General features: G+C 37.2%; 1 protein-coding gene across 1 annotated transcript; it reads left to right on the top strand.

The window, feature by feature from the left end:
- The first annotated feature begins 30,183 nt into the window (after positions 1-30,183).
- Positions 30,184-68,936, top strand: LOC140170295 (uncharacterized). The gene is made up of 3 exons (XM_072193666.1): positions 30,184-30,511; positions 62,022-62,105; positions 68,256-68,936. Exons 1-3 carry the CDS (start codon positions 30,316-30,318, stop codon positions 68,294-68,296), a joined length of 321 nt encoding a protein of 106 aa, XP_072049767.1. The 5' UTR covers positions 30,184-30,315; the 3' UTR covers positions 68,297-68,936.
- The last annotated feature ends 3,153 nt before the right edge of the window (positions 68,937-72,089 follow it).

Below are 72,089 nucleotides of genomic sequence, written 5' to 3'. Positions count from 1 at the left end.
TGACGATAAAAACAAAACAAAAACACCAAGGTTTAAAACTCTTTAAAAACTTCTTTTGTGTGTTTGCTGGGTAGTTACAAAATAATGGGCAATTCCAGTTGAAATTAATATACACCATATGGAAAACATTGCACTAATACCGTAAACGTTCGCCTAATGGCGCTATAGAGTTCATGGAAATGAGAGAGCGCCATCCCTGTAAAAGCCGACTATTATCACTGATCATTAAGGATACGTGTTGTTAAAGGGTGAAACCTATCGACACATACAATTGAATACCTGAGTGGAAGAAGGGCCCAACTCCATCAAAACTGTTTTTGAGATATTAAGAAAAAACTTAATATTTCGAAAAGTTTTATAGGCAGAATGTTTTCACCTTCAGTGGACCTTTAATTCATGAACATACAATATTACATACATTCAAAATTATATATGATGTTTCCATGGTAACGGTACAGGTCTTAATACGATCTGGAGTTGGGCCCTTCTTCCACTAATATACTGCAAGTGCCAGTTCCGTAAGCAGATGTGTTATAAATAGCTGCAGAAATTTGGTAATTATCCATTAATTGCATAAGTAGAAGCATGTAATATGTTAGCAAGAAAGTTTATTGTAGTGAAAAGCAGATTTCATGGATGAACAAAATTCCTCTTTAACCCAATATTTGTGGAAGAAGGGTCCAACTCCATGGAGTTGGGCCTTTCTTCCATGAAAACCATGATTAAGTGTACATGGAACACTATTTAGAGAGTGGATTTTGGCTCATCTTTCACACACAAGGAAGATCAGTCTGCTGGCAATAAAATGCTGGGTCTAACTCATTTTTGTAAAAAATTGGAGTTGGGCCCTTCTTCCACTCAGGTATTCAATTATGAACAAGATCAAACAAACTTGTTCATGATAATGCGGTAATCATTCACCTGATACGTTGTGGCCCAGTGAGCAGAGCATTAGACTATAGTGCGAGGATAAAGAGAACGTGTGGAGAAGATTGATGGTTCGAATCTCATGCAGTAATTTCTGACAGATTATGGTGTTTGTCAATGTTTTTCTGATTTGAGGAAATTTTATTCCCTATTTTCTTGATTTTATCTTTAACGTTGTTTATATATTTTTATTATTTTATCTTTTATGTGTCTTTTTTTCTATTATTTGTTTTTCTATAGGTTTTATCGTTTCTTTTTCGTTGTATATAGTAACTCAAACCATTCAATTAAATGTTGTCATGAACCTATTTGATCGTAGTGCATTTGTTATGTGTGTGAGACGAACTGTCGCGAGCGACAAGTCTTTCAATTCGCGCGGGTGTCCTTGCCTATGCTTCAGTGGTCATAAGAGGTGTATCATTTTATTCGAAAGGGGGGGGGTCCCAAATATACGGGAGTCATAAATTCTTGGAAAGAAAAATAGGAGTCACACGATGACCACAGATAGTGTGTTTATTTTATTTAAAAAAGACTGATTTCAATACAATTTTGGGGTTGGGGATCATACAATTTTTGTTGCCGAAATAGGGGTGCACAATTTTATTGACGCAGACTTTTTCTAAATTTGGGACCCCCCTTCCGAAAAAAAATAATAGCCCCCTAAGAGGATTAAAAAGATAACCTCTGCCCCAATAATCCCTAGCTATATTTGTTAGAAACTGTTCCACGGAGGATGTATCATAATAGGCTCAGTGTTCAAGTAGCGTTGTTGCGGCTCCCGTATGCATACGCACCATAGATTTTGATGAATAGACCTACGGTTAAAAGTCAATCAGCTGTATAATTTGAAGTACTCAACATGCGTGACACACCACGAGGAGCGTGCTGATATCAATCAATAAATCCGACTTGAAATCGAATCCAAAGTATAATACACATAACAATGAGAGGGTTTGTGCATCGATGCATAGTAGTCCTCTTCAATGAGGGCGGTGGTTTTCGATTCACAAGCTTCATGGTCATCGCGGAGCAAAATTTCTGAACGATTTTGAATATAGGGAAGGGGGGGCACAGTGTCGACTTCCTATTCGATAAATATAAATTTAATACTCCGTTGGTGAGCGACAGGCGACTGGTATTTCACCGAACGCAAGAAAAGGAGTTCTATCTGATTGGCTAGCAATCGATCGCTTAGGTCGCTTAGTAGTCAACTACAAACTCAAAACTGAGCATCGTATTCAATTCGATTGAAATCGATATTCTATTATTGCCGTAGATAAAGAGAGTGATAGTGTGTCAATAATGTACATTGTATTGCAGCTGGATTTTACATGCATTCTTTTATATAAATTTTTTCTCAAAGAGTTGAATATGATCAAAATTTTTACTCAGGATTTCAAATTTTTACCCGCAAATTGCAGTTAAACATATCCACAGCAAAATACCGGTCCTCACTAATTAGTGTATTTAATTTCCAGTTAGTGTATTTAAGATAAAACCTGACAACAAATAAAATTTTCTTGCAATAGAAATATCATATGGGATACTGATATGGTAGGCCGCAACCGCCACAACGTGGAGCTGCTACGCGTAGCTGACTTTTTGCTCCGTGTTGCCAAATTGACCAATCATGATCATGTTAGAGTTTTTCATTACTCGGAGGTAAAACTGACTAATTAAGTACGACTTACTCATTACGTGAAGCGAATTTATTCATTAAGAATTTGCCAGACGAGCGTCACGTAGTTGCAAGATATCCTCGGTCACGAAAGTTATGATTCAAAAAGTAGTTTACGAAAAGTACGAACTGACTTATTATTAAGATGGACATGCACTCATAAGAAACTCATACAGTATTGTACATAACTATATAGCTAGGCAGAGTGGTGGTAAACTATGCACACAGTTCTGCGATCTGCAGTGTAACGCCGGGAGCTAATTTGTATAACTTGCGCGGTGTCCCTGCGGAATTCGACCTTCAGCAAACTGCAAACCAGTTCGGATTTACTTTATATACTAGTAGTAGGCCATACATACTGTAGTTACTGTCCGTTTTCCTATACACAATACTCAGTGCGCTCACCATTGACGCGTGACCTCTACAAATAGTGTATGTTAGAAGTATAGGCCATTGCCTAGTTGACGTCACTACTGTGTAAAAAATAACCGGCCAATATTTAAAGTATTCTCTGAAATTCTAAAACTATAGTTTTGTAACATGTCCGAAATTTTAGCTAATTTAGGTGTTTGGAAATATTGGTACTTTTGTACCAAAAAATATGAAGAAATTATTTCTAAACCGTGTTAAGTCATTAAGCTTCTCATTTTCAAGAACGCTGGTTAACAATAAGCAGACTATTGTCTCATTTCGTAAACAAAAGCCCACAGTATTGTTACCTTGCGTTCGATTTATAATCGTTCACCCAACTGAAACTATAATACCAGCTCATTGCACAGGTAAAACAGACACAAGTGCAGTGTGTATTTAACCAAAGAAGATCTGATGTAACATAGTTGAGCCGTTTTCATTGAGTGTTATCTTGGTTTAATAGCTTTTAATAGGGTTTAAGTCCTTCAAAGGTCGTGGTGAGTTCTACTGTAGACATGACTGCATCATGATTATTTTTAAGTCAACAACATTCAACAATATGATCACCGTGATAGTATGAGAGTATCAGTACCGTGGGTGTCAGTGATCCTGGCCTGACACAGTAGACAAACAAACAAACAAACACGCCACACACATTACACATGCATGCAAGGTAACATTGACTATACACTAATCAAACAATGGTATTGATCCTGTACAACTGGTCGTGGTTTATTTACAATCGATTCATTTAAAATCCCCATAGTAAACATTAATTTTGACAAGAGTTTTCTCTCTCTGGAACGAGGATGCATCCACTGGCTCCGCGTAATGAAAAGATCTAACATGATTGGTCAATTTAGCTCCGCGAAAAGTAAGCTACGCGTAGCAGCTCCACGTTGTGGCGGTTACGGCCAGCCATATATTGATCATGCGAAAATCGTAAAACATAGAATAGAAACAGTGTGGCAGGCGCTCAAAATCTCAAATTGTATGCTTAGCCTGAGTTGCATGGCCTATCTCGAATAAAATCACCATGCGTAGTTGTTGAAAAACGTGAGGATTCATCGTACTATCACGGCAATTTTTAACACGAAGATATAGGGATGATGACGGTGTGGGGGGGGCAATTATTTTGAGCCTGCTCCGAGACCCGATATGCTGAAGGGGTGGGTGCGGGAGGGCGGGTTTCGAAATGCATACATGTTAACCTAAAATCAATTACATTATGAATTATACCCTAAAATTAGGAATTTGACCTTCAAATACAATACAATAAAATAATGAATACCTCCAAATTATGAATTTTACCTTGAAATTGTGAATTTGATCTTAAAATTATGAACTTTACCCTTAAATTATGAATTTTACCCTAGATTATTGGGAGGTGCCTAGGGTACTTGGCCCCACCAAATTATCCCCCCCAAGCCCTGGGCGATTCCTGGGCCACTGCGGAATTGATTTGATTATATCTGTAGGTTCTTGTTCTGGCCTTGGAAAGCAAAATAAATTCTATACCTCTCTCCTCAAATATTTCCGCCAAAGGTCGGCTTTATCCTTATCTCACTCTCTCAGGCTCCTCTCAAGGGGGGGGGGAGGTAGTGGCGGCGCCATGAATTTCTCTTTCGGGGATATAGGCAAAGTGAATTTCTGGGTGGGGTAGACAACTTTTGGCCAAAATTGGCGCAACAAGTTTACATTTGCATATTTTTTGTGTACTGCCACCACCTTGTTTGTCATAAAATGTGTGTTCTTGTTTCATGTCATAAACAATGGCGGGCCAGGATTTTTTCGGGGGCATGGGAGTGGGCTAAATCAACCAATTTTCTCCCATGCCCCCCCCAGCGGCGCCCCTGTATGTGTTTGTTTAAATGAGGTATTTTTATCTCAATTAATATTGTACATGTACTAAATAAAAACCGAAGGGGTGATATAGGGCTGATTATACTGGCCTTTGAAGTGGTCAGGCGCCCTCTCTATCTCTCTCATCATAATGCTCTCTCTCCCTTTCTTCTCTCTCCCACATATGGCTCCAACCCACCCACCCCGTCTCTCTCATTCGCTCTCCTCTCCCGGAAGTGAACTTTAAGTAGGCCTACGTCTCGTGTGGACACACTCGCAAGTTACTTTCGAAATTAAACGAACATGTAAACACACCAACTTCTCTGGGATTAGGTGAATGACCACTAAGGTTATTCCTTTGTTAGTATGTTAATTCTCCTTTGTTAGATACCGTACGTTTGATTGTTATGGATAAAGGATATACCGTAGCCATGACTACTATAATGTTCCTTCATTGTTAGTTACCGTTACAGAGTCCGCTTCCCTCCCGTAACATTAACTCTTCCTCCTCTCCCAGTCCATCCCCTTTCCTTATCTGCTGTCTCTCCCTTTCTTCTTTCTCCCACACATGGCCACAACCCACCCACCCCGTCTCTCTCATCCCCTCTCACCTCCACTCTCTCCTCTCCCGGGAGTGAACTTACAAGTAGGCCTACGTCTCGTGTGGACTCACTCGGAAGTTACTTTCGAAATTAAACGAACATGTAAACACACCAACTTCTCTGGGATTAGGTGAATGACCGCTAAGGTTATTCTTTTGTTAGTATGCTAATTCTCCTTTGTTAGATACCGTACGTTTGATTGTTATGGATAAAAGATATACCGTAGCCATGACTACTATGTTCCTTCATTGTTAGTTACCGTAAGGGATTAGAGAGCACATAAGGCCGCTTGTTATGCTAATTCTCTTCATTGTTTGTTACGGAACAGGTTACTCACCTTAGGTAAATGTTTAAACTCAGTCGCTACGCTATCGCGACGATTGATTGACTTTTATTGAATAAAACCGCTGTTCCAAAGGCGACTGGGTGTAAACCTTTACCTAATGTGTCTAATACGGTAAAACAGTGAAGAGAATTACCATAACACTTATCAGGCTTGCGCAGCTGAGCAGTTTCACTAATCCCTTACGGAAACTAACCATATCAGTGGTGGGGTGGGGAGGTGGGGATTAGGGGGGCCGGGAGCAGTGGCGGCTGCAGGCATTTTCAGGGGGTACAAGGGTGGGGAGGGGTCAAAGTGAATTTCAGGGGGGGAATCAACCCATTTTGCGCAAAAATGGAGCAGAAAGTCTTTTCTATCTCAATTTCTGTTTGTGTATTGTACCAAACGAAAACCGAAGGGGTTATGTGAGTTGATTTATAATTTGGCTTCTTTAACAAAGATTTGCTAATCAATTTATCTTTTAAATACAAATAAGCATGCTGCCAAATACTGGTAGATATCGGGCTGATTATACTGTCATTGGAAGTGGTCAGGTGCCCCCCTCTCTCTCTCTCTCTCTCTCTCATCATAATAATAATAATTATTATTACTATTTGAACCAACTCGATATTATGAGATCAGTTAATAAAACTTCAAGGGTCTTTTGGTGAAAGTGGTGCCGCAATTGGGAACTTAATCCATTTTTTCCCTTCCCCTCTTCACCTGTGCCTCATCTCCCGGTCCCTTTCTCACCCCACTCTCCCTTTCTTCTCTCTCCACACACAACTCCATGAAACACACACACACCCCCTTTCCCTCTAGGTGGGGGGGGACTGATCGCCTTTGATTGAAGTTACCAAGTACAATGCCAGAGTCCGCTTCCCTCTCGTAACATTAACTCTTCCTCCTCTCCCAGTCCATCCCCTTTCCTTATCTGCTCTCTCTCCCTTTCTTCTTTCTCCCACACATGGCCACAACCCACCCACCCCGTCTCTCTCATCCCCTCTCACCTCCACTCTCTCCTCTCCCGGGAGTGAACTTACAAGTAGGCCTACGTCTCGTGTGGACACACTCGGAAGTTACTTTCGAAATTAAACGAACATGTAAACACACCAACTTCTCTGGGATTAGGTGAATGACCGCTAAGGTTATTCTTTTGTTAGTATGCTAATTCACCTTTGTTAGATACCGTACGTTTGATTGTTATGGATAAAGGATATACCGTAGCCATGACTACTATGTTCCTTCATTGTAAAGGGGTATTCAGACTTTTTATTGTACGTACAATATTGTATGCAACATATCTACGTTATTTAATCTATTGCCATTCTATTTCCAGTAATGTTTAAGTTCTAACGAATGTTTGATGACATAAAATCGATAATATATTTCTACTAGATATTACATGTAACATATTATCGATTTTTCGTCATCAAACATTCGTTAGAACTTAAACATTACTGGAAATAGAATGGCAATAGATTAAATAACGTAGATATGTTGCATACAATATTGTACGTACAATACTCGGAGTCTGTGGAGCGCTTTAGTTACCGTAAGGGATTAGAGAGCGCATAAGGCCGCTTGTTATGCTAATTCTCTTCATTGTTTGTTACGGAACAGGTTACTCACCTTAGGTAAATGTTTAAACTCAGTCGCTACGCTATCGCGACGATTGATTGACTTTTATTGAATAAAACCGCTGTTCCAAAGGCGACTGGGTGTAAATCTTTACCTAATGTGTCTAATACGGTAAAACAGTGAAGAGAATTACCATAACACTTATCGGGCTTGCGCAGCTGAGCAGTTTCACTAATCCCTTACGGAAACTAACCATATCAGTGGTGGGGTGGGGAGTTGGGGATTAGGGGGGCCGGGGGCAGTGGCGGCTGCAGGCATTTTTCGGGGGTACAAGGGTGGGGAGGGGTCAAAGTGAATTTCAGGGGGGGGGGGAATCAACCCATTTTGCGCAAAAATGGAGCAAAAAGTCTTTTCTATCTCAATTTCTGTTTGTGTATTGTACCAAACGAAAACCGAAGGGGTTATGTGAGTTGATTTATAATTTGGCTTCTTTAACAAAGATTTGCTAATCAATTTATCTTTTTAAATACAAATAAGCATGCTGCCAAATACTGGTAGATATCGGGCTGATTATACTGTCATTGGAAGTGGTCAGGTGCCCCCCCTCTCTCTCTCTCTCTCATCATCATAATAATAATTATTATTACTATTTGAACCAACTCGATATTATGAGATCAGTTAATAAAACTTCAAGGGTCTTTTGGTGAAAGTGGTGCCGCAATTGGGAACTTGATCCATTTTTCCCTTCCCTCTTCACCTGTGCCTCATCTCCCGGTCCCTTTCTCACCCCACTCTCCCTTTCTTCTCTCTCCACACACAACTCCATGAAACACACCCACACCCCCTTTCCCTCTAGGTGGGGGGGACTGATCGCCTTTGATTGAAGTTACCAAGTACAATGCCAGAGTCCGCTTCCCTCTCGTAACATTAACTCTTCCTCCTCTCCCAGTCCATCCCCTTTCCTTATCTGCTCTCTCTCCCTTTCTTCTTTCTCCCACACATGGCCACAACCCACCCACCCCGTCTCTCTCATCCCCTCTCACCTCCACTCTCTCCTCTCCCGGGAGTGAACTTACAAGTAGGCCTACGTCTCGTGTGGACACACTCGGAAGTTACTTTCGAAATTAAACGAACATGTAAACACACCAACTTCTCTGGGATTAGGTGAATGACCGCTAAGGTTATTCTTTCGTTAGTATGCTAATTCACCTTTGTTAGATACGTTTGATTGTTATGGATAAAGGATATACCGTAGCCATGACTACTATGTTCCTTCATTGTTAGTTACCGTAAGGGATTAGAGAGCGCATATTAAAGGCCGCTTGTTATGCTAATTCTCTTCATTGTTTGTTACGGAACAGGTTACTCACCTTAGGTAAATGTTTAAACTCAGTCGCTACGCTATCGCGACGATTGATTGACTTTTATTGAATAAAACCGCTGTTCCAAAGGCGACTTGAAGAGAATCACCATAACACTTATCGGGCTTGCGCAGCTGAGCAGTTTCACTAATCCCTTACGGAAACTAACCATATCAGTGGTGGGGTGGGGAGGTGGGGATTAGGGGACCGGGGCAGTGGCGGCTGCAGGTATTTTTCGGGGTACAAGGGTGGGGAGGGTCAAAGTGAATTTCAGGGGGGATCAACCCATTTTGCGCAAAAATTGAGCAAAAAGTCTTTTCTATCTCAATTTCTGTTTGTGTATTGTACCAAACGAAAACCGACCCCCCTCTCTCTCTCTCTCTCTCTCTCTCTCTCATCATAATAATAATTATTATTATTACTATTTGAACCAACTCGATATTATGAGTTCAGTTAATAAAACTTCAAGGGTCTTTTGGTGAAAGTGGTGCCGCAATTGGGAACTTAATCCAATATTTACCTTCTCCTCTTCGCCTGTCCCTCATCTCCCGATCCCTTCTCGCCCCATCCTCCCTTTCTTCTCTCTCCACACAGTGACAACTCCGTGAAATACACACACTGGGGGGCTGACCGAACCACCGTTAGTCCGAATTTTTAGGGTTCGGATTCGGGTTGGGTTTAGGTTTAGGGTTAGCGTTAGGGTTAGGAACCATAAGAACCCTAAGCCTAGCACTAAAAATTTGAACTGACAGTGGTTCGAACTGACGGTGTGTAGGCATACCCAACAAATTAAGCTTTGTGGAACCTTTGAGAAAAATGCGGACATCTGTGGAGATGAGAAAAGAGAGGAAAGGCGAAGAAAAGAGATCAAGGACAGGATAGGAAAAAATAGGCCTATATTTTAACGCATGTGGTAAAATCAGTTGATTTGTCAGGATTTTTTATTTTTTTAGGCAGAGCTTTGCTTTATTCCGTGTTTGATTATGAAAAACGGAACAAATTTTCAAATATGATGTACGAACAAAATAATCACGAGCGGGGGAGGAAAAGCCCCGGCCGGGGAGAAAGTGGAAGAAAAGGGAGGAATTAGATTTAGATGATGTTCCCAATTTCATCACTATCACCAAAAGATCCTATTTTATAAACAAAAAATAACTCGCCCCGATTCCAACAATAAAAAAATTATTATGAGCGATGAGGACGCTAGACCAATTCAAACACCGGTGTCTATCAAACCACAGACAAACCTTGAAACCTGGCAGATAAAGTGGACAGCACCCACCCAGCTCTATTATTGATGTATGAGGCACAACTTTCAGGGTCACATTTATAAAGACTTAACTGCTTAAGGGATCTGGAATGTGCGTTTTGAGCGTTTCGACAGTATTTTTATGGGACATGAGAGCACCTCAGACGTATCGAATTGCATTCTGAATACGAAGCATGTCTTTCTGATATCAAATAATTTTCATTTTTTGAAAATCACGATATAATACAAATTTTATGACAAATTATAAAAATTTGATATTTTTCAAATTTTTGATATATAACAGTCCTCGAAGTAAATTTTATAAATCTAATGATATATTCTTAAAGTGTATGCAGCTGGGAGGAGAAGCCGACGATCAATTGAAAATTTTGACCTTTCATATTGAAGATATGGATTTTTTTCCCAAAAAGACCTAATTTTTTTTTGGGTGTTTTGGGAAAAAATCCATATCTTCAATACGAAAGGTCAAAATTTTCAATTGATCGTCGGCTTTTCATCCCACCTACATACACGTTAAGTATAAATTATCAGATTTATAAAGTTTACTTGAGTACTGTTAAATATTAAAAATATCAATTTTTAATGATTTGCCATAAAATGTGTATTATATTGTGATTTTCAAAAAATGAAAATTATTTGATATCAGAAAGACATGCTTCGTATTCTGAATGCAATTCGATATATCTGATGTGCTCTAATGTCCCACAATAAATACTGTCCAAACGTTCATACCCCAGCCCTTAACGGTGGGATTTATTGATTGATATGAGCCTGTATTCGTGGTGCGTCACGCACGTGAAGCTACTTCAAATTTTACAGCTGATTGACTTTTAACCGTAAATCTATTCATCAAAATCTACGGTACATATGCTATTAGCGATGTTGCGGCTCCCGTATGCATATGTACCGTAGATTTTGATGAATAGATTTACGGTTAAAAGTCAATCAGCTGTAAATTTTGAAGTCAGCTTCACGTGCGTGACGCACCACGAATACAGGCTTATATCAATCAATAAATCCCACCGTTAAGCAGTTAAGTCTTTATAAATGTGACCCTGAAAGTTGTGCCTCACACATCAATAATAGAGCTGGGTGGGTGCTGTCCACTTTATCTGCCAGGTTTCAAGATTTGTCTGTGGTTTGATAGACACCGGTGTTTGAATTGGTCTAGCGTCCTCATTGCTCATAATAATTTTTTTATTGTTGGAATCGGGGCGAGTTATTTTTTTGTTTATAATATAGGATCTTTTGGTGATAGTGATGAAATTAGGAACATCATCTAAATCTAATTCCTCCCTTTTCCTTCCATATTGGATTAAGTTCCCAATTGCGGCACCACTTTCACCAAAAGACCCTTGAAGTTTTATTAACTGAACTCATAATATCGAGTTGGTTCAAATAGTAATTATAATAATTATTATTATGATGAGAGAGAGAGAGAGAGAGGGGGGGGGGGCACCTGATCACTTCAATGAGAGTATAATCAGCCCGATATCTACCAGTATTTAGCAGCATGCTTATTTGTATTTAAAAAGATAAATTGATTAGCAAATCTTTGTTAAAGAAGCCAAATTATAAATCAACTCACATAACCCCTTCGGTTTTCGTTTGGTACAATACACAAGCAGAAATTGAGATAGAAAAGACTTTTTGCTCAATTTTTGCGCAAAATGGGTTGATTTCCCCCCCCCCTGAAATTCACTTTGACCCCTCCCCACCCTTGTACCCCGAAAATGCCTGCAGCCGCCACTGCCCCCTGGCCCCCTAATCCCCACCTCCCCACCCCACCACTGATATGGTTAGTTTCCGTAAGGGATTAGTGAAACTGCTCAGCTGCGCAAGCCCGATAAGTGTTATGGTAATTCTCTTCATTGTTTTACCGTATTAGACACATTAGGTAAAGGTTTACACCCAGTCGCCTTTGGAACAGCGGTTTTATTCAATAAAAGTCAATCAATCGTCGCGATAGCGTAGCGACTGAGTTTAAACATTTACCTAAGGTGAGTAACCTGTTCCGTAACAAACAATGAAGAGAATTAGCATAACAAGCGGCCTTATGCGCTCTCTAATCCCTTACGGTAACTAACAATGAAGGAACATAGTAGTCATGGCTACGGTATATCCTTTATCCATAACAATCAAACGTACGGTATCTAATAAAGGAGAATTAGCATACTAACAAAAGAATAACCTTAGCGGTCATTCACCTAATCCCAGAGAAGTTGGTGTGTTTACATGTTCGTTTAATTTCGAAAGTAACTTCCGAGTGTGTCCACACGAGACGTAGGCCTACTTGTAAGTTCACTCCCGGGAGAGGAGAGAGTGGAGGTGAGAGGGGATGAGAGAGACGGGATGGGTGGGTTGTGGCCATGTGTGGGAGAAAGAAGAAACGGAGAGAGAGCAGATAAGGAAAGGGGATGGACTGGGAGAGGAGGAAGAGTTAATGTTACGGGAGGGAAGCGGACTCTGGCATTGTACTTGGTAACTTCCATCAAAGGCGATCAGTCCCCCCACCTAGAGGGAAAGAGGGTGTGTGTGTTTCATGGAGTTGTGTGTGGAGAGAGAAGAAAGGGAGAGTGGGATGAGAAAGGGACCGGGAGATGAGGCACAGGTGAAGAGGGGAAGGGAAAAAATGGATCAAGTTCCCAATCGCGGCACCACTTTCACCAAAAGACCCTTGAAGTTTTATTAACTGAACTCATAATATCGAGTTGGTTCAAATAGTAATAATAATAATTATTATTATGATGAGAGAGAGAGAGAGAGAGAGGGGGGCACCTGACCACTTCCAATGACAGTATAATCAGCCCGATATCTACCAGTATTTGGCAGCATGCTTATTTGTATTTAAAACGATAAATTGATTAGCAAATCTTTGTTAAAGAAGCCAAATTATAAATCAACTCACATAACCCCTTCGGTTTTCGTTTGGTACAATACACAAACAGAAATTGAGATTGAAAAGACTTTTTGCTCCATTTTTGCGCAAAATGGGTTGATTCCCCTGAAATTCACTTTGACCCCCCCACCCTTGAACCCCGATAAATGCCTGCAGCCGCCACTGCCCCGGCCCCCTAATCCCCACCTCCCCACCCCACCACTGATATGGTTAGTTTCCGTAAGGGATTAGTGAAACTACTCAGCTGCGCAAGCCCGATAAGTGTTATGGTAATTCTCTTCATTGTTTTACCGTATTAGACACATTAGGTAAAGGTTTACACCCAGTCGCCTTTGGAACAGCGGTTTTATTCAATAAAAGTCAATCAATCGTAGCGATAGCGTAGCGACTGAGTTTAAACATTTACCTAAGGTGAGTAACCTGTTCCGTAGCAAACAATGAAGAGAATTAGCATAACAAGCGGCCTTATGCGCTCTCTGATCCCTTACGGTAACTAACAATGAAGGAACATAGTAGTCATAACAATGAAACGTACTTTTTCTAAGAAGAATTAGCATACTAACAAAAGAGGTACCTTAGCGGTCATTCACCTAATCCCAGAGAAGTTGGTGTGTTTACATGTTCGTTTAATTTCGAAAGTAACTTCCGAGTGTGTCCACACGAGGCGCGCGTAGGCCTACTTGTAAGTTCACTCCCGGGAGAGGAGAGAGTGGAGGTGAGAGGGAATGAGAGAGACGGGGTGGGTGAGTCGGGGCCATGTGTGGGAGAAAGAAGAAAGGGAGAGAGAGCAAATAAGGAAAGGGGATGGACTGGGAGAGGCGGAAGAGTTAATGTTACGGGAGGGAAGCGGATTCTGTAACGGTAACTAACAATGAAGGATCATAGTAGTCATGGCTACGGTATATCCTTTATCCATAACAATCAAACTTACGGTATCTAACAAAGGAGAATTAACATACTAACAAAGGAATAACCTTAGTGGTCATTCACCTAATCCCGGAGAAGTTGGTGTGTTTACGTGTTCGTTTAATTTCGAAAGTAACTTCCGAGTGTGTCCACACGAGACGTAGGCCTACTTGTAAGTTCACTCCCGGGAGAGGAGAGAGTGGAGGTGAGAGGGGATGAGAGAGACGGGATGGGTGGGTTGTGGCCATGTGTGGGAGAAAGAAGAAACGGAGAGAGAGCAGATAAGGAAAGGGGATGGACTGGGAGAGGAGGAAGAGTTAATGTTACGGGAGGGAAGCGGACTCTGGCATTGTACTTGGTAACTTCCATCAAAGGCGATCAGTCCCCCCCCCCCACCTAGAGGGAAAGAGGGTGTGTGTGTTTCATGGAGTTGTGTGTGGAGAGAGAAGAAAGGGAGAGTGGGATGAGAAAGGGACCGGGAGATGAGGCACAGGTGAAGAGGGAAAGGGAAAAAATGGATCAAGTTCCCAATCGCGGCACCACTTTCACCAAAAGACCCTTGAAGTTTTATTAACTGAACTCATAATATCGAGTTGGTTCAAATAGTAATAATAATAATTATTATTATGATGAGAGAGAGAGAGAGAGAGGGGGGCACCTGACCACTTCCAATGACAGTATAATCAGCCCGATATCTACCAGTATTTGGCAGCATGCTTATTTGTATTTAAAACGATAAATTGATTAGCAAATCTTTGTTAAAGAAGCCAAATTATAAATCAACTCACATAACCCCTTCGGTTTTCGTTTGGTACAATACACAAACAGAAATTGAGATTGAAAAGACTTTTTGCTCCATTTTGCGCAAAATGGGTTGATTCCCCTGAAATTCACTTTGACCCCTCCCCACCCTTGTACCCCCGAAAAAATGCCTGCAGCCGCCACTGCCCCCAGGCCCCCCTAATCCCCACCTCCCCCCACCCCACCACTGATATGGTTAGTTTCCGTAAGGGATTAGTGAAACTGCTCAGCTGCGCAAGCCCGATAAGTGTTATGGTAATTCTCTTCATTGTTTTACCGTATTAGACACATTAGGTAAAGGTTTACACCCAGTCGCCTTTGGAACAGCGGTTTTATTCAATAAAAGTCAATCAATCGTAGCGATAGCGTAGCGACTGAGTTTAAACATTTACCTAAGGTGAGTAACCTGTTCCGTAGCAAACAATGAAGAGAATTAGCATAACAAGCGGCCTTATGCGCTCTCTAATCCCTTACGGTAACTAACAATGAAGGAACATAGTAGTCATAACAATGAAACGTACTTTTTCTAAGAAGAATTAGCATACTAACAAAAGAGGTACCTTAGCGGTCATTCACCTAATCCCAGAGAAGTTGGTGTGTTTACATGTTCGTTTAATTTCGAAAGTAACTTCCGAGTGTGTCCACACGAGGCGCGCGTAGGCCTACTTGTAAGTTCACTCCCGGGAGAGGAGAGAGTGGAGGTGAGAGGGAATGAGAGAGACGGTGTGGGTGAGTCGGGGCCATGTGTGGGAGAAAGAAGAAAGGAGAGAGAGCAAATAAGGAAAGGGGATGGACTGGGAGAGGCGGAAGAGTTAATGTTACGGGAGGGAAGCGGATTCTGTAACGGTAACTAACAATGAAGGATCATAGTAGTCATGGCTACGGTATATCCTTTATCCATAACAATCAAACGTACGGTATCTAACAAAGGAGAATTAACATACTAACAAAGGAATAACCTTAGTGGTCATTCACCTAATCCCGGAGAAGTTGGTGTGTTTACGTGTTCGTTTAATTTCGAAAGTAACTTGCGAGTGTGTCCACACGAGACCTAGGCCTACTTAAAGTTCACTTCCGGGAGAGGAGAGCGAATGAGAGACGGGGTGGGTGGGTTGGGGCCATATGTGGGAGAGAGGAGAAAGGGAGAGAGAGCATTATGATGATTACAAAATACTTTTACAAAATACTTTTGTCCATCTTTTTTACTCGTACCAATTCATCCCATGTATTAAAACAAATAAAAATGGACTCACCAGTGTTTCCCTCATTGATAACATTTTCACCAATAACATATCACAAGTAACTAAGTCTGGTATTTTTGTTACCGACCTCTCTGACCACTTTCCAATATTTCCCCTCGTTAATAGGAATTCACGTCATAACACATCCAAGAAAACATCATTTAAAAAGTCACGTCAAATGAAACCAGATAACATCAGAGGTTTTAAAAGTGCTCTTGCACTTGTGGATTGGTCATTCATTACACACAACAATGACACAGAATGTGCTTATAATGATTTCAATAACAAATTAACCACCTTGTTTGATATTCATTGTCCAATCAAAATAACTAAATTATCCAAAGAAAAATCGCCTCGGAAACCATGGATTACAAGTGGCCTAATAAAATCGATTAAAACTAAAGACAGACTCTATAAAAAATATATCTCTAAGCCTAAACTGAAATATAATAAATATAGAAACTACTTAAACTCACTGCTTCGTACCTCAAAGAAACTGCACATCACATCCGAAATTGAATTACACAGTCATAACATGAAAAAAATGTGGCAAACTCTAAATAAACTCTTAGGTAGGAATAAAAAAACGAAATTTCCTGATTTCTTTACTGATACCGTTAACGGTCATAAAGTCACTAATAATAAAGACATTGCATTGAAATTTAATGATTTTTTCACAAATATTGGACCATTATTGGCAGAAAAAATTCCGGAACCCGATAATAATTCCCCGTCAACCTTCAATGACTTTTCAAACAACAAAAGCCTCTTCCTTTCTCCAACATCAATTGAGGAAAATTATCAAGCTCTCTTCCAAAATTAACAACACCTATAGCTCTGGTACAGACGGAATAAGCTCCAATCTTCTAAAATCAATCATCTTCGAAATAAGTATTCCTCTCACCCACATCTTCAATTCATCTTTATCATCCGGTATTGTACCCTCAAAACTAAAAATTGCTAAAGTCACACCCATTTTTAAAGCAGACGATTGTCACAATTTCTCTAATTATAGGCCTATATCAATTCTACCATCAATATCAAAACTTCTTGAAAAAGTTATTTATAATCGTATTTTAAATTTTATTTCACTTCATGATATTCTAAGTCCTCATCAGTTTGGTTTCCGGCCACAAAGATCCACATGGCCATTAATGAGCTTTATTGCAAAATTGCAGAAAACCTTGATAAAAAGCATCATGTTGCAGGCATTTTTCTTGACCTCAGTAAGGCATTCGATACCTTAAACCACAACATCCTCTTGAACAAATTCGATCATTATGGTATCAGAGGTCTGGCCAATACATGGATTCGAAATTATCTCAGTGATAGGAAACAATGTGTGGTATTTAATGAAGCAGTTTCTCCTCTCACGAATATCACCTGCGGAGTTCCACAGGGGTCAATTCTTGGTCCCTCCTCTTCTTATTATATATTAATGACCTTCCCCTGTGTTCCAAAATCCCACATTTTATCCTTTTCGCAGATGATACCAACATACTTTTCTCGTATGAAGATCACCATCACCTCGAATCAATCATTAATGCTGAGCTTATTTTAATATCAAATTGGTTTAAATTAAATAAACTTTCACTAAACATCAAAAAAACTAATTATATGCTTTTTAAAAATAAATACAATAATAAATCTGAAATTAATACAAAAGTACTAATAGATAATACAGAATTAAATCTGGTTCATACTACCAAATTTCTAGGCCTACTTATTGATGATAACCTCAGCTGGAAATCACACACTACACACATCACTAAAATTGTGTCAAAATATAATGGTATTATACGTAAAGTCCGCCCTTTTCTACCGGAGGCCTCTTTGCAAACCTTATATAATACACTTGTGCTTCCCTATTTAACTTACTGTGCAATTGTCTGGGCAGATAAAAACAACGCCAATCTGGATTCTCTTTTTCTCCTACAAAAACGAGTTGTTAGGACGTGTACAAATTCTTTGTGGCTCGCCCACACTGACCCACTTTTCCACCAATTAAATGCCCTTAAGATACATGACATTTTCAAATTTCAAACAGCATTTTTTATGCATAAATTTCATTACAAAATGCTACCAAATGACCTCTACGACAAGTTCTTTACTACTAATGACGACATCCATACACACGATACCAGACATTCTAAAGACTTTCACATCCAATTATTTAATACGGTTTTTGCTAGCAACACCATCAAAACACATGGTGCTCTCCTCTGGAATGATCTTGACCAATCCCTTAAACTCATCCGTCTCCTACAGTATTTAAAAAACATTCAAACAAAACCTCATCAATGGATATTTACATGATGATGTTTAAAGTGCTTTCTCCTGCATGATGGATTTACATGCGCTGCTTTAGTTCGCATTTTATGCTTCATTGATTTTTCGGACTTTATGTTGTCTGTCTATGGCATTCATAGAATTTGTAACCTTATAAATATCGAATATTGTATTTAAGCTATAGACTTGTCTGTAACTTTCAAATGGGTGCCACAACTTTACACGCTTTGCGTTTCTGTGGCATCCACATCTCTCATACCACATTGTTAAAATATTATTTTGTAATATTAATATTGGTATCTCAATTATAAATTATTTGGCATTGCATTGTTACTAATTTATTACAAAATGTTTTTTTTTATATCATGTTATTTATATGTATGTGTGTTGAGATGAAAATAAAACTGAACTGAACTGAACTGAACTGAGAGATAGAGAGGGCGCCTGACCACTTCAAAGGCCAGTATAATCAGCCCTATATCACCCCTTCGGTTTTTATTTAGTACATGTACAATATTAATTGAGATAAAAATACCTCATTTAAAGAAACACATACAGGAGGCGCCGCGGGGGGGATGGGAGAAAATTGGTTGATTTAGCCCACTCCCATGCCCCCGAAAAAAATCCTGGCCCGCCATTGTTTATGACATGAAACAAGAACACACATTTTATGACAAACAAGGTGGTGGCAGTACACAAAAAATATGCAAATGTAAACTTGTTGCGCCAATTTTGGCCAAAAGTTGTCTACCCCACCCCAGAAATTCACTTTGCCTATATCCCCGAAAGAGAAATTCATGGCGCCGCCACTACCTCCCCCTCCCCTTGAGAGGAGCCTGAGAGAGTGAGATAAGGATAAAGCCGACCTTTGGCGGAAATATTTGAGGAGAGAGGTATAGAATTAATTTTGCTTTCCAAGGCCAGAACAAGAACCTACAGATATAATCAAATCAATTCCGCAGTGGCCCAGGAATCGCCCAGGGCTTGGGGGAGGGGGGTGAATAATTTTGGTGGGGCCAAGTACCCTAGGCACCTCCCAATAATCTAGGGTAAAATTCATAATTTAAGGGTAAAGTTCATAAGTTTAAGATCAAATTCACAATTTCAAGGTAAAATTCATAATTTGGAGGTATTCATTATTTTATTGTATTGTATTGTATTTTAAGGTCAAAATTCCTAATTTTATGGTATAATTCATAATGTAATTGATTTTAGGTTAACATGTATGCATTTCGAAACCCGCCCTCCCGCACCCACCCCCTTCAGCATATCGGGTCTCGGAGCAGGCTCAAAATAATTCCCCCCTTCCCTATATTCAAAATCGTTCAGAAATTTTGCTCCGCGATGACCATGATGAAGCTTGTGAATCGAAAACCACCGCCCTCATTGAAGAGGACTACTATGCATCGATGCACAAACCCTCTCATTGTTATGTGTATTATACCATGGAATAATTGATAGGAAGAGGCACTCCCTAATTAGCATGAGGCCGCATTCTTATTTAAATTAGCCATTGTGTTATAAATTCATATTCATGTTTACCGGTAGCACTTTACACCACCGCGTAGGGTAAGTCATGAATAATTAAGTGGTCTAAAGTCAAATAAGCTTCATTCTTTCCAGTCTTGAACAAAATAGTAGGCAGAGGCGGAATCGATCTCGGTACCTCTCGGTTGAAAGGCACAGCGTACGACCGCTAAGCCAAGTAACTACCTGATGTGAGACGTGTGATTTTAATCCTTGATATTGCTCAATGGAATAAATCGTGAAATTAAATCAATAATAAAAGAAGCATAGTTTTATTTAGGGCTCAAATTGGAGAAAGCTCTACTAGAGAAAAGGGAAAAAATTTGTCTTGCTCTAAAGAAAATATTTAAGTTAGAAAATAATCAAATAAATTTAAATAAATATTTTGAAACAGAATGTTACGCCTCTATTGGAAAAAAATATATTACAATAACTTGTCTATACTATAATTTATTATTTATTTATTATTTATTTATTTATTTATTTATTTATTTATTTATTTATTTATTTATTTATTTATTTATTTATTTATTTATTTATTTATTTATTTATTTATTTATTTATTATTTTATTTATTATTTAATCACTAACATTTATACTCACTTCATCACACACTCACTTAAAATTAATCTCATTCTGATGACAAAACAACCCAATTAATTATATCATGAACAATATTATTTAAATTATTTCAATTTTGTAAATTTGACCAAATAGTTTATAAATGTCCCAGATAGATCAATTTGATTGTAGGTGCATGCAGTAGAAAATAGTCTAAAGACAATATATGCAAAGTTTAAGGCCTATTATGGTGGGTATACTTTTGGAGGCTACATTTTATCTCAGGTCGAAATATGGTAAAAAAATGAAATGTGTAAAAAACGCGTTTGAAAATTTAAAAAAAACGTTGTTTTTAAATCTTTTTATCCGATATGCATAACTTTTAAAATTTTGTTTAATGTATTATCAAAAGTGCATTATGTTAATGTGTCTAATAATGAAAAACACATTGATATAATGATGATTTTTGATTTCTCTTGACACCTGTCTCACTTTAACTTCAAAATGGCAATTTATTGCTAGCATTTATTTCAGAAAAATTAATTCACCCACCAATGCCAAGAAATCTACCGTCAGTCCGTCACCACTGTCTATTTTACCATAATGACAGATTCAGTGATCATCCATCTTACAAAATAATATTGTGTGAAATAATATGTGGTCAGTAAATCAATCAACCACTCAATTCCCTTCTCTTAATGTTTTGTTTTGTTTTCATAAAATTGTTGTAGGCCTATTTCTCTTTTGAAATCATTAGGGGCTGTGCAATAATTATAGGGTAAAATTGGGGGGGGGCAAGAATTTTTGGCGAGCCACAAGGGGGGGGCAAGCAATTTTGGCCACCGAGAGGGGGGACGCGATTTTTGGCACACATCCTTGGGGTGCGTTTTAAATAAAACGCTCTAAAAAGGCTTCGGAAAACAGTACGGAAACGCTTTAATATGCAAAGTTTCTTGCTCGCTGCGCTCGCAACACAACAAGCCATACCGCATGATACCGGTATAATGTTTGCAAATGGATCCCAAAAATTTGGCATGTGCAAGGGGGTCGCTAAGAATTTTGGCGGACCGAGAGGGGTGCAAGCGATTTTTGGCAGGCTGAGAGGGGAGCGATTTTGGCGGGCCGTTCGGAAATTTTACCCCGGGGGCTCATTATGGGTCCCCGGTGATAAAATTCCAAACGGCGTGTCAAAAATGCCCCCCCCACCGGCCTGCCAAAAATCGCTTATCTGCAAATAAAATTGTGACACCCCATCCCTCCTTGTACATCCAAATTATTGGGATCCCGCAAACCTTAAATTAAATAGATTCATGAGATTGGTGGATAGGCCCTCCTATGAAGAAATATATTATTTTGAACAAACTTGACCGATTATTGACCATAGGCCTATTAAACAGGCGAAGAATTTGGTTTTGTTCAAAAGACAATTTGCATATTTAAGCGTTTCCGGACGCGTACTGTTATCCTAAGCCTTTTCGGAGCGTTTTTAATAGGCGTAGGCCTACCATAAATGTGTGAAAAAAAATCCCCCTTCTCCTCCCCCCCCCCGGCTCAGAATTATTACATGCAGCCCTTGATAAACTCCAAAATCATTCAATCATTCTTTTGATAGACCTAAATTCTTCTAGTAGGCCTATACACGTAATTCAGCAAGTGACATATCAGTGCAATGTAGCCTACAAGTGCTATAAACGCCGTGCATCAGTGTGTCACTTCATTAATATTACTAACCGGCTCACACGCGGTAGTGTATAAATCAAAATTAAAACACTCGGGTGATTATATAATCAGTGGCCTCAGCTCAGTTGAGGGCGTTTCAATTTATTACGTGATTTGGGAAATGCACAAGATCAAATAGAATGGCGAGTAATGATTATTTACTTGTTTTTAAAAACAAACTGCTTAGGGCGGTAATAAACAACGTGTACGTCCGATAACTATAGATTGAATGATATTTATCATCACACGAGGAAACAAAACAAACGAGGTCAGGGAGGTCAGTGGTCTCAGCTCTCATAGAGGACGCACTTTCAAGCTTGGTACTCGCATTGAACAGACAAAGTTCGCAAAACTGAATGGCGGTTTTTTTTGTTAACCGTAATTAACATGATCAAGGGGTCGAACATAATATATTCATAACCGATCGATAACTGGACTCATTTTCTACCAAGCAAACCAGCGGGATTTGTCATAGGTTTGCGTGCTTGATAGAATAACCGTGAATTTAGTGTCACCCCCGTGATTATACTTTGGATTCGATTTCAAGTCGGATTTATTGATTGATATCAGCACGCTCCTCGTGGTGTGTCACGCATGTTGAGTACTTCAAATTATACAGCTGATTGACTTTTAACCGTAGGTCTATTCATCAAAATCTACGGTGCGTATGCATACGGGAGCCGCAACAACGCTAATGATATAAATAAAATTTGAATGAGTGAACGAACAAAACCATACAACGACCAATAGTGGTTGTGTATATGACGTATCATCACGTAAATATGGCGGACTGCTCAAATGCATTCAACAAAAGCATGATTGCATCTACCGCGACAGTTCGTCTCACACACATAACAAAACGATCACTACGATCAAATAGGTTGATGACAACATTTGATTGAATGGACTGCACTGCACCATGATTACGGGGAAGAAACCGGTTCAAATCCTTTGTTTGGAGCCAATCGATAAACGCATGCAACGCCTCTGTAGATAAATGACTGACACTCATTGAATACTGGCTAGGATTCCACAACACAATGAGAACATGATATAAGGCGCCTTGGAAGGCACACAATACCCCAATGGCTTTCCATATTATGTGCACTCAACAACTATTCAGTATCGAAGTTACGTAATGTTACTATGTCAACGGGATCACACGCGTAAGTAATGAACCACGATCGAAACAATGAGTAGGCCTACACAAAAAAGGCATCACAAAATAGCGTGATCGTAATGATCGCCATACAAACAGTGCTTGGTTCTGATACCACGGAGTTACGTAACTACTTCGTGGTCTGTTATATGATCAATGGTCTTATCTTCTTGGGTTCGATCCTTTTAAGAAAAGAAAAAATAGCTGATCATTTATAATGCAAATGAATAAAGTAATGTAGTTACACAATTTTAAACATTGAGGCCGTTCTATTTTTCAAAGGTCATTTAACTGTTAAATGTAGTGGAATGTATCACGCATTGATAGGTAGCAGGTGGAGCAAATTTTGTCCGCGGTTTTTGTTGCCGTTTATTCGCAGTGCCTATTTATCTTCAAAAAATTAGAAAATTAAGATTAAATTTAAAAAAAAAGTCACAATATTCGTTCGTAAAATGGGGACAAAATCCAAAAACATTTCTTGACCCTTCTTCACATAAAAGTGGGGGCAGTAAGCAAGATTCGAACCAGTTCCCTTCGTCATGCAAGGCGCAGCCGCTGCCGACTGAGCTAACGGGTCAGACAGCAGAAGGGTGTAATTTTGAACTGAAGAATATTAAAAAAATATGAAGAAATTGCAATGTTATAGAAAGATTTACCAAAATGAGTTAGGTATAACGTATGAATCGATTTACAAATTAAGTCCAATGGCACTTTGAGAAAGAATACCTGAAAAAAAAACCGCAAAACATTTGCTGCTTGAGCAATTAACTTAGTGACCTAAAGTTTTGGGTCATGTCACGATTTTTTTTCTTAGGCATTATGTCCAGGTTGCTCAATTTAACATACACGTATCCTTAATGCTGTTGAGATTTTACAAGGAGGGCGCTCTCACTTTTCTAAGAATCCAATAGCGCCATTAGGCGAACGTTTACGGTATTCCACAATATTCTGATTATATTAAGTGCATAATAGTGTGAAATTTGCATTTGCCGAAATGCGATATGCGTTTATTCACGTGAAGTCATATTGACAACTTACTGGATTGACTACATGCTACAAGTGATAATACCTGTGCAAAGTTGAGTGCCAAAACAAAGGCCTTGAAGCCCTTATCTCAATATGGCACTACTTTTAACATGTTTGTTTGGAGTGACAATAGATCATGCTAAGGTTTTTAAACAAAGTAATCAAAAATGCGATTTTGATTACCCATCCGCCAGTTACCCAGCGGAGTGCACTCACTGAACATGGGTGACGAGGATGATGTGAAGCCACACTGGACCCCATATTTGAAATCCCTTCCTCCCAACAACCACTCTTTTTGGTTTTGCAATCACACAATGATCTCCTTTTGTAAATAATTATGGATGGATTTGAGACAGAGGATGATTTAAGGAAGCCCCATCATGCACTGCAAACGTGTTATCACCAGAGTTTCAACTGCCACTTTACTTTTCAAATCCCATTGAATTCTGTGCAAAAGACGTTGTTTAAGAATTGCGCGTGTGTCATTATTAGTTGGTCGATTTCAGATCTAAAGTGATGTATGCATAAAGGATAATTCACACCTTCTGCAGGTAACATAAAATGTGAAATCGACCAGCATTGTGAATGCGTTTTTATTGTAAATATATCAGTCCAAATTCAAATTTAACCATGGCCGCCAATGCAGTGTGCGAGCAGTCGTGTCATGTTCACTCACACAGTTGTGCTAACCGCAAGTCAACACAGTGGCGTGGTGGGAAGTGCTTAAATCATCCTCTGGATTTGAGATAAGCAATCATCAAATGACCCAATGTTTCTCAAATATGAGCATCATCTTGTATCAATAATATTGAGACTCCTCTTTTGAAACTGTTCGCCTTTCGGCACTGTTATGTGCCCAGGCAGAGGATGATTTAAGCACTACCCAACACCCCCACTGCAGTGAGCAGAGCTGTATGAGTAACATGACACTACTGCTCTGCATACTGCATAGACGTGCATGGTAAAATTTGAATTTGTACTGCTATATTTACAATCAAAACAGTGTTAATTTGCTGGTCGATTTCACATTTTATGGTATCTACAGAAGGTGTGAATTATCCTTTATACACACATCACTTTTGTTCTGAAATCGACCAAGTAATAATGACACACATAAAATTCTAAAACATCATCTTTTGCACAGAGTTCAATGGGATTTGAAAGTAAAGTGGCAGTTGAAACTCTAGTGATAACACTTTTGCAGTGCATGATGGGGCAAGTCGCAAGGATTTCTAACTCAAATGACCCCAATGCTAAGGGGCTTCTCATTCAGTGACCCCGTTTCTGGACGTCAAATCTCTCACCGGATTACCTGTAGTTTCGGATCGTTATCCGCACATCCCCGTCATTTCGAGTCGAGTGAGTTTCCCCAGGCTTATGGAGTTCCGTTGTGCGTAATTGTGTTATTTCTGTTTCTTGAAATTTCGTAATTTGCACGCAGGGTCTTGTATTTTTTTCAGTTGAAATCTATACACCACATACGAAAGGGGTTGTACAGAGTGTCCCATAAAAACGGATGTGCTGATATTTCAAAATGTGTTTTCAACCATTATTCAGCTTTTTATGGAACGCCCTGTATATGCCTGTGTGGAAGATTAAGATCATGTCTTAGGAGGAGTATGGATTTCTGGATTAGTCCAATACTAGAGTGGTTGCAATGCGTCTTGCAGCTTACGGATTTACTACCATAGCAATAGGCTGAAATAAGTTTTGAATATATCGTCCTGCACTACAAGCAGATTGCACTCATCCCCTGTGTATATCTGCAATCATTGAATACAACAGCGCTCTTTTCAAAGATACTAATCTTACAGGTGCGAGTGATCTATAGAATTATGGTCCAGGTCTTTATCCCTGTTCTTTAACATCTACACTGAAAACTTTAACTAGTCAAACAAATATGACTAACTTAAAGCTAGTCAATGACAATGACTCAATTTTGCTTTATCCATCCTCCTTGGTAAGAGTACTGCCGTATGCCGCAATGTGTAAGGAACGGAACTGAAGACCTTTTTTTTTGAACACTTGATATTGCACAGAGCATTTATTACATTGCATTGCGGAAGCATCGTCAAGTTCAATTTAGACGAATGATTCCATATCACAACAAGAACATTTTAATGGCGTAATAGCATATCACGTTTGTTATTCTGTGAATTGAGGCAAGAAGAAGTATCTGTCACCACACGATCTCGTTACGTTCATATAGAAAGAAACGCATTAGCATGAAGGGAATTACCAGCGATTAATTCAACGTCTTTACCCTTCCCAGCGTGCATCCTCATATGGAAAGGTTTCTAGACAAAAACGATTCTCTTATAAACTATCATGCAGTGAATGTCTCCACCGCAGTCTTTGATTACACTACACTGTTGAGTGCATAGCAATGTGAGAGCTGTGGAGCTTCTAGCTGAAAAATAGCCTCTTTGATTGGCTTTTGTCGAAACCTCAAGTGTTCCCTTCATACAATCAGAATTTTTTTATATATCAAACGAAAGCTAACACTTCCTCCTAAAATCACTTTTCGTCACTTTTAGGTCAACAGATAACGCAATTCAATGCAAGGTAAATCTGTTGAAAACTACCTACCGAAGCACATTTTTTGACTAAAATGTAGGTTTAAAAGTCAAAACCTCAAGTATTCCTTACAATATTTTTATGTCATTAAATGAAAAAGCACACTTATATTGTCCATACACTAGCGTCACTAGAATGAGCAATGGCCAATTCTCTTTAAATTGCAAATCTTGTGCAAAAAGTTACTATTTTCGCCTGTTTTGTCATACGGTTGTAAATTCAAGGAACTATGACTTTGCTAAAAGAGCGCTTACAAATTGATTGAGCATGAAAGTAGTAAGACAATACAAATTCCGGTAAGTATAGTAACCAAGTAAACTTTCTTCTTCTTTATACCGTAAAACCTTGTCTACAAGCATATATATGCCTCTAAACGGGTTTTTTTTAATGCAAGAGACGAGAGGCAGAACCTCTCCACAAAAACATTATTTGGAGTTCGAACAACTATATTACTGATATAGGTGACTGTACAAATACGTATTATTGTAAGAGCAATCTATTGTAATGTGTTTGTGGAGGGTATTTGCCTTTCGTCTCTTTCGTCAAAAAATACCTCGTTTAGAGGCATATATGCTTGTAGACGGAATTCTACGGTATATATCATGATATATGTATGAGAATAGAGCTTTACATGTACCTCTCCTGGGAAATAAGATATCAATTAGCTCAGAATAGCTACAAAATCATAAGTTTTAAACCATCTGTTTTCAGTTTTTGCGGAGGCTAGTTTTCTTTCCTGTATTTACAGGCCGGTGTGCCCATATCTCTTTCGATGCGATTTGGAACCAGACTCCTCCATGTATAATGTTATTATAAGGAGTCCTTCACTCTGGGTGAAGTGAATTAAACAGCGACTTTTAGACTTTCAGAATTGGCCCATTTACATGCCTAATATTTGATAAAATCAAATTTCCGCAGCATTGTGGGAGTTTATATGATCTTCTAAACGTTTTGTATATTACAACATAATACAAACATAGACAATATCTTGTTAAAGCTTATCAATACAAGTTACGAATTCACGGAGGATTACATGAGTGTAGAATGTCTTAATACCGCTTTAATATGAAACTATCCTTTATATGCATCATGTAATTCATTTCTTGTTGAGATTTTTGGGGTTGTGAACTTGTGATCACATTATTTTTCACCTGTTCTGCGCCTTTGCAATGTTTGCACACATGAAGCGAAAACGCAGTTTTGGGCCAAAAGTAGACCATGCCCAAACCAACTTATAACTACTTTTACAAATTAAATTTCAAACCTAACCGTACATTTTGTGATTCTTACAACATTATCACAAACGCACTTTAAAAGCTACTATTTGTGCTAATGGCGAGTAACCTTATTTCACAAGTGAAGTAAGTATCATTTACAAGGAGTAACAAACAGTATCAAGTACACGCACGAATTGACGATAATGTAATAAACTGTGCCGAGATTTTACGGGATTTTAACTGGCTTTTCACTTGATATTGGCAGATTATTAAATGCCGCGGGGAAATGACAATCAGGAGTCTTCGAGAATATCATTCTCTCGATGATTTAATAGAACAGTTAAGTGTCTAGCTTGTCTCAAGTGGGATAATAATTTCAGATTGACATTTGATTTTTGACATTACTCTTTATTTGATATCGTAATAGAGTTTTTATCATCAACGTTCTTTAGTTACAATGGATAAGATTGTTGTTATTAAACTCAGCAAAACATTGAGACTCGCTGGGGGTTGGCGTGGTAGTGTTTATAACATTTATGATGTTTATGATTAATTCCAATGACAAAAACAAAATGATGAAATGTCAACACTTCTTACGTCACTTTTTTGACGCAAGTAGTTGTGATAATTTTAGCAACATTCCTCTTTTGGAACTTTACTTGGAAACGATAAAAATAACAGGTTGATTAATTTGTCCTTAATGTAAACCAAATGAATGATGCGAAGGTGTTGCGTTGTCACATCCAAGACAAAGAAAAAGTGTAGACATGCTTAGAAAGAAAAGAGAGAAGACACATGTGACAAAAAGGAGGATAAGAATTAGAAGCTCGTCGAGGTCATCGTCATCATCATCACAAAGAGGCACAACAAATACAAAAAGGCACAACAAACAGGAAAACCAACAACAAACAGGAAAATAGATATGTAGCCAAGTGCATTTAAGGGTAGACGAGGTATTGTTGGTCGAAGCAACCTAAAAATCGATTTTCATTATCTATATCAATATATTATTGAAAATTAACGCCTTGATGTTTTGCAAAAGTTCCTTCTACAAATCATATACTTTGCAAACTTGCTTAATTTATTGTTGTTAATCAGTTATGTACGTTTTTACAAAAGTGTTGTTGTTTCAGCCAATGTAACTCAAGAACCGCAGCACCTATAAAAGTGTATCTGTGATATTTTAATTCTTGTACACGCTCGCAATGAATTGAGCAATGCAGTTTTTGCCAAAGCTCACTACCATTCGTAAGATGCTGTGAACTACCAAATCACAACAGTTTAAAATAATTAATAACCTTAAATAGCCCTTAATTGCTGATATTAAACATTCTGGTTACGAAGTACGTCTTATTGCAAGTCGACTCTATTACGCCCAGCAACATCCATAGGCAGACATTATCCACGAAAAAAGCTATATTCCAGATTCCAGTTGACTCAAACATTGAATTTGCGAGTTACGCATAATTTCATTGTGTTATAGTGGCCCATAACCGACTGTGTTGTTATTTTTGTCTGTCGACATAAAGAAATTACTGTTCAAATAAACGAATCTGCAATTGAGCGCACATTGCGTCATCTTTTACAATAAATTATTCATTCAAATTATGAGCCTTTTTCGATTATTCCACTGTTTTCTAACATTAGGATCTTTTTCTCCATCGTTTGGTCGATTGTTTAAACTGTTTTACCTATATTGCTGCATGGTTGTGATTGTCATTTATTTCATTTTGTATTGTGGCATTCTTGTTTTATTTATTAGGTTGTACAGACCAAGACTGTGTACAATTAAAGGGGCATTTCGTGCTCCACAGCCTCATCCCCCTACCTATACCATTGGAAAGCTCTACCTATATATATATATAATGTTTATGAACACAAAATTTCTTGCAGATTAATTAATTCGTTTTTGCAAATATATGGTCTGATTTGAATTACGTTCTGGTACACCAGAACAAAATAACAACACATTGGCCTACGGAGCAGTGTAATGCCCATAATCATGCATAACTCTCAAACTCAAAATGGGAAGCAACTGAAATGTTGGGAATAGGCTTTTTTCGTTGATATCTACTAACAACTGTCATAAAATGTCAATGTCATGCTAGGATCACGAAGGTCCTTATAAGTCTTTCTCATTTTAATGAATAAAATGATGTAAAATGAAATACATTAGAGGCATTACTTTTTAAACGAACACACCTCCGTCTTTTGATTGACTGCGCATGTGCTAATGATACCACGGTTTGACTGACACAATATTCCCGTCAATTGTAGTACGCCGGTAGCCAACCAAGTGCACTTAACATAGTATTTCATCCAGGGCTTGTTATGAGTTTTTCCTGATATAATTCTTATAAACTGGATTCTGTGTTTTTATCTGACTTTAACTTACAGCAATGAATACTTCAAGAGTGTGCTTTTTACTAGTTATTGTTACGATTACAATATCGGTAACAACAGCAGCATTTATTTATCCAGATGATTGGGAACAAGAAGATGACGCTTATGAATTAGACAATATGCTTAACCCATATGTAAAGCGAGCAATGGTAGATTTACAATATGAAATGGAGAAACGAGGAGGATATGGACGTAAGTATATCAAAAATATTCACATAAATTACGATATTGTGTGGTCTTCTTCTCCTGCGAAGCATGCGATTTTTCACGGATAAAATAAAAAATATATGTGAGATGGGCTCGCAAATAGAAACTCTTGATAGTATCAGTGAGGATATTAATTCAGGAATTGTAAAAACTTATTATCAGGGTTGTTTGTTTATGTGTTTTGTGGGGTGTATTAATTTTCAATGCACAATTTGAAATGGTAATTAGAACCTTCAAATATTTTGGCGCGATTTTGTTACATATATATATACTATAATAGTTTTACTTAACTATTTATTTTAAATGGTTTATGCTGGTTTCATATACCCTGCCGCTTGCCGCTGAGCGGCGTAACGGACGCGCATTGCAGACAAACGGACACAATAAAGGCTTGTCATTGGTTGAAACGCCCTGCCGCTTGCCGCAGCGGCAGGCGGCAGGAAAGTATGCTGGAGGCTTTATTCATCAACATTTTCATGGGATTATTAGTAACAAAATGTAATGTAGAAGTTCAAAGTTGCAGGAAACCTCATAGCCTTTAACCATGGTTTGTTACAAAGTTTTGATAACAATAATTCAAACGTCTCAGCCAGAGGATGATTTAAGGAAACCCCATCATGCACTGCAAACATGTTATCACTAGAGTTTCAACTGCCACTTTACTTTTCAAATCCCATTGAATTCTGTGCAAAAGATGTTGTTTAAGAATTGTGCGTGTGTCATTATTACTTGGTCGATTTCAGAACAGAAGTGATGTACGCATAAAGGATAATTCACACCTTCTGTAGGTAACATAAAATGTGAAATCGACCATTTTGAATGCGTTTTTATTGTAAATATATCAGTCCAAATTCAAATTTAACCATGCCCGTCAATGCAATGTGCGAGCAGTGGTGTCATGTTCACTCACACAGCTGTGCTAGCCGCAAGTCAGCACAGTGGCGTGGTGGGAAGTGCTTAAACCATCCTCTGCGTCTCAGCAGTCAAGTGGTTCTTTCCTGGAGCAGATTTTTAACAGATGGATGTATAATTACAGTCTCTTAAACACTTACAAAATGTTGAAATTTCATTTAACACAATGCATCAAATACAAGAAATTGGGGCACATTTCTTGAGTCAACTATTGTGATATTTACATCGCACGGTATACTCTTGCGATAGCCAAGGCCTTTTCCTGTCCTGTAAGTGTAAAGTGTTCTGAGGCTTGTGGATCATCGTCTACGAGTTGTGCCCGTGTGCGCAGCGCACTGTAAATTACTGCGCTTTTTTTAACATAATTTTGATTACTACGAAGCTGTCGTTTCATGTTCACTCAACCTGTACAGTCGAACGCCCGCCCACTTTTATAAACAGTAGGAATCAGGGAGTTCACCGAAGCAAATCGTGACCGTTGGGGTCCGCCCAGCTATTTAAATATCAAACCAGTTGTGTCATTCACCATAGAAATTCCAATGCCTTCATAAGTCCCTGGGAACAGACCCTCATTTCAAATATATAGTTTTGGTTTCTCTATTGTTCAGAAACCAAAAATCAAGGGATTAAAATGTGGAGATGAACTGGTATGCAATCATAACACTTTTGTGCTGGGAGGACACAAGAGGGTATATATAATCATAAGTATAATGGCCTATAACCATACGTATATAATAGCCTATTGTGCTAACATTTGAATTATCGATATCTATCAACGCCGGCGACTTTTGATGCTCTCTGCCGTAAGTGGCACACTTCCATGACACCATAAAATTGCACCCAAGTTCCGATAAGTTATGCATAGACATCGTTGAGACATAAAAGATGGATATATACGAGGCCTAGACCTACATGTAGAAATCATGTGCATATATTGAGGGGTGGGGGGGGTGTTTTGTTTATTTGTCTGAAATATAAACGATGCATGATGATGTAGATGATTTGATTATGAATTAGATTATTCCCCGGAAAGCACAACCCATACCTCTTACCTATGTTCCCTCCGCCACCTATATATATCCTCCTCCCTCCCCCCTCCCCACACTCGATATCGACTCTTCCCTATTATTCCACTCCACTCTTGAGCCCCCTGTCCCCCTCCTTCCTTCCCACTTCCAATGCTCTCTCCCTGTTTTTCTTTCTCCCTTACCCTTTCCGCCTCCCCCTCACACACACACACATACCCTCTTTCCCTGGCGATCTCTTCTATCTCTTTCTCTCTCTATTCTCCAATAAATAAATTGAATAAAAGTTAGTTTAAACCAGCTTTCTATGATATTGATCTTCCGTCATGCGACATGCACATAAATAGAATTGTGTATAATAGTGTTTATAACACTGAAGTCATAATCTGTCAAGTGCCTATTGTAATGTCTGTGGAAATATTTTGATGGTCTATATATTTTCACAGTGAAATCAACTTAGGCTAATTCGTAGTCTCAAGTCAATGCTTTCAAACTAAATCAATGCTTTCAAATGTAGACTTCTTTGTTCGACTTCTCTGCTCGTGAATATTGCACTGCGAAATTTAAACATTTCTTTTGTATACTTAGAGTAGGTAACTTCAAATCAAATAATTTTACGATCCACACCACTTATAAGAAACTGAAACCAAAACCGAAACTGACTGTCACAAATGTTCGGTTTTAAACAAAAGGTAGAAACAATGAGTTCGATATCTTATGATTCAAGTGGTTAGGCAGGACAATAGGAAAACACGTGACCAAAACCAAAACCAAAACTAAAACTATATATTTGAAATGAGGCTCTACAATAGGTCTGCAAGCTCCTAAAGTGGGACTAAATATCATAATAGTTGTTATTGGGTTTCTCATGAAATTAAGTATTTACAAAAATACATGTTGAAAAACATTTGTCGGGTAAATCCCATGACTATCCGTTTTTCACCAGATTTTAGCTTTTTAGATTTTATTTTAGCTTAAAAATAGGAATAAATCACATTGAAGAGCAAACATAAGAATAACAGATTTTACCGTGCTCTACATCCCACCTACACCCACACCTAATCGTCCTCGATTGTCAAAAAGTGGCTGAAAAGAACCAAAATTGGTCATTTTGGAGAAAGGTGGGTGGAGCACGTCCCCCTGTCTCCCGGGATTGACGCCCACGGCCCACACCCACACCCCCACCTACACTCGATGTTTGATGGTCGGTCTTTACCCCGGGTAAGGTGTGGTGTGGTTATCACTAAAATGAGTGGAAAGGATGGATCTGCGATTACCTTGAGCCATTTGGGTGTAAACACACGCGTTTTATACCGAATGTAAAACCTTAGGATGATTGGTACAACCGCCCTCACCACCCATCCTTCCTAGGACGACGGTTAAAAATATGTTAATCCTCTTTATAATTCTAGCACCGGTGGTACGTCTATGGACGGAATAACATGCTTTAAGATGGTACTACACCCCTGATTGATTCTGTGACTTATTTTGCATTTTTTCTCAAAAATAACTACACTGGTAAGAAATGTTATGTATATTATAGGAGCAAGGAATCCAATTCAAGACAAGTGGTTCATTATAATTATGAAGAGCTTTGTTTCAAAACCCCTTACATCCACTTGAGCAATTTTGAGAAAACATTGCAAAATCATCAAAAAAAATCATTAATATAAGGGGGTCTGCAACAAAAGCAGATTTTGGCGGGATGCCTGGGTAGGATTAACATCCCGCCAAAAACTGCATTTGTTGCAAACCTCCTTATATCAGTGATTTTTTTGATGATTTTTTTGATGTTTTCTTAAAATTGCTCAAGTGGATGTAAGGGGTTTTGATACAAAGCTCTTCATATATGAAATGAGGTACATTCTAGCGGTACCTCTTTTCTTATCATAAATACCGTACCGCTCGTCATGAATCAATGAATAGTAACTGGATTCCTTGCCCTGTACCGTAATATACATAACTTTTGTTACCACCAGTGTGTTATTATTTTTTGAGAAAAATGCAAAAAAGTCACACATTTATAGTACTACCTAAGAGCATATAGTATATTGCATAATATCTTAGAAGCGTCGATTATTTACGCTCAACTGATCACGTGATTTATTGTAGTACCTTCTAATAAAGACGGTTCTGCGCTGGTTCTGCTGCGTAAGTTTGAGATGGATTAAGTAACATTAACTATGTAATTATATTTGACAGTCTGTCAAGATTCTTGCTTCAGTACCCATGACCATGACATCTGTGTTAATCATTGTGAGAACTCCTTCGAGAAATTCTGTAAAATAATTACCACAAATTTTGATTAATTTTGACACATTGAGCTTTCATCGAGATTCTCTACCAGGGCAAAAATCGTGTTTCATGATGCGTACATTTTAATATAGTTGTAATATTTACTGCGTTTTATATTAGCGTGCAATGAAGTAATCGTAGGCAAAAGCGTATTCCCAGCAATTTTATTACTTCAGATATTTTTTATTGCAGTACGTCGGATATTTTGTTTATTACATGGTATGAATACTCAATAAATACCTTTTAAAAATCTTGTTAAAATGCTAATTTGATTATATGAAGCACTTTAATCATGTTAATATTAACTTTCTTTGTCGGTCTTATTTGACGGTTATAATATTACTTTCGATGTTACGGTTACAATAATATTAAACCATAATTTGTGACCGTCCAGGTCGAAACGCTCGTAAAGTCGGCCCCTGGTCAATTTTGTTTTCTTCCGTGTTTAGAAAATATATATGATAAGCTTTCCAATGATATATCATTTTTACTTCAAACGATATCCAGAAGCGGAGTTATGGCTTTTTAAACTTTGCTCCTTCAGTAAAAGAGTACATTATGTTGGTGCTACAATATTTCTCTTTTTCTACATTGCTGGTATTAAATACCAAATGGTCATAATTGGCGGTCACTTCAAATCATCCCCAAGTCAACGAGGTTCATGAATGTCCTCTCATTGTTAATTGTTGGTTAACCACCACTTGAACAGGATTTAGCCAAAGCAAACAAAGACTAAAGCTATTTACTATAAGTATAAGCTTATTATCCTCTTCAACAATAGAATTACAGATTGGTGTTTGACTGGACTAAAATGAGAAACATGTAGGACAATTAGTAGGTACATTATGAATACAAGCTTTATGCACATTTTGCACTGTAACTCGAAATACAATTTGCCGACTTTACGAGCGGTTTGAGATGGATGGTCACATTTAATATAAACTATATGACTGTGGTAATATATTCAATAAATCTGCAAATTGAACCCGCTCCGTCTACTCACGAGTGCAAAATATAGAAGAAAATTATCCGGGCGTGAGCATCAATATTTGTTGGGTATGCTCCCCCATAATTTTGCGTTGGTGGGTCTTCTGGAGCTGATTGCGTACCGGGAAAAGGTGGTTTTTGGAGCTGCGAATGGTAAAAATCAAGACTCTTGTTGGTTTCTGATTGAAAATCGCCTGAAATAAAATCCATAGAAATGTAAGGAATGAGCCATTTAGAGCTATTTAGGGGTCTTTTAAAGAGATTGTTTTTTTGCGATTATCAAAAGGAGTCTTCATCATTAATTATCAGCTTTATTATTTTCCAAAGTTTCGTTGGATTACGCATTTGACACTTAATATTACTACAATGTCATTGGCTACTACAAATAACAGTGTGCTACAAAAAAACTGAAGAATATGTACGACCAATTTTCTTAATGAAAAAAAAAATGTCGATACCATAATGTACCACTCAAAATTGGGTCGCTTTAGAATTCAGGTTAATACTAATAGTAAGGTTAACGGTGCACTTTGTGTGTTTCTCTAGTGTTGCCTTTAACTGGTATTTAAAAATTTTCAAAATGTTTGATTTTTGCGCAGTCATCATTTATCATAAGAAATAGATTATTTTTACAATGAAAAGCATTCAACAGGCAAAATAAAAGATTGAGTACCTTTGAAAATTATAATATAAAGAATGGTATCGCTGAAAGACATTAGAAAATCATGAAATATTCATACTGTAGTGGTAATGAAATTATTTCTTTATGTAGTTCTTACTTCGATGAGCGTCTTCAGCAGATTATAATGTTGTGACGGCTTCCTGCCTACAAATACAATTGTGATAGCCTAAAAAAAATCATATTTGGGGTTACCTGCTTATTAAGTTGGAGGAGGTAGAGCAACATAGCAACATCTTTTATGACATCACTATACAATTTAAATCTATTCGACCGAACCCATATTTTCCAAGTGCACGGGATTAATGTTGTGTAGTATGGAACTTAAACGTGTATAAGCAGTTACAAAAATTGCCGAAACATTAAGAGGTATACGAAGTTAAAAGCGCACACCCTACGTTGCTTTATTATTTCCAGTAAGCGGTATATAAGTTGCTCAAGAAACGCTTCTATTTATGCTTGCACAAAAAGACTCCCGATACGAGATATTGTGTTCAACCTGTTTTGCAAGTAGGGTAACTCAGAAATTGTGGCAAGACTATAGCTATGTAGCAATAGAGGGTTAGCAATAAATGAAAAATTACAAACGAAAAGTAGTAAGGGTCGGCTTTGCGTGATTGTCAATCCATATGACTTAGCATTAAGGAATGGTATGGCTTTGTGGTAGGATACCATTCGAAAACAGTGAGTAACGGTAAGTCGTGAATTGGTTGGACTACATGAGAAGCGTTTAAAAGGAAAGGGTTACTTGTTTATTTGTGTTATTTTGAAACTAGGTCACACTGAAAACGAGAGGCTGAATTATCTCTTGATTAAAACATGTGTATACAACAGAAATACTTTTAGTCTCTTTCATAAACTATGGGCAGGTTACTTGTTAGTCCACGAACAAATTGCACTGGAATGTGCAACGCAAAATGCTGGATCTCTATACCATCTATGCCATCTTCAGTATACACAAAAACACCAAAAATTACCCATACTGGGTGCTTGTAAAGGCCACTAATGCCCAAATATACCCGATTGAGCCCATTTGTCCTCACTATCAATATTACCAACATCGCTAAGGGGGTAACCCAAATTTGTAGCACAACGCCATCCGTCAACCAGGGAGAACCCTGGGTTAGGTTGTGTTATTTTGGAAATAGGTCACATTGAAGAGAAATAATTGAAGAGAACAGGTCTTTTGATAAAAAAAGGTGTACGCAATAGTGCCGATGAGGCAAGTGCACTCAGTCAATTTTCTGTATGTAGCAATCTACACACAAGTATTAACCAATGGCATTGCTAGGATCAAATGCCAGCTGACATGCTTTGTAAAGCTGTTATCTTCGTGTTCATGTGGAATGTACGACGTTGTCAAGTAGATTCGTTATTGTTCAATTCCAAAACACCGTAGGTGATACTCACATTTTGTTCCACTCTGATGAAAAAGTATAGCATTCACATTTCATTGGGGGTATTGAACAAAACTAACGCGGCACTTTACAGATTACATTGGAAAGCAGGAAACAATTATTGTATAGCGGAATGTACTTAGATTGCATTAGAAAACACAAAAAAGGGTTGGTAAAAGCTTTAAGGCCCATTCAGTGATTTGCTGATCCAGACGATCGTAAAAATCATCAAAATTCAGATTTAGGCACCTTTGTTAGTGTCATAGATGTGCTAACATATCCTGCTAGTGGTTCAGCCGAAAGCCGTGTATTCAAGACAACTTTTAAGCAATTTATATACAATTTGAATTGTTTGACACTTGCGCTGGGATCACTGAATGGTCCTTTAAGGAGTGGTGAAAGTAAAACATTAAAGAAAGTTTATAGCAAAAAACATAGTTTAAAGCAAAGCATAGTTTAAAGCTAAAACCAATCACTCCCGGGCCATCACTCCAAGCATAATTTGTCATCGCATTATCGGTGACTGATAGAGTAATTTGGCAAAACCTCGTCAGCAATTACTGGGTTTCTCTAATTTAAGATTTGGTTTTGTGGTATCAATTCTCAGGCTCTTCCAATTACAAATTAATGATAGTGATATCAATCGCTTTATCAACTTTGCTATAAATTTAATAATTCTGAGTTAAATTAATTACATTGTTCCCAGTGATAATTGCTTTTTTTCCCTGATGCGCAGTACATGTTATGATTGTTATACCAATGCAGTTTCTAGTGATTAGTATGTATGTACAAGACTGTCGCATCAACATGCCCGTAAATTCCACCTCATTTGTAGATTCATGTTAATGTAATAAAACTACAAATTGGGATGATTTAAAGAGAACCCAATGCTGCATTTTTAAGAAGCTGCCTTTTATTAAACATCAAACATGATTGGTAACAATGGTAATATAGCGCTTATAATAACGTACGTCTTCATTGTACCCGTAACCCTCTTGGCTTTATACTCTCCTCTTAGGGACCGTTCACAAACATTTGTAAGGGGGGGGGCAAAACAAATTATCGCGAACATTTTTTGGGCCCCTCCCCCTTTACAGACATCGAAAATTTCAGGGCCTCCCCTTTTTGACATAAAAATTATGGGTCAACCCCATAAAAAAGCATATAAACTCAATTTTTCCGGGAAAATTTGTGGTCATTTTTTTCAGGGCCCCCCTATGGAGGGTCAAAAATTGTTCAGGGCCCCCCTTTTTGCATCAGGCCCTCCTTACAAGTGTTTGTGAACAGTCCCTTGGTAACAATGGTAATATAGCGCTTATAATAACGTACGTCTTCATTGTACCGGTAACCTTCTTGGCTTTTTACTCTCCTCTTAGAATTCAATCTACTCTACAGCTGTTCTGTTCTGATGGATGAATGGGCTATTCCAGTTGAAATCCATATACCCCTATAGAACGCATGACATTAATCCCCACACAGGGGGTGTAGATGTCAAATGGAGTCACCCATTCTGGTAATCTCATTTGAAATTCGCACACATTGTGTGGGAGATTAAGGTCATGTTTTCCATAGGGGCATATGGATTTCAACTGGAATAGCCCAATGGGCCCAATTTGGATGTCAAATGATTAAAAAATTATGTGAAGAATAAAAATGCGAGCAACTCAAGCCAGTAGTAATTATATACTGATATTATACAGCAACCTTCTTACAACGCAATTGGGTTTTCCCTTGTTAATTGACGATGCATTTTTTAACAGTGTAGGTGTAATTAATCAATCATTCTGATTAGCTAATGAAGAGGGTGCAATAAACCACCTTAACATAAAATCATTAATAAAATTAGTGATTTTAGTAGGAGAAAGTACTGTGTTTCTAATTGGGAAAAATTTGGTCTAAAAGATGTTTAGATGTGTCTTTTACGGTGAATACATTTATGTTTAACCCATTTATGTTTAACAGAGTATGGGGTCTTCATAATTCAATGGCTCTCATACCAAAAGCGATTGAATACCAGCATGGAACTCCTTAGGTTTACTCAATTCAATTTTTAGCTTTAAATAATTATACCTTTTCAAATTCAGACTTAAAAGTATGATTTATTTCAAATTATTTTTCTTTTACATTTTTAGGAATAAATTCATAGTAAAGACAATGAATGATGACTTTTATTGATTTTAGGAATTTGAGAAATAGAAAATTAAATAATTAAATAAATAAATAAATAAATAATAAATAAATAAATAAATAAATAAATAAATAAATAAATAAATAAATAAATAAATAAATAAATAAATAAATAAATAAATAAATAAATAAATAAATAAATAAATAAATAAATAATCAAAATTACCCAAGGCTGCCGAATTCAACAGACATGTACAAGAACCCCTTTCCTGATTAGGTATGTGTTACCAGTGACATTCAAATGTTATTTCCTAATCAGGAAACTTGCTCAGATTGCCATATAAAGCGATGGCAATATATGACTTAGGGACCGTTCACAAACACTTGTTAGAGGGGTGATGCAAAATGGGGGAGGGCCTTATTTTCCCGGGAAAATTGAGTTTATATGCTGTTTTATGGGGTTGACCCACAATATTCATGTAAAAGGGGGTGGGGGCCTGAAATTTTTTAGATCTGAAAAGGGGAGAGGGGCCGAAATATTTTCGCGATGAAATTTTTTTTTGCACCAGGCCCCCTTAACAAGTGTGTGTGTGAACGGTCCCTAAGGTCAGTGGGGGAATCATTTATATGAGATGCCCTTGATCAATCCAGCTTTCCAGAAAATGACATTCGTTGGGGGCATTTGCAGTCGGTGGTCAAATGTTGACAGTCGGTACCGGGTGTCATTCTAAAGGTATTTTTACCAGAGTGTTTTGAATAAGTTAGCATCCACGTTTTTAATACCTAAAAATGCTTTATATGACCGATTTATTTAACCATTGACTTTAAAAGACGCATAATGTTTACAAATTGTACGATAATTCTCTTTTCCTTTCAACATTTTTTTTATCCTACCTACTTTTATAGATGAGTTGACTTGTGACGTCATTGCCTAGCAGTATGCGCACGCATCATCACAATTTCCATTGTTTTTTGCATGGCAGTATGCGCGCGCATCGTATTTTGTTCAGGGCCCGTGCTTTTAAATTTCTCTCCATATCACAATAGAGGTTATCCACTTCACTCATGTGTGACTTCTAACAAAAGGCGCTGGTTCCCGTAGTATTCCTCATTCAATCCAAATCAATGCACGACCTCGGAGTTACCTGCATGACTTTGGCGGGCTATTTTGAAAAAGTCATGATTGCACATGCAGGTACTTCTTTTGAAAGTCCTAAACAAGGTATAGCAGTCGTTGGTATGATATGCAGCTTATAGAACACGGATAACCTCTATGAGGTCATTGAACAGTGTATGGTTGTATGCAGTTCGCTCAAGCATATCGATATACCAGTCCCTTGCCTTTGTTGTTAAACACTGAGGTCAACTTATCTATATCGCTTGTCAATGAAAGGATGTTAATGCTGACGGACTAGCGTTGTACAATAATTTGAAATGTGACAGAATTACAACCAATGAGGTGGATTGTGTTTTATTGCTCAGGATACAATGATACTGTTCATTGGTCACTATAAACAATGGCCGCATGTCGCAAACTCGGTCATAGTACTGGAATGCCAATTAGCATTCGTACTTCTTTGTAGGCTAGGGAACGCCAAATAGCCAATAATTACCAACTGGTAGATCTACCAAAAGCACCGTAGAAGGCATTTACAAATATACCAGCTCTCACAACCTGTGAACCCTAACGTGCCATCGAACCAAAAGGCAACAACCTGCAGAGTGCATCTCATCTCAGCCCCGAATGCATACATACCAACCCGAAAACCAATAAAACACACCAGTCTAAATAATTCTTGTTTTGTTCATTAAAGTTACACATGTTTTAATCATGGTATAGGTGCGGCCACACACGCAAGCTATCTCGCGAATCTACAACATATAATATCTATATACTATACAATACAATTATTATAATTAACATTATTCTTATTATTAACGTTGACATTATGCATTATCATTGACATTGTTGAAATTCTGGCGCATAAACTGTTAAATAATGTACTCACTTTAACAAAACCTTTTGCCTGACATAATTGCTGCAAGTGCGCATATTAAAAAATTAATAAATGAATTAAACAAATCGTGAATTTTTGATATTTTCACAATATTAAATACTTTCCACTTTCCACTGCTGATTCATATTCAAACGAAAACCATCATGGTTTTTGATCATTTCGTGATCGAATAACTGCGATTCAACGCATATCAACTGACACTGAAGTGGTGTCCAAGGACATAAAACACGAAACAGGTTATAAGCACGAGTTTATCATGAAGATAATGACCTTTTAACTACACAAATAAATAATAACTTTATGACATAAACATTGGAAATCAATAAATGGCTGACTTCGTGATCCAAGAGTGTCCTTTTGACAAATGTATACACTTAGAAGTATAGGAACGAGAAAAATGATTGAAAAGAACAATATAAGCTGAAATTGGTGGAATGAAAAATTCAGATTTTCAATCATCAAAAGATGCGAATGATTATGGCATCATAATACATGCAATGAAACCAATGGCAAAACCCAAAAGACCTTGGGATAGGCGAAAACAGAGAGAAAACCTGACCAAATCAGGGGAAATACTCTGGAAATTCCTATCCGGCCCCCGATGGCGACCAAGCGTTAACAGAACGACAAAAATTTTTGGAATGCTCCAAGGTCAATCACTAATTTAGAAAATTCAATATTTTTGACAATAACAAGAGCAAAATATATCTCCTAATCTAAATATTACAAATTATGAACTGCATGATATACATGTATATATATGTATAGTATAGGGCCCCGGGAAAAAAATGAATCGTGTGGCGTGGTGACCGCGAATGACTGATACACCCAAATTACCCCAACACAAAAACCAGAGAGTTGATATTCTTGAGAGGGCACTCTATTCACGTGGTTTCTTTTCCAACGCTAAAAGATCACGAATTTTGGTGGTTTGCAAATGAAAAGTGTCCGCACTATCGATTGATTACGTAACTGTTATGAATAATTTATTAGGTTTTTCAATGCAATCGCCTCGACCCATTAATACATATTATCTGTATTATCAAAGTACTTGGAATAGCAATCCGGTGAGTTCACTGAACTACGCCCTAATACTGATGGAGTTTTAATGGCGTTTAATGGCGCTAATCCTCTCCATACACAGATGAACAAATACAATAGATGAAGGTCAACACGTAGGACCTCCTATGTGACATGTTATATGTGATGTACAAAACCTGAATATCATAAAGATCAGTATTCGTTTGTGCATATGAACTGCACATTTACGTTGCTAGATATTACTCATTATATATAATGACAAATATTGGTATTATGACAATACGGTATATACATTGTATATAAAACGACTAATAGATCCTACTATCATGGCGTCAGGTCAATGTTCATCATACGCCGTATGTTTCTTAAAATTCATTCATATTTGAGACAAATTGCTGTGCCAATTTTATTGGTGCACAAGTAGATCCGTGTTTTTTTAATTTTCATTTCCTTTTAATGAAAGAATTAAGGTTTTCCACTGCACGGGGGCCACAAGGGTGATACTAATTTTAATGCTATATTTTCAAAACGAATACGTGCTCCCGGTTGGCTCTATAGCGATTTCACAGAAAAGGTATTTCTAGTGCAATGCAGCGTCCGACTCTAGCTGAGAGCGTAGCCTAAGTCATTCCGGACTCCAAAAGGGCTCTCCATACACAAATGAACAAACACAAAGGAGGGTAGTCTCCTCCGTGACCGGCTTGATTTCGATGGAGCGGAACCAAATTGGCTGTGGAGGAGACGGGTCATTTTTCCATGCAAATTTTTCAGTGTCAGCCGCCTGCAAAAACTTCTCGCATCACTACCCCATTTGCATAACACTAACTGATCGATCTCACACTTACGAAGAGATAACAATTCCCTTCTAAACACGTAACGAAGTGAATTTATCATTCCCATCAAACCACCATTAGGGCTTCAGAACTAATAAAAAAACCTTGTTGAAATTAGATTTCTATTATATTGACTTGTCCATTTCATTTAAATGCTACCCCCGTGATCATTCAGGCATGAGACTGCACTTTCCTAAAAAAAACTGAAAAAACTGAAAATGCGCGTGAAATTGGGCAAAAAGTACCAAAAACAGGCTGAAATTAAATAAAGTTGCGGAAATTTTGACTATAAAAAAAACTGAATTCAGTTTTTAAACTGAAAATTCTCATGCCTGATCATTAGAGTCATATTTAACTTTAAAATTCAACAGTCCGAAATGTTTTTTATTTAAAACTTTTTTCAGAAGCATAGCATTCAGAAATTTTAACAACAGTACCCTTCAAGCCGAGGCGGGCGCGGAGTATGACCAAGTGGTGTTTGCACTCAAATGCCGAGACAAATAAGGCTGGCACACAAAGAGGATTAGTATGGGTTCTATAAAGGAGAGCCCAAAGCTTGACACATAGGATGTTATTTCCTCGCACTGTGCATGATTTTTCTATTGATATATTATTGGCCATAACTACAAGACCCATGGAAATATAAATGCAATTGCCTTCCTTGACACATACATTTATCATATCAGCACATATTGTCTTAGTTAAATGTCTTACACTGGAAATGACTAACACTGGAAAATATATGGTTCCTGTTACCCTAATTGCCTAATGTTCAATCTACTACCTTAGCCGTAGGAAGCTGCAGAAATTGCTTCATAACTATACCAATCTTACACTCTGTGGTACTCACTAACCCTAAGTGTCAGAAGCTCAAAAGACACAACCTGAGCCTAAGTGTCTCTGTTTAAAAGCTACATCGTGAGTATATCCTGCAGGTGTTTTATAAATCGGGGTTAACTTCTGTGTCTTATTCAAGAACCTGATAAAACATCACTGAGTGACCTATAAATCTCATTTGGGGCAATTTGGGTTAGTAGTTTAATCATTTTACCAAATATGTCTAATACGGCGCAAGCAACATGGGGAAGTAATATAGACGATGCAAAATTGTCATTTTTGGTGGTTTCCGTAGTGAAACAAACATTAACCGCAATATTTGAAAACCGTGAACAGATTGATTGATGGGGGTGCACGATGTCTTGATATTAATATAATAATGGATCACTGTACATCTTGGCAATGATAATTAGTTTCGCCGTATTAAGACTTATATTTTGTTTTTTATGTATACAGTTAATACCACTTGTACATGAAAATAAACATAGGATGCTGGTTATTCGGTTCTCTGGAGTGCAGATTTCATGTTAACGATATTTTGTTTGTTTTTATATGATTGACCGTGTTTAAACAGGGGATGCGGCTAAAACCTAATAATGTTTGCACGTTTTACTACGAATAGTTTGAGATATCTTCCACGTGTATCATTTTGTAGTGCTCCCAGAGCGTGTGTTTACCAACCAATAAGTGATCCATTCATCATTTCCGTTAAGTTCCAGGAGCATAACATATTGACGGAATTCCAGATTGCTTTCTTCTATAATTACTGTTCTACACTGACGTATTATGTGGATGGCCAAAAAATCCAAAGAAACAAATACTGTGAAAATAAATCAATTTGCGCTCTTCACGAACTGTGAAAAAAAGTTTAATTTAAAAGCCAGTCCCAAGAGAGGAAATGAAATTATTTCTATCTGATTAAATCTTAGAGCATCTTATTCCTTGATACACTGCACATATTTTTACAAAATATTTGTTTTGTTACTTTGTGCTATTATGAATTAAGTTTCTTCAGATAAATATGATTTCGTTGCAGCATTATTGTAAACGTTAAAGCCATATTATAACATTTGCTGAGGAAGACGCCCTCACTGAATTTTTAAAATTCCTTTTTTTACACGATTAAATTGTACTGTATTAAACCAATATACCCTGCAAAAATCTAGACTCTAAGTGCTGTAGTTTTGTCAAAATCCGTGATTTTGAATTAAAGGCTGATTCAGCGCTTTATTATTACGATGGAATTATTAGTCGAACGCATACACGATGTTTATAACACACAGTACGTCACGGCGTGCGGGACGGTGATATACACAACAAAGGGTCGTACCATAACATGACCGAAGGAGTGGTACGTATTGGCGACATGTGCGCTGGTAGTAAATTCCAATTTTCTTTGCTTTGCCGTAGTTGTTCGGCTCAAAAATAAAAGCGGATATATCTGACAGTAAAAGCTAACATTTTATGGCAAAGAAATGCTAATCTATTTTGTTTGAAAATGTTATAATATTGCTTTAACGTTTCCCCGGGACGGACGTTTCACTCGTTTTGTTTTCGTAAACACTGAGCAGAACTGTGGTGTTTACATTGCGCACAGTCCATGTATTATGTAATCATTTCATAAAATGAATGCATGAAAAATAGCTGCCCAATGAGAGTTTCTCATCCTTAGCGTGGATTTTGATTTCGTGCAATAGTAAATGCTATACGGTATATCTATAAGACGGTTTAAAGGGTCCAGATATTAAGGCATGGAATGTTAATTAATATTCAGATGGCAAACAACGAGATCTTGTCCGGTTGTTGGTTGTGCCAGATTAATGAAATAATTAGTCTTAAGTGGCGTTACGAAATACCTTTAGCATGATAGCTCTGAGGCACCAGTATTTCAGAGGAAATTTCGGAGGTTAATATTGTCTTCATTAAAGCAAACGGCTATTGGATGTTTGCGCAACAAAAAGATTTGTCTTTCAAACATTTCCCCAAAAAGCTATGGTATGCATTAAAAAAAAAAAAATAAATAAATAAATAAATAAATAAATAAATAAATAAATAAATAAATAAATAAATAAATATATTTTGTGTGTTAAAACCAATATTTTGTGTGTTAAAACCAACGTTCCCTGGTCTTTTTTACAGGTTATACAGTCATGAAACTACTGTAACATTACACAAGCAAAAACATTTTATAGCGTACTATATAATATTTTGATTTGCGTATTATGTAGTTTAATGCAGACACAATCTCATAGAGGGAATATCACATGGCACCATTAACATAGGAAGCTCGTTATTCCGTCCCCTGGAGTACATCTCATAATGTCGTTTATTTGGTATAGAATATGAGGAGACAGTCTCACATGATTCCAAACATGACATGCTATAAAACTCAAGTAATTATTTCTGCCCTGCAAGTACAAACACAGTTTCGGCTTTGTTGCCTACTAGCAGATACTTCACGGCCTTTTTATAGTTTGGGACAGATTGAATCAAAAATATGCTCCTCTCATAATACAGTATATTTATGCTATGTTTGTTTACTGTATATACTGTAATTTGGCTATGGCAACAGACTAATTTTTAAAACTCTAAGTAAGATGGCAGTATGTGTAATTTGATTATCCTGCGTTCTTAAGGCGTGGGGTATGGGCGAACTTGAAGTACAGGTATCTGGAGAGGGGAAGCAACGAGTTACCCCAAATCACAGCGGCAGGTAGTGACTGGGCCGCCGAGTGCTAATATATATTTATTTTAGAAGGTTCGTGTTTGTTTTAAATTTTGGGGCGTTTTTCCAAAATTTGATATTTTTGGTGATATTTCAAAAAAGCGACATGCCAAAGACAACTCTTTGGGCACATAGAATTTTTACCTGATCTTCGGCTTTTGCAGGCAACATAATGCAGATTGGCTCACGATAGATGTCGTATTCCTCTATGTGGGTCACTTGATGATAAAATTACTTGAATTCCTTGTAACAACACACACATTGTCGTCTGGAAACCGGGTCTGGAACTGATTTTGGAATAGCTTTAGACTTCAGCGCCGTATCAAATCTCATAAAAACCACACGACTGGCGACTATGTGTTTATGTTTCCCGCACGAAAGCCTGCGTCTACATCTATTACTATACCTCTTTGGAAACGTTGACCTGTGACCATTCTTTGTATAACGTCCCCTGATATGACCTTGATATGTTCGCTTGATTTGGTACGTTATAGCATCCATTTCATTGAGTTGTTAGGACCTGGTCAGTAGATACTGCTACAAGGATACAGTAGTTTAACATGGTGTGTGAGCATGGTGAAAGACTCATTATTGATTGGGCGCGGACATATTAAAGGCACAGGTCCTTTGCGTGTATAGCAGAAAATTATGATAGAATGTTTGGAATTTTGCAACTAAAATACTAACTGCATTCTGCATTATGTATTTATTTATTTATTTAGGCCTATGCCTATGTATTCATTTAGTGACTTATTTATTTATTTATTTGGTATATTAGTTAGTAATTAGTAATATTCCATGATACATCGGTTTATTATTGATTGATTGATTGTTGATAACTTGAAATCTTGATTGATTGATCGATTGATAGTCATTTCACATTATATTCCTAGTTTACAGGCCCCTATGAAACGTCTATTAATTTTGAATATCATCGTACATTATAGATAAATAGGCCTATCAGTATTGATTTATTCTATTAAAAGAGGATTTTTTTCGAAATGGACCATGAAAAGTCCATATTGTTTCATAAAAAAAATAAAATAAAAAAAATCTAGAAATTTGCAATTTATTTTGATGCTTAATTGAATGAGAAATTGTTGTTTAAAAAGGACAGACTTGTAATCAGGCTAAAAAGTTAGCCCATTGAGAAATGCATACTTGTTGTGAGTATGTGGTGAGTAGACTTGAACAAATCTTGATTTTACACACCACCAAATCGGGTTTGAATCAAACTCCAAACTCAGTGTTTTATTCTCAGAACCACACCAGGTTGATTTAATGTAAAAAAAAATGGGGGTGGGGTGGGGAGGGGGTTGTAAGGTTGATGGTTAAAAGAAGTTGATGATTAGCATGGTATACAGATAATATAATAACATTATCACTTATGAATAGCTTTATTTTGATACCAAATTTCATTTGTAGTTCCCATCAGCATTGACAAAATCATCAATATGAACATGTCGTTCAATGAGGATTTTTGCATGTATAGTGGTGTGCAACAAGAAAAACAAATCAAATAAGAATGGCGACATCCTATCTATTGCGAAGTGGCGGTTTTATGAAATAATAAAAAGAGTTGAAACTTGAAAGTGAACAGTGTCATGTGCTTGAAAGGCTAGGTCTATATATTTAACTATAAGGCCTGATTCAATTCCATGTTTTCGTCGAAGTCAAGTTATAATGGATTTATAGTGAATTCAATTTTGATGAAGTGAGTACACAAAAATTTGTTTAAGCTTACTTACACAGTACACATATACATGCATGCATGTTGAACCACACTCAGTTTCAGAGAAGAACGGCAGTCCCTTACTCAGATTGACGCAAGCGCCCTGTTAATGAGCGACATTTTGACGCTTAATCGGCCAATCAGATTACCGCGTATGTTGTTATGATTGTCAGACGATTGAATCACCGATCAGAAACACACGTCCGTGTTTACGCTGTGCACGCTCTCAAAATGTAAACAAGTGCCGTTCTTCTTTGACCGAAACTGCATGTAGCTGAGCGCATGCATGCCATATGGCCATATCTGTAATCGCCATAGGGTAGCAACAACATATACAAGATTAAGCCTTTTTAAAATGAAATTTTATGCATACCGAATTTTATCGGCTAAATACGCAGTTATGCCGTTTGAAATGACGCGTCAATTATTTGTAATTTGTGACGCATCGTGAGATGGCGAACACATCCAACAAACCATTGATTAGCAAAAAGCCTGCATTTAAAAAAAAAAAATATAATTTAACTTTTCCCTGATGTTCATTTAATTTTTGTGCATTAGCATTCTATTCAGTAGGCAAATTTCCCAATACTACAATGTACTACAGTACACACATAACCTATGATTCTGCATGGCCATAGATGCTTGTTATGTAACACCTTTTGTAATTTACACCCTTAATCCAAGGTTATGAATATAAAATGAGGGCTAGCTGTTTACTTTGTCTGTTTGCATTGCAATGGACCTGTGATTTTGCACAATGGATCTTGTTATTGCATGCTAAAAATATCCCATGTTGTCTAAATGGAAGAATGTTTTATAAATGGGGGGTGCCCTAAAATTACACCCACAATCATACCCCTAATCTAACCATCGCAATGACCCTAAATCCTATATGTACTTCTAACGTATAGCCGTCCCTAATTCTAAACCCTAACCTAATTTTGAAGTCGACGCCCGACGTCGCGAAATGACAACCGCGTACGTCTAGAATGGCGTCGAAAGCGAGACGACCGAGACGCGTCCAGCAAAAATCACGAAACGCGTATAACTCCCATCGTTCTGCTTCAGCGCCGCCGTGCGCGCGTCGGTACACGACGACGTTGTCGTCGTCGATAAACTCTAACTCTATGTCCGAACCCCAACACAAATATTATACAGCACCAATGCATAGCATGTGTGCACTGATGCTGGTATAATATTATACAGCATCCATGGTATAATATTATACGCAATACAGCATATACTTAGATGCAGTGCACTGATCCATGGTATAATATTATACAGCACCCATGCATATAGCATGTGTGCACTGATTCCTATTTTTTTTTTTTTTTTTTTTTAAACTTTTAACTTAAAAAATGAACTTTCTCTGGTCCGCTTTGAGAAAAAATCATGTTTTAAGCAATATCAAGGATTACTATCAAACTTCTCATAGCTGATTGTCAGTTGGCTCAGTGGTAAATCACTGGGTTTTACAACACGGAGGTCACGGGTTCGAGTCTCAGCTCTGCCTTATTTTTTTCAAGGCTGAGAAAAAAATTTCTGGACTGCAAACTTATTTGGCGCGCGATCTGAGCTGGTCCTTTTCTGGTGGCTGTGTCTGTTTCAGGCACACTCCCTCTGGAATCCAAACCAGATTCACGCTCATTACACCTCCCTTAATTGAAAGGCCAAATTTGAGAGTGTAATATAATTATATAGTTTCAAAAATCTAGAGGAGGGAATAAAATTGCATCAGATCAAATGATCAGATAAATGAATACATGAATACAAAAGCCACCTAAGTCCATGGGAAGTGATTTTGAGAGAAAAACCTGTGTATCATTTTAATTCCTTCAGTTAGATTTACCTGGTCAATATGGTAAGTTTTACGTGCAAATGAGTGGATTAACCTGTATTAGGTATGACGATTAGCATTTCAGGGACTTCGTGGGGTTCATTTTAAATTTTGGACTTAGGTGGTTGTTTGAATCATATACAAAGACAACAATGTTAGAATGAGATTACCACTAGTAAGATAATACAAAATAAAGCGCACAGGTATGTATAATGTTGATAAGCATTCTGCCATGTAATATAAACCACACACTTTCCTTTATTAAACCCATTTTTTTTGAAAAGTCACTCTCTAGCAATGAATGTGTTACAAGTGGACTTTTATACATACTGGATTTTAATCAATGTGTTACAAGACTCAAATCATGGAATTGGGTGATTCTTTCATACATGCTATTTTTCACATGCTCAATAGACACATAGGATGAATTTGAGTTGTTCTTTCATATATATGACAGGCCTATGTAAAGGAACACTTTCCCATGCTTAACTCAATTTGGTTTAAGTATGGACTTAGGTGGCTTTTGTATTCATATATTCAAATGTCTGGTCTTCATTTTGGTTCTTCTTGTCATGATAACTGAAATATATTCTATATCCGAGGGAGGGGGGTATGTATACAAGTGACATAATGTTACCACTTCTGGTAAAACAATGGCCCCCTTTTCAGGTCAATTTGGTATATAAATGGGTAATTTGTCTAGAGCAAATACACCAATCCACCTAACTGTAGCCCAAATTTCCAAAAAATATTTTTCAAAATTACACGAAATTATGTTTTATTTGGGCACTAATCTTTTCAACTTGGTCAATTTCTTGAGAAAAAAACCATATTCTCGGAGACACGCCCTTACCCAAACCAGAAACGAGATCCCTGCGGTTTCTACAAAGTCGTTTTGCTAGAATATCATGAAATGAGCACTCTCAACATAGATAATTCGTAGTCCTTATTTGCTGCGGGCCATCTTGGACTTTCCCTACTACGAGATCATTTGGGAGACAAATAACATATGTTTCCTTAACCGGGGACCCTTTCCTTCCGGCAGCTCTTTCAACTCACAGCAATTGTGCACCAACCATTACTAAGGATTCCTTGGGGCCGTTATCATTATGCACTATGTGGATTCAGCATGAGTGCAAAGTTAGTTAATGGCTATTGTTTTACTATCATAGATGATATAAGCGTACACTTTAATAAGAAAATCATAACACACTTAGCGGGAGAGCCTCTTGAGCTATACAACACAGAGATATAAAGAAAACAAACGGTGTTATCGGTTCTGACCTATATAGTAGAGTTTATTACCGTTTAAATGGTGTTTCCGATTTCTGTCTGTTCTGCTGTCACGGTCCTGGAAAACACACTAATTTTGCCTTTAGTTTAGAGGGCGAGCGGATTCACTTTATCATAACAAAACAGTATTTAAAGAAATTTAAGATATTTTATAAAGTAAATATTATAGTGTAATAAATAACTGATTTAGCCTTAGTACGTCAAAACGTTATCAAAAGGCGTGTTCTTGGTCTTTTTTCAAATGTGTGCCCCCTAAAAATTTGCGCCTAGTAATTTGCGTTCTCCTAGTGTATTGTGCTACTAATCGATCAAAGAAATAACGTATCAGAACCAAATGCAGAATACATTTTAGAAGCCCGTTTTGGGGGGAACATTTTGGCGAATCTTGCATGGCAAAATACTGTTTTGATACATTATCGATATCTTGATTTTGGAGTGTTATTTTGGACATGTTACTACCTATATCGGTTTTCATTATCTTAATCAATATATTATTGACAAATAATACTTTGATGTATACTTTGATACTTTGATGACAATTTTCTTGATATATTGTTGTTAATGAATTATGTACGTTATTGTTGTTAATGAGTTATGTACGTTTTACAAAAGTATTGTTATTTCAACCCTCTTTATAACATAATCAAGCACCACAGGATCTAGAAAGGTATATCTGTGATATTTGAATTCTTCTACACGTTCGCTATGAAATGATCAATGCATTTTTGCCAAAGCTCACTACCATTCGCAAGATGCTGTGAACTACCAAATCGCAACAGTTTAAAATAGTTGCTAACCTTAACCTAATTCAATCAAATTCTCCATTACCTAATGTGATTGGACGTTTAAGGGGGTACTACACCCCTCGATAAATTTGTGTCTATTTTTACATTTTTCTCAAAAACTAATAACACAGTGGTAACAAAAGTTTTGTATATTATAGGGGCAAGAAATCCAATTATTACACTGGAATTTCAGTGACCCAAGACAAGCGGATTGTTATTTATGATAAGAAATGAGGTACGTATATTATAGGGGCAAGGAATCGAGTTACTACACTGGAATTGCAGTGACTCAAGCCAAGCGGTACGTTATTTATGATAACAAAAGAGGTACCGCTGGAATATACCTCATTTCTAAACATATATACTGAACTGCTTGTCTTGAGTCACTGACATTTCAGTGTAGTAATTGGATTCCTTGCCCCAATAATATACATAGCTTTTGTCACCAGTGTGTTATTATTTTTTTTTAGAAAAATGCAAAAATAGTTACTTTTTTACAACAGGGGTGTAGTACCCCCTTAATGGGACGGCTAAATGTATTGGTTATAAAAACTGCCCAAAAAGTAACGCAGCTGTTAATACGCTTCAGCTTCAGAAGTAATAATTATTGTTTTCACAATATTTCAACATAAAAAGAATTTTGATTACGCGCAAATTTGTCCAATTTTGTTTAATATTAACAACACAGCAGTGTTTTTAAATGTTGCAGCTATTTGTATTGCTGTGAAGCCAGCGCGAAGATAAAAGAGGATTACACGTGCCACAATGCTTGCGTAAATAACCATTGATCTTTGTCAACAAGTTTCAAATTCGGGTATTTTTCTTTAAAAGCACTATTGTGTTGTTAATATTGAACGACATTTGACAAATGGGGTATCACAATGCGCGTAAATAAATCATCCTTCTCTCTATGTTGAAATATGGTTCATCATCATCATCATCATCATCATCATCATCATCATCATCATCATCATCATCATCATCATTTTCATCATCATCATCATCGCAACCAACTTTTCAAAAAATAGCGGAAATACATTTTTAAGGTTAGCAACTATTTTAAACTGTTGTGATGTGGTAGGTCACAGGATCTTGCGAATGATTGTGAGCTTTGGCAAAAATTGCATTGATCATTTCATAGTGAGTATATAGAAGAATTAAAATATCACAGATATAATTTTATATGATATGTGGTTCTGTTGTTAAGAGGGCTGAAACAACAACACCTTTGTAAAACGTACATAACGCATAATCAACAATAAATCAACCAAGTACATGATTTGTAGAATAAACTTTTGCAAATCATCAAAGTGTTATTTTATTCAATAATATATTGACTTAGATTATAAAAATCGATTTTATTTTGCTGCTTATTATCATGACCTTACAGCCATATTATAACATTTCCATAAGAAGTAGAATTGTATTTTTGATGGGCCCAAATAGACGAGGCAATACAACGAAAATCGCTATTTAATACCATGGCGATATGTCGCCAATGCGAGTCACTCATTTGAACGTGAGTCGTGTCGGGGCTTTTGATATGTCACGACTACCCGCACGCCATGTACTTACTGTGTTATACTAATATTTCCATCGTAATAATAAACCGTCTATTTAAGATGGTTTATTCAAAATCTAGGATTTTGACAAAACTAGAGCACCTCAAGTCTTGATATTTGCAGGGTATGTTAGTTTACTAAAGTTCATAACAATCGTGTAAAAAACCGAATTTTGAAAATATTGAGGGCGTCCTCTTCAGCAAATGTTACAATATGGCTTTAACCTTCATAACATTATAAGACTCCTCCACCTTACCGAGAAAACAGATGACGCAGATTTAAAAACGGTAACGACGTGTTTTCGAAATTTTGTGTTGGAAAGTTCGTCAATTGGATATTTGCGTTACTACATTGTATTCTTGCTATGATTAAGGTTTAGCACAAAAATTGCCGACGGCCTGAGCCAGTCCATTTCATGATTGACTGACACGATTTATATCCGATTCCATCTATTTGATGTCGGTCTCAAAGTGTGCGTAGTCTAGTTATCTACTTATTTAGTTTCAGTTGGGTATTTTAGGGAAATAGCTACTAACATAAAGTGCAATTTTCACACATGGGATTTTCAAAACAAACACGAACAGACTAAAAGCCACCCACAAAATTGAAAAGAAGAAAGAAATCAATTAGCCTAATTGACTCCTTCTAATTTCTTGAATGTGTTTTTTCCCATATGGTATATTCTCATATTTAAGCAAAAGTATAGTTATCTTTTGCAAACGGCCATAACCTGTTTTATTACGTTTCTTGATTGTTCTACTTAAGGTTAGCAACTACATTATATTAAACTGTTGCGATTTGGTAGTTTACAGCATCTTGCGAATGGCTGTGAGCTTTGGCAAACATTGCATTGATCATTTCATAGTGAGTGTGTAGAAGAATTCAAATATCACAGATATACTTTTGTAGGACCTGTGGTTCTTGAGTTATGTTGTAAAGAAGGCTGAAACAACAACACTTTTGTAAAACGTACATAACTCTTTAACAACAATAAGTCAAGCACTTTTCAAAGTATGTGATTTGTAGAATGAACTTTTGGCTGCTTCGATCAACAATACGTCGTGTACCCTTAAAGTAGGTTGGCAGGAACCAATTTTTTTTCCAGTTATAGCCTTAAACTACAACGCTGCAGTATACAGTATGTCCACATAGAAGTACAAACTAAATCTGTGGCATCGGGGGTCGATGCTTTGCGGCACACGCACTGACTGCGTGCAAAAACGGGACGCGTAAAGAGCGTGGTGCGCTTGGCAAGTTACGCAAGTACAAATCGCGCAGCAGTTGGCGCGCCAAAGAAGCATTTACACACGCATTGCACTGAAATAATTATTCTCATACCTTCAGTTTCCGAGGTTTATTTACTTTGCACTTCTATGTGGACATACTATAGATGAGTTTACTTCTGACGTCAATGCCTGTCAGTATCATATTTTGTTTTTAAAACTCCTGCCACATCACAATAAGGCTATTAAACAGTGTAGTGGTTGCATGGGGTTCACTCAAGCATATCGATATACCAGTCCCTTGCCTTTGTTGTCAACTCATCTATACTTCTTAATATTAATTACATTAACCCTCGGAAGTTGAGATTTCTTCAACTTGCAAAAGCGACGTCGTTTTTGCCTCAGCGATTCGTATCGATTGATCGGTTTGACACCCTAAAACGGACATAAACACTGAGCATGCCTGAGAATCGCTTTTCTGCAAAAGCGATCGAGTACAAATTCAGCTGAAGACTGAAAGCATGAATGTGATAAAAATTTCTGACACTTGCAAAGAAGGTTTCTCTTTGGCCTGAAGAAAACTATTACTTAGATAAGATTATTCTCATACCTTTACCTTTCAGATTGCAATCTAATTTGAATTTTTCTCCCTACGATATTTATTTTCAGAAGTGTCTTTTACGATGTATACCTATATCAAATTTAAGGACAGATTTTGACAAACGTGCTCGTTCCCTTAAACTGAAAGGCGTTCTTATATTCAACAAGTATGTCCTTGAGTTATTTCAGCACCTAACCGTCAACAGTTATTCCACACGCATAACAATTTCTGCAATTATCTTACTAATGCTATTTAATAGGCGCGTATAATGTTGGACTTAAAACGGTATCCAGGTTCTAATTGTATTACAAATTAGCTATATATTTAATAATATTATTCATAATACAGAGTGCACGAAGACCGACCTAGTTTTAAAATGTTTTTTAGTTATCATGGGTTATGGTGTATTAATCATGTTAATTGAATACATTGATGACAATTTCCAGTTGATGGTTATATACGATAAGAGGTAGCATCTTGAAAGACTTAAATTGTGGCGCAATCTAGCAAGAGGGTATTAATAAATAAAATACGAGATGAAGCAACTTGTGGCAGACGGAAGTGTAGGAAAAATAATAAAACAAATGGGGGTCATCGATATGCAGCATTAAATAAATTATAGGATAGACAACTAATCAACAGTTGAATGAAACAAGGGCTATTCCATTTAAAATCCACACGACCCCTGTGAAAGATTTTGGAAATTATCCGCCACAGGGGGAGTATGTTTTTCAAATCTAATTAGTCAGGGTTAATCATTTTGAAACCCATACTCCCCCTGTATAATGGCTTTACCTCTATCTTCCACAACTGGAGTGAGTATTTCAAATGGAAGATACCCAACTGCCTATTCTATTTACTCATACTCCCTCTGTGGCAGATATTTCAAAATGTTCCACAGGGGTAGTGTGGATTTTAAATGGAACAGCCCATTTGCACAAAACGCATCGGATGCGTTTGTAACGGTAACACTTTCTGACAAGCTGACACGTACGTGTTAACAGAAAAATATATGTAATTCATTTTGTAGCACCATTATTCTATTCAGTTAGGAATACCTTGAAGACATTTGTGTTGTAACACGTCCAAGGTGTGATTTTAGTGTAAGGGGGCAAAGCCAAATCGTTGTCCCATTTTTTAGTCATTTAAGGACACTTTACTTTTTGTTGTCCCCGTTTTATCCCTAAAAAGTTTGCCGCCCCAACGGCTATGCCTCTACCTCGGACATCTCAATTTTGGTGATACCCACGGATATAGAATACTGTTGAAACAAGAACGTACCGTAAGTTTTAAGAAATATTTCCAAAAACACAATTACAAAATTATTGACGCGGCCTGCAAAAGGTGTTACATTTTAAGCGTAATTAAAAAGTTGCAGTGTATTTGAAATGTTCGAAATTTTCTTCAATTTCTATCAGGTATAGGTCTACAGTTAAGGTTTGTAATATAGCTTTACCAAAAATATCTTTGGAGAAGAGGGAAATATTTAGAACGACATTATTCAAATTCTTCTCTCGGATATGTACAGGGTGATATATTATGCTACATTGCACCCCGGCATTGCACAGCCCCTTAACATTGCACCCCGGCATTGCACAGCCCCTTATCAATTCCGATTATGGTTACTACATCGGACGAACAATCAAACATGTAGGCTACATGATATGGAAATAGTACTTCTGTGATTGTGTATGTGACGAAAGGAGACACTTTTGGAAAAATAGCAAACAATCTGCCGGGGTGATTTTTCATAATTTGGATTTGTTGCAAATTTGTGATGTTAATAATGTTTAAAGTATTATCTGATAGTTTCAGACCGGATGGCATCTTGTATTTTTTCAGACATTTTTCAAGGTCATTCGTACTCTCAACATTGTCAATAACATTTTTAAAGGCCGATATCTCAGTTACCAATTTTATAATACCATAACTTACAAACTCAATATCTTCGCTTAGGAATGTCCGATTTCATTGGAGAAAACGACGTTGTGGAGCAAAATATCTCTTCATGTAAATTGATAACCTGCCCAAAATTGTCTCCTTTTGATATACCACGTTACATATAGTATATAGTGTATTCAGACGCCAATACCTTTGACAAGAGCCTATCAATATGACAAGAATCAACTCCCAACTCCAAGTAAATTATGTTAAATGAAAGCTGTCATTTACTTAAACCCTGAGCACTACCTGCCGATCTAACATTGGCTCTGATTGGCCAATTACGTGATATCTTCATTTGAATCACAAATCAGAATGGAGCTTTGCAAATAATTCACCCCATTTTTTTGCGTGGTGAAATTATTCTAACACTGTTCCTGATTGGTCCAATTGATAATGAAAACTTCTTTTTGACCAATCGGCAGGTAGTTCTCACGGGGTTAACTATTTTATACTTCAGGCTTCTGACATGGGTTTGCTTCCATCAAAATTCCAACGGTTGATTGCAAATTCCAATAGCTTACTGGAGCCCTGTTATTATGTTCTAGCCTAAGGATTCGAACTGACTAATAGAAAACGATTTCCCATCTATATCTTAAAGGCACACTCACAGATGGGCGTGGTCGACTGATTTTTATGTACAATGTCCTTATTTCCACTTCATCTGATGTAATATAATCATAATTTAACATACAATGTCAAATGAAAGTTGCAACAACCATGTTTATTTTGACAGAACAGCACATGGTGCATATTACCGGGTCCAATAACAGTGTACTTACACTTACACCACATACCAAGACCAGCAAGCGTGACCAAATCCTCATGCATTCACGAATTTACAGAAAGGGATCTAGGAACTCTTATAGCAAGGATAAATATCATCAAAATTCAGTATTAATGAATTGCAAAATTATTACACACTAACCCTTTGCAATTCAAAAACAACATTTTGAAAGTATTTGACGACGGAAAAAATATTCAACGACGGAAATGTTTACAATATAATCACAAAGTTGAACAAAATAGACAATTTTGCTGCACAGCAGTCTCATGTTGTTCCGCCTTTGCTTTCAGATGTACAGGGTGTATCAAAATTAAGTACACAGTTTGAAAAATGCCGCTAGATTAAATAGTATGAGGTCTGTGGTCAAAATTTTCTAGTTGATAACTCAATCAACATCTTGTCCTCCTATAGCTGAAAAATCACTGGCGTGTGACCAATAATAAGGATTTGGTGGCTGCTTTTGTGAAACGAGTACAAAAAGCAGTTGCGCGAAGTCAATTAAATTCAAAACAACATACAAATCCTAAAAAAGTCTCACCACTTTCTTTACTGTTTACTTACTTTTCTTAGTCTTCCACATGACCACAATTCTTCTGTATGCAGATTTAGGCTCTTCTCAACATGGCGTTCACAGTACGTCTAATGAGAGGTCTGTCCTGCCTGAGAATGTCAACTTGTGCAATTATGCGTCTCTGAAGTTCATTAAGGTCTGCAGGAGGACTTGTAAAAACATTTAATGCAAACTCTGCTTCATCGCCAATGATGAAATCTTCCAGAAAACGTAGAGGACGGGCAAGAAGCCATTGACAGAACACAGTGCGGCGTTGGTGATCTGCTTGCTGAAGTTGATGTCTCCTTATCATCTGATAGGGATAAAATCGCAAGTCCTAAAACAAGTAATTCTGTTAAAGGTTGCACATGGTATTCCAAGTCCATTTCGACAGCAGCTAATTTGACCTCCTGCTTGTCCCGCTTGCAGAGTGTTACGGACTGCTAGGATATTAGCAGCAGATCTTCCAGTTCGGGGCGACCACAATGTTCTCTGTTCAGATTACGACTCGTTCCAGTTATCTGATACTTCGCAACATTTTTGCATTTGGGTACTGCTGACGGAATCTCCGAATCACTTCTGCTGGACTCTGGGTGCGATGGTGCACTGCAATAAGGAAGGCCCTTTGCTCTGGCGTGTACTGTGGAGTTGATGTTCTCCTTGTCAAGTAAAACCTAGCATATGTAAGGAGATAGTTGCCCACATTTACCAAAGGTCACGTGTTATGTAACTCACGCATGCACATGATTGGAACCCTAACAATGAGGACAAATGATCTGTACACCTGCATGTTTCTCACAAAAACAAGCACCGGTCATTTAAGCCAATTGACTTCGCGCAACTGCTTTTTGTACTCGGCTCACAAAAGTAGCCACCAAATCCTTATTAATGGTCACACCCCAGTGATTTTTCAACTGTAGGAGGACAAGATGTAGATTAAGTTACCAACTAGAGACCTTTGACCAAAGACCTCATACTTTTTAATCTAGCGGCATTTTTCAAACTGTATACTTAATTTTGATACACCCTGTATAGAAAGACCACTCGCTATGTAGATGGTCACTTCGAGACTTACTGTCTATAAGCTGTTATGGCAGCGCGGAGGTGGTCACGTGCGTATTTATAAAAGCGCATTTATATATAAACACAGCCAAATTAAAAAGTCGCCATTAGTTCCATCCCCATTTAATCAGAGTCTGCTGAGTTTATGTGCAAAATAATTTATAGATATTAGACCTCTCAGATGCGCTTTATAATCGATTAACCTGCCGGCCTATTCAGGCGACGTAATTCTTGGCACTCACTAGCTCCGCCGCGTGATACAACTCCCTATGTCATTTTTTCAAAATTTCCAAACAACGGTTTCTATACTCACGATGATTAAACTTTTGATATCAAATTTGGTATCAACCTTCGAAGGAAAGTGTATAGAAAATTATTATATAAATTATTTTGCCATAAACTCATCAGACTCTGATTAAATGGGGATGGAACTAGTGGCGACTTTTTAATTTGGCGGTGTTTATAAACCGAAGTACACTGGATAATGTGTTAACATTACCGGATCCAATAATGTGTGAACATTACCGGATCCAATAATGATTCCAATCATTTTTTCATCAGCTCCTAGACACTACTCAGACTTAAGTAACACGGGTTTGGACTATACTGAGGCCTAAATTTTATTTTACAAGCGTAATATATCAAGGAATAATTAACATTGGGATCCAAGTAGGGGATCTTGGAAGGCCCAAAATGACAAAATTATAATCCATGTGCATGCCAAAATAACATTTCATCTTTATAAATAAATGTGCGGGTATGTAAATGTGCATGTATAGCGTCTCTATAAAACAGACTGTGTAGAAACTGTACGAACTCACAGTCTCTGAATGCCCCTTTAATATTAGGGAAATTCATATTAATATGGACATTATTATAGTTAAAGGGGCATTTAGTGATCTACAACCTCATCCTCATACCTGGGAATTCATGATTGCGTACAGAAGCTTTCTTGCAGATTCTATTTTTTGGCAATCGTCGTAGTTGACGCGACAGCCTGAAATTACAACACAATAGAGGCCGTCAGCGTGACGTCATATGCCGCCATCTTGTGGTAACACGCTGCGATAGTCGTTCGATCTCCATGCGTGAACAGCAAAATCACCGCGTTGTTGCGTGATAGCAGCTTTGGTCGTGAATATCTTTTGAAACCATCATTGAAATAGGACGCTAAAATCACGCAATAACCCATTTTAGATACAGATAATTAATATTGTACTTTTGTTTGTTTCTTATCATTTTACAGCATGCATAGACTTAACGGGCAAAAAATGTAGGAAGTGTGACAAAAGATACAAGAAATATGACTACATGCGGTACAGATTCTGTGGTAAGTATAATTATATTACAATTGAATTTATGAATATAAAACCCACCCAAGTCCATACTTTGGCCAAATTGAGTTAAGCATGGGAATTTGATGCTATATACTTAGGCCTGTCCTATGTATTAAAAACAACTCAAATTCATCCTCTGTGTCTTTTGAGCATGTGAAAAATAGCATGTATGAAAGAACCACCCATGTCCAGGATTTGAGTCTTGTAACACATTGATTAAAATCCAGTACTATGTATAAAAGTCCACCTGTAACACATACACATATATTGCTGTAGAGTGACTTTTGAAAAAAAAAACCCAATAGGTTTAATCAAGGAAAGTGTGTGGTTTATATTAAACGGCAGTATGCTTATCAACCCCTGGTTATCAACATTATACATACCTGTGTGCTTTATTTTGTATTATCTTACTAGTGGTAATCTCATTCCAGCATTGTTGTCGTTGTATATGATTCAAAAAACCACCCAAGTCCAGCATTTAAAATGAACCCCACGAAGTTCCTGAAATGCTAATCGCCATACCTAATACAGTTCAACCCACTCATTTGCACGTAAAACTTACCATATGAACTAGGTAAATCTAACTGAAGGAATTAAAATGTTTTACACTGTAGAATTACACTGTTTTTTTCTCAAAATCAAATCCAAATATTCAGATAATTCGTTTTCCTCTGATCTCCATGAGTGGCACTGATTTAAAAGAAAAAAACAAAACCACAATTATATTATTATAGTAAGTTTCAAGCCCATAATAATAAAATATCTTACAAAAGGGACACAAATGTGAACTTGGACCTCAACAGTCACCCATATCCTTGATGTTGAATGGGCTAACACCTTAATCTAGCCCCAGGTAAGACGGTAGGATCATAGGAGTCAAATTTATTTTGCTAAAATGGACGCAAAGGACGTTTGATAATTACGTGGAGACGTTTGGCGCTTTGTTAACAATGGTTAATGCGCGATTTACCGCTACAGAGGGGTTGCATCTACCGTATACCCCTTTTTGGGTTAAACTAATGTTAATTTAAAAGGTCAACAACTAGTTGTGGTATTAGTAATACAAGAATAAGTTTATAACTGCTCTTATAGGGTGTATTGACATCGAATACGCGTTCGACTAATATTTCCATCGTAATAATAAAACGCTGATTCAGGCGATTTATTCAAAATCTCGGATTTTGACAAAACTACAGCACCTGAAGTCTTGATTTTTGCAGAGAATCTTTGTTTACTAAAGTACATTACAATCATGCAAAAACCTGAATTTAAATTTTTTTTGAGGGCGTTCTCCTCAGGAAATGTTATAATATGGCTTTAAGTGGATCTGGTGGGTGTATCGAGTAAATAGAAAAGAGTTGAGCTTGGTATGGTGGGTTTGATTACGGAAATAGGAGTACTATTTTGTATGTGTAGGAATGAGGAGTATTTATGCAGATCAATTGGATTTTTAATAATTATAAAATGTGACATTAAAACTTGTACTTGTTTTGTTAACAACACAAATAGTCGTGACATTTTTAAAAGCTTATCAACTTTATAACCAAGATTGCTTCATTACCCCTCTCACTGAACTGGTGGGTGTATACTTATCAATAGTTGAGTTGGTCTACCGGGATGCATGGTTGGATTCGATTACGTAATAGGGGAGAATTATTTTGTGTGTATTAAACATCCATGACCTCTCTTATTCAAGTGGAAGCGATGTCATACAAATTTATTCAGCATTATAGGTTAAAGACCACTAATAGGCCTGGGCAATACATTGAAGTACGACGAGGAACTATTTGTTTTCATGGCATTCGAAAAGACTGCATTAAAATCGCTGAAATTGATCACGTTATATAGCCAAAAAGTACTTTTTAGAGTTTGATGCTTCAAAATGGTACATTTTCTCTCATTATATGACATTTTTGATGTAATTGTACCAAAGTTCATACGCACGGCTTCGGTTTTTAGTAAATAGTCGCCCTATCATATTGCAACTTTCAGCTTCGAGGGCGCACTGTCATTTTAAGGTGTTTACGGTTCAGTGCGTTAAAACAAGAAAAGTCTCAGGTCAACCTATGTTGAATTTTTGCTCATTTGGCATCTAAATCATATAGTTTCACCTGATATTGGTGACATTGAACTGTGAGAGTTCTGAATATGAGAAAATTCCACCCGAAATTAGGCATTTTCCCATTGAAACACGTGTAATACATAATTAGTGGTATTTAACCTATAGAAACACTGAATTCTATGGATCTGATATTCGTCATGGAGACTTTTCTAGCTATTTTTTGCTTACATTTCTCAATATTTAACTGTATTTGCCCTGGCAAGAAAACGTGCATCTTCTGCGACTACTAAGGTATGTTTTTAGAATCCGTTGAGGTAGTAACGGGTTAAGGGGGGGGGGGGAACTTGTGGCATTAGTATTGGGTTTACGGCTGGTTTCTGTGATTTCAGGGCTTCTAAATTCAACAACCTTCGCTTGCCTGCGTATACATATAGAAAGCTTAATGATGATGAAAAATCAATGTTGATGATCATATAGATATGCCACTTTGTTAATTAGAACCACATGCACATTTTGTTGGTGATTTCCTTGCCCTAAACCTGTATAAATACGTAAGCATAGCTAGTATCATTTTTAAAGACACGATTGAAACTAGGAGCTACAGAGGAAATTTACAGGGAGCTTGAAAAAAAGCTAGGCCCCTATAAAATGTTTACAGCATTCAAAGAACCAATAAACCTGGATAACCCCCTTATTGTCAGATTGTGCTGATGTCATGAGCGGCGTACCGCAAGGGTCGGTCTTAGGTCCAATCCTCTTTGTCTATGTCAACAACTGACATGTTCGCTGACAATACCAAGCTATCCAACAGGGTCCAGAAAGACAGGAGGTGATACTATACCGGATGATCTTAACTAATTGAAGGACTGGTCAAACACCGTGCTAGGCTCACGTCAAAATGCAAATACATGCATATGATAATTCAGAGAGGTCTTGAAGAACCATCTGCACAAAAACTTGAACCTGAAAAGGTATTTTTTTCTCACGGAGAGTATAGTAAACACGTAGAACAAAACAAACCTCTTGAGGATGTTGTGAATGTTAAAACAACAAACCAATTGAAGCAATTTTTTTGGCAACATTTTTGATATCCCCCCTCCCTTGAAATTCACTTTGTCCTCTCCCCGTTCATGCCCCGAACAAATATTCTGTTGCCATCACTACACGCTCTAGAAAGAAAAATGGATACGGATAACTAAAAGGCTTAAACCTATAATATTTAATAGATCCATCAATCATCAGTGTACGTGTAAGTGTGTAAACAATATTATGGACATGATCGCATCAATAAATCAACTTTTGAAATAACTTTACTTTGGTCAGTATTGCTTCAAGAGTGGACCACTTTAATAAGAGTCTATACGGTTGGCTTGAGTTGATGCTCAGTGCAGATGCAATCATGTCAAGCATATATCACAACATCCTCAAGGGTATTAACGTAAGTTCACGTGGAAAACAATATGAATAATGTACGACATAGCAGAGAGATAATAACGCCTCTACGTCTCTTACCAGCCAGTGAATCATAATAATGTCACAATCGCGATAGAAGTTGTTAAATTTAAAGATTTTAAAGCCATAATGTACGATCTTATAATATGATATTGTTTTTTTTTTCAAAACTGAGTTTTTGGCATATTTGTGATGCTTACACATGTCCCAACTTGCACCTAAATGGAATCAGCCAAATATATTGAGTTTGTATGTCAATAGAGTAAAGTTCGACATAAAGTTATAATTCATGAAATTATTACTTTATGCCGTGGTCCTCCTGTTATTTTAAAGGCATGTTAAACGGCCAAAATAACCGGTAGGGCCGGGCGGTAGGGTTTCTTTTACTTTATATTGTTATTTCAGATCAAAATGTACAGAAACCATTCCCGACATTATCACTAGTATTATTTCAGCATTTTGAGTACAGAATAACAAGTTGAAATTTGAAAGAAATCGTACATCTTGGTGTTTCAAGTAAAGATAATGTAGTGAATATATTTGATCTGGCGTGTATATAATTCAAAAAGTTAATATTATATTTGTTATGTCCAGCGTATCTGTGAATGGGAAACGTACCTAATGTTGATCATTAATTTCCCCCTATACTGCCCGGGTGTTCAACACGACAATCGTGTTATTCAATATTAGCTTATTTTACCTGGCTCACCTAAGCAATATACAACAATTGCCTCGCTTGTTCTACAGGGAGCCAAATGAAAACGACATTAAAGGCTCTTTCAGTGATCCCAGTGAAAACGTAAAAATATCAAAAAATCATGGAAGAACTTAAAGGGGAGAATACATCAATAAAATCGGATTTATTTTCATATGAAAAAGAAAGAAAACGACAGTTTTTCTAAATATAAAGCGCTATAAGTTTCCGAACAGAGAGACTCCTCCAACATTGGCTAGATGTGAAATTAAAACCTTATTAGGTCGTGTTCAGTCTTATTTCACTAATGTGCCATATCCAGTGACGTGGGCGACCATGGAATACCAATCCATTCTGTTCTTTGCCAATCTCAACAGCTTGATGTTATCCACACCCGTCCATGCTGCGATACTCTGAAGATATGTTGTCCTCTGGCGCCTTCTGTCTCTCCTTCCTTTAATCTCCCCCGTAAGAAACAAACACTCCAGATCTTCTTTTCTCATACAGTGGCCTAGGAAATCAAGTTGCAGTTTCCGGATCTTCTTCAGGAGCATCCGTTGACTGCCAGCTCTATGCAATACTGTTTTATTTGTGGTGTGACTAGTCCAAGGGATCCTCAACATTCTGAGGAACCACATTCTAGTTGCTTGCAATCGATCTTCCATTGCCTTTGAAACTAACCAGCTCTCGGAACCATACTTCAGAATTGATAGTACATAGCAATCTAAGACATTCTCTTTTGCCATTGCAATTCTCGCTATTCGCAATAAGGGCGCCGCCAGCGGTTTGCGATGTAATCGTGATGTATCATGGGAAAAGGTCGACATCCAAGTCCGCGCAATACGAATATTACCATGCTATTACATAGGTGTTACACGCGAATCGATACTCAATAATACTTAATAATGTGATTTGAAATGTGCACAATTAATTTTTTCTCTATCGATTTGCGTGTAATACCGTCATATTGACAAACTAAAAAATATTGTCACATGTTCCTATGTAATAGCATGGTAATATTCGTATTGCGCGGACTTGATGTCGACCTTTTCCCATGATACATCACGATTTTCCCATGATACATCACGATTACATCGCAAACCGCTGGCGGCGCCCTTATTGCGAATAGCGAGAATTCTCCTGTTGATTTCTCTGTCACACCTCCCATCTGATATGATCCAGCTTCCCAGATAGCTAAACCCATCAACTTGTTTCAGATAGGAACATCCTTCTGTTTTGTAACTACCAGACACTCAGTTTTCTAATTAAAATCTAGGCAACTCGACTAGACCGTTGTAAGCCGCCCTGCGTATTTATATAAAGTCTGCACAAAAAATAACTCAGCTGTTATAAATACGCCTATAGATTCAGAACAAATACTTGTTTTCACAATATTTTAACATAGAGAAAAGGATGATTTATTTACACGCATTTTGATACCCTATTCGTCAAATGTCGTTCAATATTAACAACCCAGTAGTGCTTTTACAGAAAAATACCCCAATTTAAAAGTTGCACTCTACAGCGATCAATGGTTATAATACCAGCACTGTAAACACGTAAAGCCCACCATTATCTTTGCGCTTACTTCAAATCAATACAAATAACTGCAACTTTTAAATTGGGGTATTTTTCTTTCAAAACACTGCTGTATTGTCAATAATGAAACAAATTGGACAAACGGGGTATCAAAATGCGCGTAAATGAATCATCCTTCTTTTTATGTTGAAATATTGTGAAAACAATTATTAGTTCTGAATCTATAGGCGTATATATAACAGCTGAGTTACTTTTTGTGCAGACTTTAGTTAAGGACATTAACCACTGTATCACGTAGCTCTCAACATAACTGATTCATACATATATTCATCTTATTTAACGATACATAATAATCACTAATAACCTTTGTATCCATCTTTTTCTTGTTTCTTCCAGAATCCAACCCATTCGTGAATCCAGGGTACGTCAAATACTAGCCTCTCATTTCAAGTGCTCACTTTTATGGACTATAAAGACCAAATTTTATATGTCTTGTTTCAATGAAACATTTGTGGTTAGGGGCTGTGCAATAATTATGAGCCCTGGGGAGGGTATAATTGGGGGAGGGCAAGAATGTTTTGGCGAATTTAAAGGTAGGGGTGGACTTTTTGACATGTCAAAAGAAGTACGTTCAATTGTGCCAAAAATTCCTGTTCGCAACCAATGGTAACGCTCGTATGATACAAGAAGGGGACTGATTTCTTTAGCAGGCCGAGAGGGAACGCAAGCAAGTTTTGGCATGTAGTTTGGAAAATTTTACCTCGGGCTCATAATTATTGCACATTCCGTACAATAATAAAGTATTAAAAGCAGCTTAGAGTGTAGACCAATAAGCAAGAAGTGATATTATCAGGTAAAACACTGTGTTTGCTGTGTTAATTATAAGGACATGTCTAAAAACAAGTTTAACCCCATTCAAAGAAAATAATTATTACATCACGCGTAACCAAACTGGCTACGCAGGAGACTTCTACATACTTTTAAATATACGTCATCAGTCTGTTGCATTGGAACTCAAAATTTTGCTTGAACGCTGAAAAGGACCGTACGAACCAGCATTTTATCAACACAATTGGTTTTTTTTTTATGAAATACGAATAAAAAAATTGCAACAAGTGTCAACTTGTAATGTAATCATTATTTTCTTTGAATGGAGTTAAACTTGTTTTTGCAATAGACATGCCCTTTAAGATAAATTTATTTCAAAACACTTACCTCCTTTAACAACACAGTATTTGCAATGCTATTCCATTACATTTACTTCTTTTTGACTTGGGAGCGCTGATATAGCATACACATACACTATAAAGCTGAATTTATATTCCATATCGCCGAGCGATAAGCAATCGGTTTTGACAAATGAGGTATCGCGCTTTTACTAAAGCTACAAAAAGCGCGTGACCCATTGGTCAAAGGTCAATCGCTCGTCGCTCAGCGACGTGTAGATTCTAATGTATCCACCCAACTGCTTCACATATGTGATGCGATCAAGCAAAATCAGTCAGAACTTGGATACATTGATTTTGAGATATAGGCAAACAAAGGAAATCTTTCCCCTTATTCCCTTTTGTTTTGGAAACTCTTTAATTGCTCATATCGTTGGAACTGCTTGTTCAATTTCAATGGGGTTTCTGCAAAATGCAGCTTTGTAAATATTTTTAAATGTACTTTACTATCCTATAAGAAACTGAAAATTTAATATTTCCGAGTTCCGACTGATTTTACTTGATCGCATCACATATTTCCATTACTTATCGTTCTGCACGTGCCATTCGGAGTTAAGGTGGCTATAAAGAGTCAGAAATAAAGTTCTGTCTTGTAGGACTACTCTTCAGTGATTTGTGAATTTTTAATTTCAATTCAAAAATGATGTAGAAAGTAATGGATGAGGTACTCGGGCTGACTGGTATCTATGGCACTATGAGATGGTATAGAAACTTAAGTTTAACCTTTAATTAATTATCCATGCGCACATGTTATAAGGTGTTTTAGACACCATTTATATCACGAAGAATATTTGATGAAGTTCATTTGACGGATGTGAATTAGGTGGAACCTCTTAGTCCTGCACAAGAAGTGAAATGTCAGCTACACCAGCAAGCTTCTATAAGCAATAAAAGTGAATTTGTGCATAATTTTGCCTGACATTTTTTCGCATCCGAAACTGGATTTATATACTTATGCTTGGCTCCATATTCTTTTGCGAAAAGTACCAGATCACATACAAGCAACAGAAATTTAGCCCCAATTTCTATAAAATTTCCTTTTGTAGGAACAAGGTTGATCTAAAAAAAAAACCTCATTAGAAAAAGTAGTATAAGATATAGACAATTTTGATGTTAATGTAAAATAAAACACTTTCATAATTCATGTTATTTCAATTTTTCTGTTCATGTCTAGTTTAAATGTAGGCTACGTATGCTAAAAGTAGTTGTGTTTTTATATTGTCAAGTACTTTTTTATTTAGCTAAACGGGTAAAGGTAGTTGCTCAATTTGTGTTTTACTCAACCTTTTTTTTTAATCCTTAAACGCTGGTAAAATATGACCAGTTGTTGAATGGAGCTGTAACGTAAGGGGTAGTATAATGAATATTTAATTTTACTCGAATATTGGTACATGTTTGTCGCTGCAATATGAATTTGTAAGATAACTATTATAGAGTGTAATTTAATGTAGTTTGTTACATAATAATTATTGCTAAAATACTTCCGGTTTGACGTGCAGTTGTATTTAAGAATTTGTGCCCTGCTACCACGAAATGAGCGTAAAGTCGCAAGTTGGTAGTTTCGAGACATCATGGCTGATTGAGTTGATGTTCTCCACCTGTACAAGACAGTATTCTTCATGAATGGTCCATCATGCACATTGTGCACCACTCATAACACAAAGGACATACAGACATACTACTGGCTTAAACATGTGCACGTGAAACTAAGAACACCAACGCTGTAACCAGGGCATCTCGAAACTACCAAATTGCGACTTTAAGCTCATTTCGTAGAAGCAGGACATATTTAAGGTTTTGTAGCGATGACTGTAATTAATGGTAAATATGAAATTTTATTGTTACAGTTAACTGTGTAATAATGGTAATCCATGGTAAAAACTTTCTTTGCTTGTTACTCGCGATCTGAGAAAAAGTTTAAATCATCATACTTTTTTTTTTTTAATGACAAAATTTTTAAAAAAAATCAAACGTCAGATTTGAAGTCTTTATAGCTGTATGGTGTTTTCACATGGTGCTCAGCAATTATACGTAGGGTAGTTCATTCGCAGGCTAGCATGAAACTGTTCATTATAGTCCTAAGACAATATCTGATTTGAAATTTTATAGACCGTGAACATCTATGGTTTCATAAACTAAACCTTATCGGTCTTAGTGCATTAGATAATTCCACTGGAAGTGTTGTATCACAGCTCATATTTCAGTCAAATTTACCAGTTTCAGTATTTATTTATAAACTATATTAATGGTAAAATGATCTCAATTTCCAATAAAAGTGTTGATTTTGTAGGAATCGAATGTCACCTGTGTCTTCTACAGGCTTACCATACCTGCTCCTGTGACGATTGCGGTAGAACAATGGATCATAACATTGTGTTGATCTCGCATCGGAAAATGAAGTGCAAGGGAATAAATTCACTTTTTGTTAAAATTGAGTTATGCAGAACATACAAGAGAGTTACAAAATACATATTTTAACCTTTGTTCCATATTTATTGCTGTTCGGATCCAAATTGATGGTACTCAATTCTGGAAATGTTCCAAAATTATAATATAATCCACTATTTTAAAGCCAACATGTGACCTGCTACCACGAAATGAGCGTAAAGTCGCAATTTGGTAGTTCCGAGACATCATGGCTAATTGAGTTGATGTTCTCCACCTGTACAAGACATGAATGGTCCATCATACCCATTGCGCTCCACTCACAAAGGACATACAGACATACTACTGGCTTGAACAGGTGCATGTGAAACTAAGAACATCAACGCAGTAACCAGGATGTCTCGAAACTACCAAATTGCGACTTTACGCTCATTTTGTGGTAGCAGGTCACAAATTGTTTAAGTGTGGTTCTGTTTTTGTGGTAAATCATTAATAGGAATAATCTGAAACAAGTGAAATCAAGGTAATATAAAAGGAGATTATTCTTTATTAAATGGCACACGAACAAAATTGGTGTTGTCTCAAAAGATTTAAAAAAAATTCTTGCCCCCCCCAGTTT

The sequence above is a fragment of the Amphiura filiformis genome, chromosome 14 (assembly GCF_039555335.1).
Source record: "Amphiura filiformis chromosome 14, Afil_fr2py, whole genome shotgun sequence".
Taxonomy (NCBI): Eukaryota; Metazoa; Echinodermata; class Ophiuroidea; order Amphilepidida; family Amphiuridae; genus Amphiura; species Amphiura filiformis.
Note: the sequence above shows the minus strand (reverse complement) of the source record. Positions and strands in the feature narration are given on the sequence as shown.

What these genes read in the sequence shown, in the direction of transcription:
- LOC140170295 (XM_072193666.1), top strand. Translation starts at nt 30,316, where the DNA reads ATGAATACTTCAAGAGTGTGCTTTTTACTAGTTATTGTTACGATTACA. An exon ending in GAAACGAGGAGGATATGGAC is followed by an intron (nt 30,512 to 62,021) that starts GTAAGTATATCA and finishes ATCATTTTACAG; the next exon opens with CATGCATAGACTTAACGGGC. An exon ending in CATGCGGTACAGATTCTGTG is followed by an intron (nt 62,106 to 68,255) that starts GTAAGTATAATT and finishes TGTTTCTTCCAG; the next exon opens with AATCCAACCCATTCGTGAAT.